Genomic DNA, 72,089 nt, shown 5'->3' on the forward strand with positions numbered 1-72,089 from the left:
CTTGGCAATGTCGTCGGCTTCCTTGTTGGTGCCCCTGGGCACGTGCTGCAGCTCCAGACCCGAGAACTGCTTTTCCATCTTGCGCACCTCCGCAAGGTAGGCCTCCATATGCTCGTCCTTTGGCTCGTACACTTTGTTGGAGAAGTTGACGAGGAGCTGCGAGTCGCCTTTGATGGTAAGGCGCCTCACCCCCAGAGCCGCCACAGCCTTCAGGCCAGCTATGAGGCCTTCGTATTCTGCGATATTGTTGGAGACCTTCTCACAGTGCTGGAAGCAGAGTTGCACGGCGTAGTAAAGCTTGTCCTGAGTGGGCGAGATGAGCACTGCTCCAGCCCCCGCGCCCTGGTGCGTGAAGGCGCCATCGAAGTACATGACCCAGCCGTCTGGTGCCTCACTTCCTGGGGAGGTGGACCGGTCTTCTCCTTCCTCAAGAGCCGGGGCATCTGTCCATTCTGCCACAAAATCAGCGAGCGCGGCTCCCTTGATGACCCTGGTCGTGCTGAACTCCAGCTGGAATGCTTGCAGCTCGATGTTCCATTCAGCGACCCTTCCGGCTGAGTTTGGGCTCCTGAGTACCCTCTCCAATGGGTAAGATGAGACGACTTTGATGGGGTGGCCCTGGAAGTAGTGTCGCAGCTTGCGCGAGGCCACCAAGAGTGCGAGCAGGAGCTTTTGCGGCATGGGGTAGCGTGCCCTCGCGTCCTGCAGTACGGTGCTGACGAAGTACACCGGGTGCTCGATGAGGGCTGGCACACTGTTGAGGCTCGGGTTCTGCGGAGACTGTGGCATATCCTGAGGTGGAGGGTTTCCTGAGACCTGACCGTCCTCAGGAGCTTCTGCGATGTTTCCCTACTGAGCTTGGTCTCCCGCCGCTGATGGCTCTGCTACACCTTCCCGACCCTGCGCTGCATCAGCTCTGGCTTGGCACGGCGCTCCTCCCGAACCGCCACCAGCGCCGCGCTGGCGGAGTACGGGGTGGCGGCAAGGTAAAGTACCAGAGGCTCGAGAGGCCGTGGTGCCACCATCACCGGGGGGCTGGTGAGGTATTTCTTGAGGTCTTGGAAGGCCCGGTCGGCCTCCGGGGTCCACTCGAAGGGGCCCTTCTTCATGAGCTTAAAGAAGGGTAAGGCGTGCTCGCCTAGCTTGGAGATGAAATGCCCTAACGCGGTCACCCGCCCTGCTAGCTTTTGCATCTCCTTGAGGGTCTGTGGTGGGCTCATGTCTTCGATGGCCTTGATCTTCTCCGGGTTCGCCTCGATCCCTCTGTGGGATACGAGGAACCCTAGTAGCTTGCGGGAGGGGACGCCAAACACACACTTCTCCGGGTTAAGCCTCAAGTTCACCCGGCGCAAGCTCTCAAAGGTCTCCTCCAAGTCTTGAATCAACGTCCTCACCTCGCGAGATTTGACCACTATGTCATCAACGTAGGCCTCTATGTTCCTGCCGAGCTGCCGCCCCAAGGCGATGTGCATCAGCCGCTGAAAGGTTGCGCCCGCGTTGCGCAGGCCGAAGGGCATGTAGGTGTAGCATTACACCCCACATGGTGTCAGGAAGGCCGTCTTCTCCACATCCTCTACCGCCATCTTGATTTGATGGTATCCAGAGAATGCATCCAGGAAACATAGCAAGTCGCACTCGGCGGTGGAGTCGACGATTTGATCAATGCACGGAAGGGGAACGGATCTTGGGGACTGGCTTTGTTAAGGTTGGTGAAGTCGACGCACATCCGTTCCTTCCCACCTTTCTTCGGTACTACGACAGGGTTCGCCAGCCAATCAGGGTATCGAACTTCTCGAATTGTACCAGCCGCCTCCAGCTTGCATGTCTCTTGGACGATGAAGGCCTGCTTCTCAGTGGACTGCCGTCTCGCCCGCTGCTTTACGGGGCACATGTTGGGGCATACCCTTAGATGATGCTGGATCACCTCTCTCGGGACCCCTACTAGCTGGTTGGGCTCCCACGCGAATATCTCCTTGTTTGCGCGCAAAAACCTCACCAAAGCTTCTTCTTATCCCGGGTCAAGGCTGGTTCCTATGGTAAAGGTGGCTCCTGAAGACCCGTCCTCGTCAACCGGCACCTGCTTGGTCTCCGCCTTGTCTTGGGTGAACAACTGCTTCTTCTTGGCGGGCGCGGTCTCCTTGGCCTCGGGCGTACTGGCGCCGGCTGGCTGCGCTGCTGCCACGGTCTTGAAGGCGAGCCTGAGCGTTGTCACTGCCTCCTTAGTGTCCCCCTTGATGGTGAGGATGCCCTTGCTCCCTGGCATCTTCATGAGGTTGTAGGCCGGGTGAGTCACCGCCATGAACTGAGCAAGTGCCGGGTACCCGAGTATGGCATTGTACGGGAGACCGATGCGGGCGATGTCGAAGTCCACCAGCTCAGTGCGGTAGTTGTCACGCGTGCCGAAGGTGACGGGGAGACGGATCTGCCCCAGAGAGTGGGCAGCTCCACCACCCACTCCCGAAAAAGGCTTGCTGAGGTTGAGCCGCTCGGGCGGCACGTGGAGGAGGCTGAAGGCTTCTACGAAGAGCAAGTTGAGGCCAGCACCGCCGTCGATGAGGGTCTTCGTGACGGCCACGTTGCAGATGGTAGGCGTGCAGAGCATTGGGAGTATGCCAGAGCCGGCGGTGGAGCCGGGGTGGTCTTCTGAGTCGAAGGTGAGGTCGGCCTCCGGCGCAGCCCAACCCAGTGGAGCCCCCGGGCGCTTGGAGGCTGCCCCAATCTGATGGAAGAAAGGCTTGACGTGGCGACCTGAAGGCGGTCCTTGAGAGCCACCCAGCAGCGCCGCGACTGCGTGGTGCGCCGGCACCATGTAGCATGCGGCGAAGAGGTTGCGGAGTTCCTCCCAGGATTCCACCGTGGACCCCGGGAGGTTGAGCAGCCATGCGCACGGCTCGCCGGCGAGGGCCATGGGGAACCAGTTGGCCATGATCTTGCTGTCGCCTCCGGCATCGAGGACGGCCTCCTTGTACGCCTGCAGGAACGGCGCCGGGTCTGCCGCGGCGTCGTAGCGCGGCGGCATCTCCGGCTTGAACTTGGCTGGCCACTGCACTCGCCGCAGGGCGGGGGCCAGGGCTCGGTACCCAGACTCCCTGCTGCTGGTGTCGGTCGGAGAGGTGGGTGGCGGCGCACCAGCCATGGGAGCGAAGCGCGGTGGCGCGGGGCGCAGGTTGGTGGAGAGGAGCTCCGGCGTACCCCTACCTGGCGCGCCAAATGTCGGATGTGGGGTTCCAGCAAACCCTTAAGGTTTGAACACTGGGGTGCGCGCGAAGTCTCTCCCTCCTACCGATCTACGCTCTTGCTCGCTAAGATCTTGCGGACAAACTCGACGAACTCGCAACACAGAAAGACACGAGGTTTATACTGGTTCGGGCCACCGTTGTGGTGTAATACCTTACTCCAGTGTGGTGGTGGTGGATTGCCTCTTGGGCTGATGATGAACAGTACAAGGGGAGAACAGCCTCCTGAGGTGAGGTGTTCTTGTGCGTATGAACTCGTGGCGTGAGGATTCGATGCCTCTACTGTGGTGGCTAGCTCTACTTATATAGGCCCTGTCCTCTTCCCAAATATTGAGCAGGAAGGGAGCCAACAACGGCGGGCAAATTTGAAGGGGGACAGCTAGTACAAGCTATCCTGACAAAAGCGGTCTTCGCCTGCGAAAAGCTCTGGGGTGACGCCGTCTTGGGCTCCACGATGACCTCCGCCTTGCTGTCCTCCTGGTCTTGGTCTCGTTGCACCAATATGGCAACCTTTGCCTGATGCCTCGGTACTCTTCGCCTGCGCTGGACTCCTTAGCACCAAAGAGGAAATAGGGACGTTGCGCGCACTGGCGCCCGCCTAGCACCTGCCTGGTACCGTTCGTCATGGCTCCCGTCACGAGAGCCTCGTGAGGTTTGCCTCGCCTTGATATCTCCGCTCCTCATGAGCCTGCTTGGCTAGGCCACACCAGAGGCGGTCTTGCGTCGTCTGCCTCGCGAGGGTCTTGGGTGCCTTGTTGACGAAGATGGGCCGTACGGCCTGCTGCTTGGCCACGCTGTGGGCCGCAGGCAGGCAAGTCTGGGGACCCCCATTCCCAGAACGCCGACAGGCTGGTCTGTCCCCTTCTTGGCCCATTAGGCCCATGTAGTTGCTGGGGGGATGCCCGGAACCCCTTCCGATGACCCGATATGTATCCAGTACCCCTGGAACACTTCCGGTGTCCGAATATCATCGTCCAATATATGAATCTTTACCTCTCGACCAGTTCGAGACTCCTCGTCATGTCCGTGATCTCGTCCAGGACTCCGAACAACATTCGGTAACCAAATAACATAACTCATATAATACAAAATCGTCATCGAACGTTAAGCGTGCGGACCCTACGGGTTCGAGAACTATGTAGACATGACCAAGACACCTCTCCGGTCAATAACCAATAGCGGAACCTAGATGCTCATATTGGTTCCCACATATTCTACGGAGATCTTTATCGGTCGTACCATAATGACAACATACATTTTTCCCTTTGTCATCGGTATGTTACTTGCCCGAGATTCGACCGTCGGTATCTTCATACCTAGTTCAATCTCATTACTGGCAAGTCTCTTTATTCGTTCCATAATACATCAACCCGCAAATAACTCATTAGTCACATCGCTTGCAAGGCTTCTTATGATGTGCATTACCGAGAGGGCCCAGAGATACCTCTCCGATACTTGGAGTGACAAATCCTAATCTTGATCTATGCCAACCCAACAAACACCTTCGGAGATACCCGTAGAGCATCTTTATAATCACCCAGTTACGTTGTGACATTTGATAGCACACAAGGTATTCCTCCGGTATCCGGGAGTTGCATAGTCTCATAGTCAAAGGAATATGTATATGACATGAAGAAAGCTATAGAAATAAAACTAGACGATCGACATGCTAAGCTAACGGATGGGTCTTGTCCATCACATCATTCTCCTAATGATGTGATCCCGGTCATCAAATGACAACACATGTCTATGGTTAGGAAACTTAACCATCTTTGATTAACGAGCTAGTCTAGTAGAGGCTTACTAGGGACACAGTGTTTTGTCTATGTATTAACACATGTATCAAGTTTCCGATTTATACAATTCTAGCATGAATAATAAACATTTATCATGATATAAGGAAATATAAAATAACAACTTTATTATTGCCTATAGGCATATTTCCTTCAAGTTCTGCCTCGAGACGGCGGTGCTCCGTCCCGAAAGTCCTCTCCTTTTTTTCTAGGTCAAAATGACTTATATACCAGAAGATGGGCACCGGAGGTGGGCTGGGCTGAGCACAACCCACCAAGGCGCGCTTGGGGGCCTGGCGCGCCCTGGTGTCTTGTGCTCACCACGTGGCCCCCTCTGGTAGTTATTTGCTCCAGTATTTCTTATTTATTCCATAAAAATTCCTTGTGAATTTTCAGGTCATTTGGAGTTGTGCATAATAGGTAGCCTGACGTAGCTTTTTCAGGTCCAGATTCCCAGCTGCCGGAATTCTCCCTCTTTGTGTGAACCTTGCATATTATGAGAGAAAATGCATTAGAATTACTCCAAAAAGCATTATTATGCATAAAAACATTATAAATAACAGTAGGTAAACATGATGCAAAATGGACGTATCAACTCCCCCAAGCTTAGACCTCGCTTGTCCTCAAGCGAAACCAAAATCAAAAAACATGTCCACATGCTTAGAGAGAGGTGTCGATAAAAGCAAAATACGGACATAGAAGCATCATGTAAATTATTATAACAGCAACAAACTTTAACATAAAACTTTTATCATAGACTTCTCATGAATAAGTAACAATTCATCACAACATCGAAGTATAAACTATAAACTCTATTGGAAACCAATAAACTATGTTCTCGGTCAACTTTGCAACTACAATTCATCATCTTTTCAGGAAGGGTCACGTATCGGAGACTTTAGGCAAGTCCACATACTCAACCATCATATAGTCTTCTATGATCGCTAACACCCATTGCATACACGTACATGAGCAAAACATTTCAACAGGACACATAGAAAGATAGGGGCTTATTTTTCACCTCCCAATGTATTCACCTCAAGGGTGATGTCAACAATAAAAACTCATGCTACCCATATCCAACTGGATATATGTGCCTAGATCTTTCCTCACCACATGATGCTTGCCAAAAGAGAAAAATAAAAAGGAATAGAGAGAAAAACTTTGACTCTTGCATGAAGGTAAATACATAAAAGTGAAAGATAGGCCCTTGCAGAGGGAAGCAGAGGTTGCCATGCGCTTTTTGTTTGTATGCTCAATCCCTTAGTGCAAAAGAACGCCACGTTATATTGCCCCTTATGATAGCAACCTTTATTATGCACTCTGTCGCTTTTATTCTTTGCCATCACAAGTTCGTACAACACTCAATTTTCTTTTACACTAAATGATCTAACACTTTTAGAAGCAATTTTTATTGCCTTATTGCACCAATGACAACTTACTTGAAGGATCTTGCTCAATCCTTAGGTAGGTATGGTGGACTCTTGAAAATAAGATTTGGGTTTAAGGGTTTTTGGATGCACAAGTAGTATCTCTACTTGGTGCGGAATTTTGGCTAGCAAAGATAGGGGCAAGCACCACATGTTGAATGATCTATGACAATATAACTTCTATGTGAATATGAACAAACATAAATCATTACGTGGTCTTCCTTGTCCAACGTCAACAATTTTGGCATATAATATTTTGATGGGGGCTCATAATCACAAAAGATTTCCAAGATAGTGTATTTGCATGTGAATCTTCTCTTCCCTTATTAATTCTTTCATGAATTGCATCATTGACCAATGCTATGTTTGTCAATCTCCAATAAAATTTTCTACTTATACTTTTCCTTATGTGGTATCATTACTTACCATAATATTAGCATACGATCTTTTTCATTTATTTCCTTTATTTTTATTGAAACATGAAAGTAAATAAAGCAAAACTCAAACTAAACTTTATTATATATCTCGCACATGATTACAAGGATAGATCACTAAGCAAACTCTCAAAAAGAAAGGATCGAACTAAACTTGTATTCATCTAAAGCAAAAGATAACTATGGATCGAACTAAGATAAGTAAAGGCAAAAGATAGTGGAGGTGATATGATACCGGGGCACCTCCGCAAGCTTGGCGCAAGCCAAGGGGAGTGCCCATACCTCATACTCAATTTTCTTTTGGTGATGAAGCAGGAGGTGGTGGTGATGAAGTGGTAGCGATCTTGTCCATGATCAAGAGATTCTCCTATCTATGGATGACGCTTCGGAGGGTGATGATGTGCTCTTGCAATAGAATATTTTCACGGGTGAGATATTTAATTTGCACACGAACCGTTTCGATGATCCAAAAGGCTTCGATCTCAGTGGGGGTGAGATGATCATAGTAAGTCTTAAGAATATCTTCTTCTTCCTCGGCAGGCCGGGCCTGCTCAACCACCGGCGCTTGATCTCCGGTAGCCTCCTTGCTCTTATCCCCTTTGACAGCTTCTACGGGCTCTTCTCTCTTTAGCTCGATCTTCATCAACCAAGCATCCTCTTCCCCGTTGTTGGAGGAATAAGAAGACATGATGCCTTGCTCAACAGATCTGACTGAAAACAACAAGAAAAGAAAATAGAAGATTTCTCCGCAATACGGTGGTCAATAGGTTCGGGGGTATATAAAGATTTTTTATCTTGGGAAACAAGCAAACGGAAGAAAAATAGAGTCCAGAAGGTGCCCGAGGTGGGCACAACCCACTTGGGTGCCCCTTGCCAGGCGCGCCCTAGTGTCTTGTGCCCACCAGGGGTGCCTTCCTGGTTGTTTCTTATTTTCCTAATTTTTGTTATATTCCAAAATGGACATAAAATATTTTTCAGATTTTTCAGAGTCCTTTAACTTACCGTATCACGTACCTCCTCTTTTTCACGATTCTGGAGTGTTCCGGAAGGTTTCTTTTATGTGTTCTTCCGGTGTCATAGTTTGGATAATATTGCTTTCAACATTAGTGGGCGTACCTGAGATATAATGTTTTACTCGTTGCCCATTAACAACCTTCGGGTTAGTACCTTCGGCATTATTTATTTTGATAGCTCTAGATCGATAAACCTCCTCGATAACATAGGGTCCTTCCCATTTGGAGAGGAGTTTTCCTACAAAGAATCAAAAACGGGAGTTGTACAAAAGAACATAATCTCCAACTTTGAACTCACGCTTTTGGATTCTTTTATCATGACATCTTTTAACTTTTTCTTTAAATAACTTGGCATTTTCATAAGCTTGGGTTCTCCTTTCATCTAATGAGCTAATATCAAATAACCTCTTCTCACTAGCAAGTTTGAAATCATAGTTGAGTTCTTTAATTTCCCAATAAGCTTTATGTTCTAACTCAAGAGGCAAATGACAAGCTTTCCATAAACCATTTTATAAGGAGACATACCCATAGGATTTTTATATGATGTTCTATAAGCCCAAAGTTCATCATCTAATTTCTCAGACCAATTCTTCCGGGACCTATTGACAGTATTTTGCAAAATTAATTTTATTTCTCTATTGCTAAGTTCAACTTGACCACTAGACTGAGGATGATAGGGTGATGCAATTCTATTGTTAACATCATACTTGGAAAGCATTTCACGGAAAGCACCATGAATAAAGTGTGAACCATCATCAGTCATTAAATATCTAGGGACTCCAAACCTTGGGAAAATAACTTCTTTAAGCATTTTCATAGAGGTGTTGTGATCAACACTACTAGTTGGAATAGCTTCTACCCACTTAATAACATAATCATCAGCAACCAAAATATGAGTATACCCATTTAGGAAGGAAAAGGTCCCATGTAATCAAAGCCCCAAACATCAAATGGTTTAACAGCAAGTGAAAAATTCATAGGCATTTCTTGCCGCTTACTGATATTACCTATTCCTTGGCATTCATCACAAGATAAGATGAACTTACAAGCAAGCTTGAAGAGAGTAGGCCAATAAAACCCAGATTGCAATACCTTGTGAGCAGTTCTGTCTCCCGCATGATATCCTCCATAAGCTTCGGAGTGACATTTCCGTAGGATTTGTTCCTGTTCATGCTCAGGTACACAACGTCTAATAATACCATCTACTCCTTCTTTATAAAGATGTGGGTCATCCCAAAAGTAATGTCTTAAATCATAGAAGATTTTTTTTCTTTTGTTGGTATGTGAAACTAGGTGGTAAATAGTTAGCAACAATGTAATTAGCATAGTCAGCAAACAAGGAGTGTTATTAGAAACATTTATTGCAGCTAACTGCTCATCTGGAAAGCTATCATTAATAGGTTGTTGGTCATCAAGAATATTTTCAAGCCTAGACAAGTTATCAGCCACGGGGTTCTCCGCTCCTTTTCTATCAGTGATATGCAAATCAAATTCTTGTAGCAAGAGAACCCATCGAATAAGCCTAGGTTTGTCATCTTTCTTTTCCATAAGATACTTTATTGCAGCATGATCAATGTGAACAATTACTTTTGAGTCTACAATATAGGATCTAAATTTATCACAAGCAAACACCACTACTAGAAATTCTTTTTCAGTAGTAGCATAATTTCTTTGTGCATTGTCTAGAGTTTTACTTGTGTAGTGAATAACATCCAGTTTCTTATCAACTCTTTTTCCTAGAATAGCACCAATAGCATAATCACTAGCATCACACATAATTTCAAAAGGCAAGTTCCAATCAGGTGGTTGAACAATAGGTGCAGAAATTAAGGCTTTCTTGAGTGTTTCCAAGGCTTCTAAACAATCATCATCAAAAACAAAAGGAATATCCTTTTGCAAAAGATTTGTAAGAGGCCTAGAAATTTTAGAAAAGTCTTTGATAAATCTCCTATAGAAACCAACATGACCAAGGAAACTATGAATACCTTTGATATCTTTAGGACATGGAATTTTCTTAATTGCATCAACCTTAGCTTTGTCCACCTCAATACCTCTTTCAAAAATTTTATGGCCCAAAACAATACCTTCGTTAACCATAAAGTGGCACTTCTCCCAATTCAAGACAAGATTTGTTTGCTCACATCTCTGCAAAACTGTATCAAGATTACTTAAACAATCATCAAAAGACTTCCCATAAACAGAAAAGTCATCCATGAAAACCTCAACAATATTTTCACAAAAGTCAGAGAATATGGCAGTCATACATCTTTGAAAGGTAGCAGGTGCATTGCATAAACCAAAAGGCATACATATGTAATAATAATTTCCAAAAGGACAAGTAAAAGTGGTCTTTTCTTGATCAGGTTGAGAAACAGGTATTTGTGAAAAACCAGAATATCCATCAAGGAAGCAAAAATGTGTGTGCTTAGATAATCTTTCTAGCATTTTATCAATAAAAGGTGGAGGGTAATGATATTTTCTAGTTGCTTTGTTTAATTTTCTAAAATCAATTACCATTCTATAGCCTGTAACAATTCTTTGTGGAATAAGTTCATTCTTATCATTAGGAACAACAGTAATACCTCCTTTCTTAGGGACACAATGGACAGGACTTACCCATCTACTATCAGCTATATGATAGATTATACCTGCTTCCAGAAGTTTTAATATTTCGGTTCTTACCACCTCTTTCATCTTCAAATTTAACCGACGTTGGTGATCAACAGCGGGTTTAGCATCAAGTTCCATATTAATCTTGTGCTGACATAGAGTGGGACTAATTCCTTTTAAATCATCAAGACTATATCCAATAGCAGCTCGGCGCTTCTTCGGAACCTTTAATAATCTTTCTTCTTCATGTTCTGAAAGGTTAGCACTAATAATAACAGGATATATCTTCTTCTCATCAAGAAGCATATTTCAAAGTGTCAGGTAACTGTTTTAATTCAAACACATGATCACCTTTAGGTGGAGGAGGACCTCCTAGAGTTTCAATAGGCAAATTGTGCTTTAGCACAGGTTGTTGTTCAAACAAGATTCTATCTATTTCATTTCTTTTGTGCATATGCAAATCATTTTCATGGTCTAGCCGATATTGTTCTAAAGGATCAGTAGGAGGTACAACAATAGAAGCAAGACCAATAATTTCATCCTTACTAGGCAAATCTTTCTTATGATGCTTTCTACTAAACTTGGAAAAATTAAACTCATGAGACTCGTCACCAAAGCTAACACCGATAGTTTGTTTCTCACAATCTATTTTAGCATTAACGGTGTTCAAGAAAGGTCTACCAAAGATAATGGGACAATCTTGTGGGGAACCAAGAACAAGAAAATAAGTAGGGTATTTTATTTTCCCACACAAGACTTCAACTTCTCTAACAATCCCAAGTGGCGTGAGGGTGTCTCTATTAGCAAGTTTAATAGTAACATCTATGTCTTCTATCTCAGCGGGTGCTATGTCATTCATAATTTCTTGATATAAAGTAAAAGGCATAGCACTCATGCTAGCACCTATGTCACATAAACCATGATAACAGTGATCTCCTATCTTAACTGAGACAACAGGCATGCCAACAACAGGTCTATGTTTATCTTTTTCATTGGGTTTTGCAATTCTAGCAGCTTCATCACAGAAGTAAAAAAGCATGCCCATCTATATTTTCAACTAGGAGATCCTTAACCATAGCAACACTAGGTTCTACCTTGATTTGTTCAGCTGGTTTAGGTGTTCTAATATAACTTTTATTGACCACAGTTGAAACTTTAGCATGTTCCTTCATCCTAACAGGGAAAGATGGTTTTTTAATATAAGTAGTAGGAACAACTGGATCAACATTATAAATAATAGTTTCATCTTTAGCTATTGCCAGTTCTTTAATTTCTTCTTTAATAGGTGGGTGATATTTAAACCACTTCTCCTTAGGGAGATCAACATGAGTAGCAAAAGATTCACAAAAGGAGGCTACTATCTCAGAGTCTAGTCCATATTTAGTGCTAAACTTTTGAAAAGCATCGGTATTCATAAAAGATTTAACACAATCAAACTTAAGCTTAATACCTGACTCTTTTGTTGGGGAACGTAGCATGCAATTTCAAAAAAATTCCTAAGCTCACGCAAGATCTATCTAGGAGATGCATAGCAACGAGAGGGGGAGAGTGTGTCCACGTACCCTCGTAGACTGAAAGCAGAAGCATTAGGTTAATGCGGTTGATGTAGTCGAACGTCTTCGAGATCCAACCGATCAAGTACCGAACGTACGGCACCTCCGAGTTCTACACACGTTCAGCTCGATGACATCCCTCAAACTCTTGATCCAGCAGAGGGTCAAGGGAGAGTTTCGTCAGCACGACGGCGTGGTGATAGTGATGGTGATGTGATCCGCGCAGGGCTTCGCCTAAGCACTACGTGAATATGACCGGAGGAGTAAACCGTGGAGAAAGAGGCCACACACGGCTTGGAACAATTGGTGTGCCTCCAAGGGGTGCCCTGCCCACGTATATAAAGGAGGGAGAGGAGGAGGCCGACCACCAGGGGGGCGCCAAGGGGGGGAGTCCTACTAGGACTCCACTCCTAGTAGGATTCGGCCCCCCTTTTTTCCTTCTCATGGAGGGGGAAAGAGGGAAGGGAGAGGGAAGAGGAGAAGGAAAGGGGGGCGCACCCCCTACCCTAGTCCAATTCGGACTCCCTATGGGAGGGGGGCGCGGCCACCCCTTGTGGGCTGCCTCCCCTCTCCCCTATGGCCCATGTAGGCCCAATACTTCCCCTCGGGGTTCCGGTAACCCCTCGGTTCTCCGAAAAATACCCGAACCATTCTGAAACCATTTCGGTGTCCAAATATCATCGTCCAATATATCAATCTTTACCTCTCGACCATTTCGAGACTCCTCGTCATGTCCGTGATCTCATCCGGGACTCCGAACAAACTTCGGTCACCAAAACACATAACTCATAATACAAATCGTTAGTGAACGTTAAGCGTGCGGACCCTACGCGTTCGAGAACTATGTAGACATGACCGAGACACATCTCCGATCAATAACCAATAGCGGAACCTGGATGCTCATATTGGTTCCTACATATTCTACGAAGATCTTTATCGGTCAAACCGCAATAACAACATACGCTATTCCCTTTGTCATCGGTATGTTACTTGCCCGAGATTCGATCATCGGTATCCTCATACCTAGTTCAATCTCGTTACCGGCAAGTCTCTTTACTCATTCCGTAATGCATCATCCCGCAACTAACTCATTAGTCACATTGCTTGCAAGGCTTATCATGATGTGCATTCCTGAGAGGGCCCAGAGATACCTCTCGGATACTCGAAGTGACAAATCCTAATCTCGATCCATGACAACGCAAAAAACACCTTCGGAGACACCTGTAGAGCATCTTTATAATCACCTTGTTACGTTGTGATGTTTGATAGCACACAAAGTGTTCCTCCGGCATTCGGGAGTTGCATAATCTCATAGTCAGTGGAATATGTATAAGTCATGAAGAAAGCAATAGCAATAAAACTTAACGATCATTATGCTAAGCTAACGGATGGGTCTTGTCCATCACATCATTCTCTAATGATGTGATCCCATTCATCAAATGACAACACATTTCTATGGTTAGGAAACTTAACCATCTTTGATTAACGAGCTAGTCAAGTAGAGGCATACTAGGGACAATTTGTTTTGTCTATGTATTCACACATCTATCAAGTTTCCGGTTAATAGAATTCTAGCATGAATAATAAACATTTATCATGATATAAGGTAATATAAATAACAACTTTATTATTGCCTCTAGGGCATATTTCCTTCGGTCTCCCACTTGCACTAGAGTCAATAATCTATAGTTCACATCGCCATATGATTTAACACCAATAGTTCACATCTTTATGTGATTAACACCCATAGTTCACATCGCCATGTGACCAACATCCAAAGGGTTTACTAGAGTCAATAATCTAGTTCACATCGCTATGTGATTAACACCCAAAGAGCACTAAGGTGTGATCATGTTTTGCTTGTGAGGGAAGTTTAGTCAATGGGTCTGCCACATCCAGATCCGTATGTATTTTCTTCTATGTCTACAATGCTCTGCATGGAGCTACTCTAGCTAATTTCTCCCACTTTCAATATGTATCCAGATCGATGTCAAAGCTTGCATCGACGTAACTCTTTACGACGAACTCTTTATCACCTCCATAATAGAGAAACATTTCCTTAGTCCTCTTTAGGTGCCTAAGGATAATTTTGACCGCTGTCCAGTGATCTACTCCTAGATCACTATTGTACCCCCTTGCCAAACTCATGGCAAGGCACACAACAGGTCTGGTACACAGCATGGCATACTTTATAGAACCTATGACTGAAGCATAGGGAATGACTTCCATTCTCTCTCTATATTCTGTCGTGGTCGGGTTTTGAGTCTTACTCAACTTCACACCTTGTAACACAGGCAAGAACCCTTTTTTGATTGATCCATTTTGAACTGCTTCAAAACTTTATCAAGGTATGTGCTTTGTGAAATTCCTATCAAGCGTCTTGACCTATCCATATAGATCTTGATGCCCAATATATAAGCAGCTTCACCTAGGTCTTTCATTGAAAAATTCTTATTCAAGTATCCTTTTTATGTTATCCAAAAATTCTATATTATTCCCGATCAACAATATGTCATCCACATATAATATCAAAAATGCTACAGGGCTCCCACTCACTTTCTTGTAAATACAGGCTTCACCATAAGTCTGTATAAAAAACCATATGCGTTGATCACCTCATCAAAGCGTATATTCCAACTCCGAGATGCTTGCACCAGTCCATAGATGGATCACTCAAGTTTGCACACTTTGTTAGCACCTTTAGGATCGACAAAACCTTCTGGTTGCATCATATACAACTCTTCTTTAAGAAATCCATTAAGGAATGCGGTTTTTGACATCTGTTTGCCAGATTTCATAAAATGTGGCAATTGCTATCATGATTCGGACAGACTTTAAGCACCGCTACGAGTGAGAAAATCTCATCATAGTCAACACCTTGAACTTGTCAAAAAACCTTTTGCGACAAGTCGAGCTTTGTAGATAGTAACACTACCATTAGCGTTCGTCTTCCTCTTGAAGATCCATTTATTTTCAATGGCTTGCCGATCATCGGGCAAGTCCACCAAAGTCCACACTTTGTTCTCATACATGGATCCTATCTCAGATTTCATAGCCTCAAGCCATTTTGCAGAATCTGGGCTCATCATCGCTTCCTCATAGTTCGTAGGTTCGTCATGGTCTAGTGACATGACTTCTAGAATAGGATTACCGTACCACTCTGGTGTGGAACGTATTCTGGTTGACCTACAAGGTTCAGTAGTAAATTGATATGAAGTTTCATGATCATTATCATTATCTTCCTCTCTAGTTGGTGTAGGCATCACTGGAACTGGTTTTTGTGATTAGCTACTTTCCAATTCGAGAGAAGGTACAATTACCTCATCAAGTTCTACTTTCCTCCCACTCACTTCTTTCGAGAGAAACTCCTTCTCTAGAAAGGATCCATTCTTAGCAACAAAGATCTTGCCTTTGGATCTGTGATAGAAGGTGTACCCAATAGTTTCTTTTGGGTATCCTATGAAGACGCACTTCTCCGATTTGGGTTCGAGCTTATCAGGATGAAGCTTTTCCACATAAGCAGCGTAACCCCAAACTTTAAGAAACGACAGCTTAGGTTTCTTGCCAAACCATAGTTCATACGGTGCCATCTCAACGGATTTAGATGGTGCCCTATTTAACGTGAATGCAGCTGTCTCTAATGCATAACCCCAAAATGATAGTGGTAAATCAGTAAGAGACATCATAGATTGCACCATATCTAATAAAGTACGGTTACGACGTTCGGACACACCATTACGCTGTGGTGTTCCAGGTGGCGTGAGTTGTGAACTATTCCACATTGTTTTAAAATGAAGGCCAAACTCATAACTCAAATATTCGCCTCCGCGGTCAGATCGTAGAAACTTTATTTTCTTGTTACGATGATTCTCCACTTTACTCTTAAATTCTTTGAACTTTTCAAATGTTTCAGACTTGTGTTTCATTAAGTAGATATACCATATCTGCTCAAATCATCTGCGAAGGTCAGAAAATAACGATACCCGCCATGAGCCTCAGCATCGGACCGCATACATCGGTATGTATTATTTCCAATAAGTCAGTGGCTTGCTCCATTGTTCCGGACAACGGAGTTTTAGTCACCTTGCCCATGAGGCATGGTTCGCAAGCATCAAATGATTCATAATCAAGTGATTCCAAAAGTCCATTCGCATGGAGTTTCTTCATGCGCTTTACACCAATATGACCTGAACGGCAGTGATGACCCGCAAGAATAGGGGATCTATCATAGTCCTTTCGATAAGTAAGAGTGTCGAACCCAACGAGGAGCAGAAGGAAATGACAAGCGGTTTTCAGTAAGGTATTCTCTGCAAGCACTGAAATTATCGGTAACAGATAGTTTTGTGATAAGGTAATTCATAACGGGTAACAAGTAACAAAAGTAAACAAGGTGCAGCAAGGTGGGTCAATCCTTTTTGTAGCAAAGGACAAGCCTGGACAAACTCTTATATAAAGGAAAGCGCTCCCGAGGACACATGGGAATTATCATCAAGCTAGTTTTCATCATGCTCATATGATTCGCGTTCGTTACTTTGATAATTTGATATGTGGGTGGACCAGTGCTTGGGTACTGCCCTTCCTTGGACAAGCATCCCACTTATGATTAACCCCTCTCGCAAGCATCCGCAACTACGAAAGAAGAATTAACGTAAACCTAACCATAGCATGAAACATATGGATCCAAATCAGCCCCTTACGAAGCAACGCATAAACTAGGGTTTAAGCTTCTGTCACTCTAGCAACCCATCATCTACTTATTACTTCCCAATGCCTTCCCCTAAGCCCAAATAATGGTGAAGTGTCATGTAGTCGACGTTCACATAACACCACTAGAGGAAAGACAACATACATCTCATCAAAATATCGAACGAATACCAAATTCACATGACTACTTATAACAAGACTTCTCCCATGTCCTCAGGAACACACGTAACTACTCACAAATCATATTCATGTTCATAATCAGAGGGGTATTAATATGCATAAAGGATCTGAACATATGATCTTCCACCGAATAAACCAACTAGCATCAACTACAAGGAGTAATCAACTCTACTAGCAACCCACAGGTACCAATATGAGGTTTTGAGACAAAGATCGGATACAAGAGATGAACTAGGGTTTGAGAGGAGATGGTGTTGGTGAAGATGTTGATGGAGATTGACCCCCTCGCGATGAGAGGATCAATGGTGATGACGATGGTGACGATTTCCCCTCCCGGAGGGATGTTTCCCCGGCAGAACAACTCCGCCGGAGCCCTAGATTTGTTCTGCCCAGGTTCCGCCTCGAGACGGCGGCGCTTCGTCTCGAGAGCTTCCCTCTGATTTTTTCCAGGGCGAAAGACACCTTATACCAGAAGATGGGCATCGGGGGGCTTCCAGGTGGCCCACGAGGCAGGGGCGCGCCCAGGGGGGTAGGACGCGCCCTCCACCCTCATGGACAGTGGGTGGCCCCCCTCTGGTGCTTCCTTCGCCCAATATTTTTAATATATTCCAAAACTGACTTTTGTGGAGTTTCAGGACTTTTGGAGTTGTGCAGAATAGGTCTCTAATATTTGCTCCTTTTCCAGCCCAGAATTCCAGCTGCCGGCATTCTCCCTCTTCATGTAAACCTTGTAAAATAAGAGAGAAAAGGCATAAGTATTGTGACATAATGTGTAATAACAGCCCATAATGCAATAAATATCGATATAAAAGCATGATGCAAACTGGACGTATAAATTCCCCCAAGCTTAGACCTCGCTTGTCCTCAAGCGGAAGCCGATATCGAAAAATATGTCCACATGTTTAGAGATAGAGGTGTCGATAAAATAAAATACGGACATGAGGGCATCATGATCATTCTTAGAATAGCAACATATATATATTGCCATATGATTTCTTATGCTGAAGTAACAATCTATTCACAATGTAAAGTATGAATCAGAAACTTCATTAAAAACTAACAAACTATAATCTCAGTCATTGAAGCAATTGCAATTTATCATAACATAGGAAAGAGTCAATATAAGAGCTTTTCAGCAAGTCCACATACTCAACTATCATTTAGTCTTCCACAATTGCTAACACTCACGCAATACTTATGGGTATGAAGTTTTAATCAGACACAGAGAAAGATAGGGACTTATAGTTTTGCCTCCCAACCTTTTACCTCAAGGGTAATGTCAACGATAATGATTTATGAAAACCCACATCCAATTGGATATATATATATATATATATATATATATATATATATATCAGGATCTTTCCAAAACATAGTGCTTGCCAAAGGATAAAGTGTAAAAGGAAAGGTGAAGATCACCATGACTCTTCATAAGGTATAAGACAAAAATAAAAGATATGCCCTTCGCAGAGGGAAGCAGAGGTTGTCATGTGCTTTTATGGTTAGATGCACAAAATCTTAATGCAAAAGAACGTCACTTTATATTGCCACTTGTGATAGGGACATTTATTATGCAGTCCGTCGCTTTTATTTCTTCCATATCACAAGCTCGTATAAAGCTTATTTTCTCCACATTAATAGATCATACATATTTAGAGAGCAATTTTTATTGCTTGCAACAATGACAACTTACTTGAAGGATCTTACTCAATCCATAGGTATGACTGTGTAATCTAGATTATTGACTCTAGTGCAAGTGGGAGACTGAAGGAAATATGCCCTAGAGGCAATAATAAAGTTGTTATTTATATTTCCTTATATCATGATAAATGTTTATTATTCATGCTAGAATTGTATTAACCGAAAACTTAATACATGTGTGAATACATAGACAAACAGAGTGTCACTAGTATGCCTCTACTTGACTAGCTCGTTGAATCAAAGATGGTTAAGTTTCCTAACCATGGACATGAATTGTCATTTGATTAACGGGATCACATCATTAGAGAATGATGTGATTGACTTGACCCATTCCGCTAGCTTAGCACTTGATCGTTTAGTATATTGCTATTGCTTTCTTCATGACTTATACATGTTCCTATGACTATGAGATTATGCAACTCCCGAATACCGGAGGAACACTTTGTGTGCTACCAAACGTCACAACATAACTGGGTGATTATAAAGGTGCTCTACAGGTGTCTCCAATGGTACTTGTTGAGTTGGCATAGATCAAGATTAGGATTTGTCACTCCGATTGTCGGAGAGGTATCTCTGGGCCCTCTCAGTAATACACATCACTATAAGCCTTGCAAGCAATGTGACTAATGAGTTAGTTGCGGGATGATGCATTATGGAACGAGTAAAGAGACTTGCCGGTAATGAGATTGAACTAGGTATTGAGATACCGACGATCGAATCTCGGAAAAGTAACATACCGATGACAAAGGAAACAATGTGTGTTGTTATGCGGTTTGACCGATAAAGATCTTCGTAGAATATGTGGGAGCCAATATGGACATCCAGGTTCCGCTATTGGTTATTGACCGGAGACGTGTCTCAGTCATGTCTACATAGTTCTCGAACCCGTAGGGTCCGCACGCTTAACGTTCGGTGACGATCGGTATTATGAGTTTATGTGTTTTGATGTACCAAAGATAGTTGGAGTCCTGGATGTGATCACGGACATGATGAGGAGTCTCGAAATGGTCGAGACATAAAGATTGATATATTGGACGACTATATTCGGACATCGGATGAGTTCCGGGGGTCACCGGATATTTCAAAGTGCCGGGGGGTTATCGGAACCCCCGGGGGAACTAATGCGCCTACATGGGCCTTGTGTGAGAGAGAGGAGGGGTCCTAGGGCTGGCCGTGCCCCCCCCCCTTGGGAGTCCGAATTGGACAAGGAGGGGGAGGGGGCGGCGCTGAAGGAAATGTGCCCTAGAGGCAATAATAAAGTTGTTATTTATATTTCCTTATATCATGATAAATGTTTATTATTCATGCTAGAATTGTATTAACCGGAAACTTAGTACATGTGTGAATACATAGACAAACAGAGTGTCACTAGTATGCCTCTACTTGACTAGCTCGTTGAATCAAAGATGGTTGAGTTTCCTAGCCATAGACATGAGTTGTCATTTTATTAACGGATCACATCATTAGAGAATGATGTGATTGACTTGACCCATTCCGTTAGCTTAGCATTTGATCGTTTAGTATATTGCTATTGATTTCTTCATGACTTATACATGTTCCTATGACTATGAGATTATGCAGCTCCCGAATACCGGAGGAACACTTTGTGTGCTACCAAATGTCACAACGTAACTGGGTGATTATAAAGGTGCTCTATAGGTGTCTCCGATGGTGTTTGTTGACTTGGCCTAGATCGAGATTAGGATTTGTCACTCCGATTGCCGGAGAGGTATCTCTGGGCTCTCTCGATAATACACATCACTATAAGCCTTGCAAGCAATGTAACTAATGAGTTAGTTGCGGGATGATGCATTACGGAACGAGTAAAGAGACTTGCCGGTAATGAGATTGAACTAGGTATTGAGATACCGACGATCGAATCTCGGGCAAGTAACATACCGATGACAAAGGGAACAACGTATGTTGTTATGCGATTTGACCGATAAAGATCTTCGTAGAATATGTAGGAACCAATATAAGCATCCAGGTTCCGCTATTGGTTATTGACCGGAGATGAGTCTCGGTCATGTCTACATAGTTCTCGAACCCGTAGGGTCCGCACGCTTAACGTTAGGTGACGATCGGTATTATGAGTTTATATGATTTGATGTACCGAAGGTTGTTTGGAGTCCCGGATGAGATCACGGGCATGACGAGGAGTCTCGAAATGGTCGAGACGTAAAGATCGATATATTGGAAGGCTATGTTTGGACATCAGAATGGTTCTGGGTGAGTTCGGACATTTACCGGAGTACCGGGAGGTTACCGGAACCCCCCGGGAGAAGTTATGGGCCTTATGGGCCATAAGAAGGAAGCACACCAGCCCACAAGGGGCTGGTGCGCCCCCCTTTGGCAGGAGGCCGAATTGGAATAGGTTTGGGGGGGGGCCTTTCCTTCTCTCCAATTCCTCCTTCCCTTCCTCTCCTACTCCAACTAGGGAAAGGGGGGAATCCTACTCCCGATTGGAGTAGGACTCCCCTAGGGCGCGCCATAGAGAGGGCCGGCCCCTCCCCTCCTCCACTCCTTTATATATGGGGGAGGGGGGCACCCCATGGTCACACAAGTTGATGATTGATCTTTTAGCCGTGTGCGGTGCCCCCTCCACCATAATCCACCTTGGTCATATCGTAGCGGTGCTTAGGCGAAGCCCTGCGTTGGTAGCATCATCATCACCGTCATCACGCCGTCGTGCTGACGGAACTCTCCCTCGAAGCTCTGCTGGATCATGAGTTTGTGGGACGTCACCGAGCTGAACGTGTGCTGAACTCGAAGGTGTCGTGTGTTCGGTACTTGGATCGGTCAGATCGTGAAGACGTATGACTACCGCTTTCGATCTACGAGGGTACGTGGACGACACTCTCCCCTCTCGTTGCTATGCATCACCATAATCTTGCGTGTGCGTAGGATTTTTTTTTAAAATTACTATGTTCCCCGACAGACGCCTCTCTTTCCTCCCTCTCTCCCTCTCCTTCCTTCACCCTTCCCCTTCCTAGTTGGACTAGGAAAGGAGGAGGAGTCCTACTCCTACTAGGAGGAGGACTCCCCCCTCTCCTTGGCGCGCCCCAAGGCCGGCCGGCCTCCCCCTTGCTCCTTTATAAACGGGGGCAGGGGGCACCCTAGAAGACACAGGTTGATTGTTTCTAGCCGTGTGCCGTGCCCCCCTCCACCATAATCCACCTCGGTCATATCATCGTAGTGCTTAGGGAAGCCCTGCGCCGATAGCTTCATCATCACCATCATCACGTCGTCGTGCTGACGAAGCTCTCCCTCGACACTCTGCTGGATTGTGAGTTCGTGGGACGTCACCAAGTTGAACGTGTGCAGATCGCGGAGGTGTCGTACTTTCGGTGCTAGGATCGGTCGATCGTGAAGACGTATGACTACATCACCCGCGTTGTCATAACGCTTCCGCTTACTATCTACGAGGGTACGTGGACAACACTCTCCCCTCTTGTTGCTATGCATCACCATGATCTTGCGTGTGCGGAGGATTTTTTTTGAAATTACTACGTTCCCCAACAGTAATTTGCTTTGGCTATAAAATTAGTCCTAATATGATGGGTGTCCAAGATGGGTATAATAAAAACTTCCATATAGAGTGCATTGAATACTATGAGAAGTTTGATACTTGATGATTGTTTTGAGATATGAAGATGGTAATTGTGAATTTGAGAAATACTTGTGTTGAAGTTTGCAAGTCCCATAGCATGCACGTATGGTAAACATTGTGTGACAAATTTGAAGCATGAAGTGTTTCTTTGATTTTCCTCCTTATGAGTGGCGGTCGGGGACGAGCGATGGTCTTTTCCTACCAATCTATCCCCTAGGAGCATGCGTAGTGCTTGGTTTTTGATGACTTGTAGATTTTTGCAATAAGTATGTGAGTTCTTTATGACCAATGTTGAGTCCACGGATTATACGCACTCTCACCTTTCCATCATTGCTAGCCTCTTCAGTACCGTGCATTGCCCTTTCTCACCTTGAGAGTTGGTGCAAACTTCGCCGGTGCATCCAAACCCCGTGATATGATACGCTCTATCACACATAAACCTCCTTATATCTTCCTCAAAACAGCCACCATACCTACCTATTATGGCATTTCCATAGCCATTCCGAGATATATTGCCATGCAACTTTCCACCGTTCCGTTTATTATGACACGCTTCATCATTGTCATATTGCTTTGCATGATCATGTAGTTGACATCGTATTCATGGCAAAGACACCATGCATAATATTTCATACATGTCACTCTTGATTCATTGCCCATCCCGGTACACCGCCGGAGGCATTCATATAGAGTCATATTTTTTTCTAGTATCGAGTTGTAACCATTGAGTTGTAAATAAATAGAAGTGTGATGATCATCATTATTAGAGCATTGTCCCGTGAAAAAAGGGGAAAGGCCAAATAAAAAAAAGAAAGGCAAAAAAAAGAGAAAGGCCAAATAAATAAATAAATAAATAAGGGACAATGCTACTATCCTTTTCCACACTTGTGCTTCAAAGTAGCACCATGATCTTCATGATAGAGAGTCTCTTATTTTGCCACTTTCATATACTAGTGGGAATTTTTCATTATAGAACTTGGCTTGTATATTCCAACAATGGGCTTCCTCAAATACCCTAGGTCTTCATGAGCAAGCAAGTTGGATGCACACCCACTTGCTTTCTTTTGTTGAGATTTCATACATTTATAGCTCTAGTGCATCCGTTGCATGGCAATCCCTACTCCTCGCATTGACATCAATTGATGGGCATCTCCATAGCCCATTGATTAGCCGCGTCAATGTGAGACTTTCTCCTTTTTTGTCTTCTCCACACAACCCCCATCATCATATTCTATTCTGTCCATGGCTCACGCTCATGTATTGCTTGAAAGTTGAAAAAGTTTGAGAATACTAAAGTATGAAACAATTGCTTGGCTTGTCATCGGGGTTGTGCAAGATGAGAGCATTTTGTGTGACGAAAATGAAACATGGCTTAACTATATGATTTGTAGGGATAAGCTTTCTTTGGCTATGTTATTTTGAGAAGACATAATTGCTTAGTTAGTATGCTTGAAGTATTATTATTTTTATGTCAATATTAAACTTTTGTCTTGAATCTTTCGGATCTGAATATTCATGCCACAATAAAGAAAATTACATGAAAATTATGCTAGGTAGCAATCCACATCAAAAATTCTATTTTTATCATTTACCTAATCGAGGACAAGCAAGAATTAAGCTTGGGGATGCTTGATACGTCTCCAACGTATCTATAATTTTTTATTGTTCCATGCTATTATATTATCTATTTTGGATGTTTAATGGGCTTTAATATGCTCTTTTATATTCTTTTTGGGACTAACCTATTAACCAAAGGCCCAGTGCAAATTGCTATTTTTTTTGCCTATTTCAGTGTTTCGCAGAAAAGGAATATCAAACGGAATCCAAACGGAACGAAACCTTCGTGAGGATCTTTCTTGGAACAAACGCAACCCAGGAGACTTGGAGTGGAAGTCTGGAACTCCCCGAGGAAGCCACGAGGCAGGAGGGCGCGACCCAGGGGGTGTGCACGCCCCCACCCTCGTGGGCCCCTCGCAGCTCCGCCGACCTACTTCTTTCGCCTATATATACTCTTATACCCCGAAAACATCCAGGGGAGCCACGAAACCACTTTTCCACCGCCGCAACCTTCTGTACCCGTGAGATCCCATCTTGGGGCCTTTTCCGGCGCTCCGCCGGAGGGGGAATCGATCACGGAAGGCTTCTACATCAACACCATAGCCTCTCTGATGATGTGTGAGTAGTTTACCACAGACCTTCGGGTCCATAGTTATTAGCTAGATGGCTTCTTCTCTCTCTTTGGATCTCAATACAAAGTTCTCCTCGATCTTCTTGGAGATCTATTCGATGTAATACTTTTTGCGGTGTGTTTGTCGAGATCCGATGAATTGTGGGTTTATGATCAAGATTATCTATGAACAATATTTGATTCTTATCTGAATTCTTATATGCATGATTTGATATCTTTGCAAGTCTCTTCGAATTATTAGTTTGGTTTGGCCTACTAGATTGATCTTTCTTGTAATGGGAGAAGTGCTTAGCTTTGGGTTCAATCTTGCGGTGTCCTTTCCAAGTGACAGCAGATCCAGCAAGGCACGTATTGTATTGTTGCCATCGAGGATAAAAAGATGGGGTTTATATCATATTGCTTGAGTTTATCCCTCTACATCATGTCATCTTGCCTAATGTGTTACTCTGTTCTTATAAACTTAATACTCTAGATGCATGCTGGATAGCGGTCGATGTGTGGAGTAATAGTAGTAGATGCAGAATCGTTTTGGTCTACTTGACACGGACGTGATGCCTATGTTCATGATCATGCCTAGATATTCTCATAACTATGCGCTTTTCTATCAATTGCTCGACAGTAATTTGTGCAACCTATGGCCCCCGGGTCTACTTACATCATATAAGTTTCCGATCTATAATTCTAGTTTACTATTTTGCAATCTTTATTTTCCAATCTACACAACAAAAATACCAAAAATATTTATCTTATTATCTTTATCAGATCTCACTTTTGTAAGTGGCCGTGAAGGGATTGACAACCCCTTTATCGCGTTGGTTGCAAGGTTCTTGATGTTTGTGCATGTACTAGGCGATTTGTGTGTAGTCTCCAACTGGATTGGTACCTTAGTTCTCAAAAACTGAGGGAAATACTTACGCTACTTTGTTGCATCACCCTTTCCTCTTCAAGGGAAAACCAACGCATGCTCAAGAGGTAGCAAGGGTAGGCTTGCAACTGGGACAAAAATAACTATGAGGACCTGTTGCGAGTCGACGATAATTTGGATCGGTTGAGGGTGGGCTTGAAATTGGGAAGAAAAAAACCACAGAGGATCAGTTACGATAGACTAGCATGGGCTTGCAACTTCCACAAGAAAATACAACAAACAACTATGTGCTCAGCTGCGTGTTTAGGGTGGACTTGCAACTGTGACGTAAACAATTATGAGCCCAGTTGCGAGTCAAGGGTGAGATTGCAACTAATGAAACACAACTACATGCTCGGTTGCGAGTCGACTGTGGACTTGCAACTGAGACAAAAACAACTACTGGTTCAACTGTGGGTCGAGGCTAGTCTTGCAACTAGGATGAAAATAACTATGGGGCCAGTTGTGGGTCGATGTTGGGCTTGCAAGCAGGACACAACACCTATAGGGCAGGTTGCGGAGTTGGGGTGTGGACTTGCAACTGGAACAAAAAGACAACTACGAAGGTAGTAGTATGACTATGATGGGCTTGCAGCTGACACAAAACAAAGAAAAACTATAGGCCTTGTTGTGAGTCGAGGGTGGACTTACAACTAGGGAAAAACAACAACGGACCTAGGTGCGAGTTGAGGGTGGACTTGTAACTGGGACACCATAAGAACTACGAGCGCAATTGCGAGTCGAGTGTGGACTTGCAACTGAGATGAAAAACATACTACCGGCCCAATTGCGAGTCAAGGGTGAGCTTGCGACTAGAACAAAACACAGCCTCAAGTTGCGAGTGGAGGGGTGGCTTGCAACTCAGACAACTATGAGTTCAGTTGTGTGTCAAGTGTGGACTTGCAACTGGGACAACTACGAAACTATGAGCCCAGTTGCGACTCAAGGGTCAACTTGCAACTGGAATCAAACAAGTTATATGGGTACAATTACAAGTCAAAGGTGGACTTGCAACTGGGATAAAAAACAAAACACATGCACCAGTTGTGAGTTGAGGGGTGGACATGCAACTCGGGCAACTATGAGCTAGTTGCGAGTCGAGGATGGACTTGCAACTGGGACAACTACAAAACTACGAGCCCAGTTGTGAGTCAAGGATGGACTTGCAACTGGGACAACATAAAAACTATGGGCACAGTTGCGAGTCGAGTGTGGACTTGCAACTGAGATAAAAACATACTACCGACCCCGTTGTGAGGCGAGGGCGAGCTTAAAACTAGGACAAAAATACATGGTCTAGTTACGAGTCAAGGGGTGGCTTGCAACTTAGACAACTATGAGTTTTGTTGCGAGTCAAATGTGAACTTGTAACTCGGACAACTAAGAAACTACGAACCCAGTTGCGACTCAAGGGTCGACTTGTAACTAGGATGAAACAAGTTATGGGTCCAGTTGCGTGTCAAGGATGGACTTGCAACTGGGATGAAAAACAAAACACATGCACTAGTTGCGATTCGAGGGTGAACAACTATGAGCCCAGTTGTGAATCGAGGATGGACTTGCAACTGGAACAACTATAAAATTATGAGCCTAGTCACGAGTCAAGGGTCAACTTGCAACTAGGATGAAACAAACTACGGGACGAGTTACGAATCAATGGTGGACCTACAACTGGCCAAAAAAGTCAACTCTTAGTTGTGATAAATGGTGGACTTACAATTGACACGAAAAAGTGATACTCGGTTGCAACTTGAGGATGAACTTGCAACAAATGCAAAAAAAAGTAAGGCCCAGTTACGATTCAAAAGAAACATCAAGACCAATGGCAAGTCGAGGGTGGACATACAACCAGAGACAAAAAATGCCAGTTGTGAGTTGAGGATGGACTTACAACTGGGACAACTACAAACTATGAGACCAGTTGCGAGTCAAGGTTCGACTTGCAACCGGGATAAAAGAAGCTACAGTCCTAATTGCGAGTCAAGTATGTACCTGCAACTAGGATGGAAGACAAAAAAACAGGCCCAGTTGCGAGTCAAGGGTGGGCTTGCAACTGGGATAAAAAAATACGGGCCTAGTTGCGAGTCGAGGGTGCACTTGTAACTGAGACAAGTATATAAAACTATGATACGAGTTGCGAGTTGAGGTTGGACTTGCAACTGAGATGAAAAACAAACACATCCCAGTTGTGAGTCGAGGGTAGACTTGCAACTGGGACATCAAGAAACTATGGGACCAGTTGCGAGTCGAGGGTGGACTTGCAATTGGGACAACAACAAACTATGATCCCAGTTGTGAGTCGAGGATGGACTTGCAATTAAGATAACTACGAAACAAATGATCCAGTTGTGTCAACTTGCAACTAGGATGAAACAAACTACGGTCTACGGTCCCAGTTGCGAGTCAAGGGTGGACTTGCAACTGGGATGAAAAATAAAACAGGTGCCTAGTTACAAGTCGAGGGTGAGCTTGCAATTGGGAGAATTATTGAGCCCAATTGTGAGTCAAAGGCGGACTTGCATGGGACAACTATGAAACTACAAGCCCAGTTGCGAGTCAAGGGTCGACTGGAAACTGGAATGAAACAAACTACAATACAAGTTGCGAATCAATGGTGGACTTGCAAATGAGATGAAAGACAAAACACAAGCCCATTTGTGGGTCAAAGGGTGGGCTTGCAACTCAGAGGGGTGGGCTTGCACCTGGGACGACTACGAGCCCAATTGTGAGTCAAGGGTGGACATGCAAGTGAGACAACTACGGAACTACGAGCTCAGAGCGAGTTAAGGGACGATTGGCAACTCGAATGAAACAAGCTATGAGCCAGTTGCAACCAAAAGGTAGACTTGCAACTGGGATGAAAAACAAAACACATGCTCTAGTTGTGAGTAGAGGGTGGGCTTCAACTTGGACAACTACGAGGCCAGTTGTGAGTCTAGGGGGACTTGCACCTGGGACAACTACGAAACTACGAGCCAGTTGCGAGTCAAGGGTTGACTTGCAACTGGGATGAAACAAGCTATGGGCCCAGTTGCGAGTCAAGGGTGGACTTGCAACTGGGATGAAAAATAAAACACATGCTCCAGTCGTGGGTCGGGAGTGGGCTTGCAAGTCTGACAATTACGAGCCCAGTTGCGAGTCAAGGATTGACTTGCAACTAGGATGAGACAAACTACATGCCAAGTTGCGTGTCAATGGTGGACCTGCAACTGGGATGAAAATAAAAAACACATGCTCCAGTTGCGAGTCGATGGTAGACTTGCACATGTGACAACTACGAAACTACGGGCCCAGTTGCGAGTCAATGATCGACTTGTAACTAGGATGAAACAAACTACATGCGAGTTGTATGTCAAGGGTGGACCTATAACTGGGATGAAAAATAAAACATAGAAAAAATAACCGGGGTGAAAGATCGGTCAGTGAGAAGATGGGGAATAAACTTCATAGTCGAGCCCCCTAAACACCAACATATATATGCCCATGTGAAAATAAATGCGAGAACACGACGACACAAAATAAACGGGACAAGAGGACGCGCGACAAACAAGAACAAGCTGACGACATGATCGAGTTTGTGCGAACATTGAAGCAAAAAAACCAGACAGTTATAGACTTAGATGAGCTAAATCTTATCTAGATTAGACTTAGCAAATCTGAAATCAAAAAATCTAGTTACACTCCTCTCTAGCTACACGGTCAAACCAAAATAAAAAGAAAACAGGGAACAAAAAGACATGTGTCCCTCCACAAAAAGGCTAAGCCTACAAAAAAAATTAATACGCGAAACATAATAACGGCCCACTAAAAAAATGTCATATCGGGTCTCATTGCTTCACGAAGGACAAACAGAAAACACGATGCAAGGACAACGAGCATGACTCAGAAGCACGTGTATCTAACGGTATATGAGTTGGATGAAAAATTGTTAACTCTCATTTAGATAATAATTAACAAACCAATCCGAAATGAGACCTCAGACCGCGTTGCGAAAATGGCCTAACAAAAGACACACGCGAGGTCGACAAATAGACACCAAACACACGACGTGACAGAGAGCGCGTGTGACAAAATAACCTGCAATCAAGATTTTCACGACATTTAAAGCGAACATATGGCAGAGTGAAAACAAGCTCATGAATTTTAAACAAATAAGTAAAGAATAAAAGGAAAAGGAATAAAGGAAAAGGTGAAAATAAAAAATATAAATAAAAACAAAAATCATGAATAAAAGTTTATAATTTAAAACAAAATAATGAAATAGAAAAAAACAAAAAAGGAAAATAAAACAGAAACAAAAAAAAACAAATACTGGGAGTCAAATGGGAAAAAACGAGAGGAACTAGAACGGTGTAGCATAAACTTATGAAAAGAAATATAGAAAAAAGCAATCAACATGGCACTAGTAACGCATAGGCTTGTGAAAACCAACAACGGACTAACCTCACACTAGCAACGACCTGACAGGCAGCGCGCGAGCCAGTGCACCAGCGAGACCATCTCGTTTTACATGAATATTAGAGAAAGTTAATCCAACGACTCTAGACATAGATGTGAGGTAGTTATTTCACATCTAGATGTGAAATAGCAAACCTGTTAAAAATACATGTATTCTAAAATTTAAATAATTTTTATGAATTTTAAAAGTGTTCTTGAATAAAAAAACTAAAATAAAAGAGAATGAGTAAAATAAAAATGGAAAAAGAAAAGGAAAAAGAAAAATAGATAAAAATGAAAATAACAATGAAAAAACAGATGCAAGCCTCCTAGACATGATTGGAAAACTGCAAGCTGATCCTAAGCTCATGTCACTACTGGCCGGCTCTGTGCACGATAATAGACGATAATAGACTAGAACAATTTCGGGGAAAATGAACGACCAAACACATGGGCTGAACAAACACACGGCCTAACACACACAAGGCCGGCGGAGCACATGGGCCTGAACAAACATACAGACGAACACAGGTGTACGTGCGTACATCGCGAAAGAAACCAACACAGCGCTAAAACGAGGAATCATGATTATTGTATCAAACGGTTGTGGACTTAGATGTGAGATAGCTATTTCACATCTAGATGTGAAATAGCAAACCTGAATGTTTAATTATGGTTTGTAAAACGGTAATGTAGTACCAAATTATAGAATGATGTGGCAACTACGTGTTTAAAATGAATTTATGTGACAACTATAGTGTTTAAATATTTTTAGGAAAGAATTTATAGGGGATTTACTAGCTGCGAAACAGTGTTTTATTTATTGAAAAAAACAGGACAGTGAGCACTTTTTTGCAGTTTTATAATATAGAAAATCTGCTAGAGATGCTATATTGCGAGCACGACAAGTAACAAACCCTGAAAAAGAAATCGTACGTCTTGTCTTGCATCTGCCAAATGGAAGACTTTGCCTAACAGATCGTAAATTAGAGCCTTCTGTGCAACGGAAGTATTAATAAGTACTAGGAGTAGTAACAAAAATTTCTCAAGTAAAGGCGAATCTTTTTTCTCAAAAAAGATCACTCCAAAAACTTCAGTTGAAGTACTTGAGATATATCACACCGACCAGTAAAGGCGAAGTTTCGCTCTACAAAAATCACTCGGAGAACTTAACTTGCGGTACTTGATGTTCCGAATGTAGGAGATACATCAAGCAGAGGATGCTTAACGCACAGGCATATACGAAACTGAAGTTCAGAGGTTTTCCAGAGCTACCGATCATCTACTAAACTCAAGTTCAGAGGCTTTCCAGAGCTACCGATCATCTACTAAACTCAAGTTCAGAGGGATTCTAGCTAGAGCTACTGATCATCCACTGTTTGCTAGACGTACTGCGGCGCGAGATAAACCCACCATACGATGTCGACGGGGCCGGTGGGCATGATCGTGAAGACGAACTCGAGCCTCCACGCCCAGCTCGTGGGGCTGTCCCGCCTGTACAGATGGGCCTGAATTCGAATCCCCCTGTCCGCGTGGAAGTAGTGGGCGTCCTCCGTCTGGTAGAAGGAGGTGAGGACGTAGCGATCGCCGGAGATGTATCTGAACATCTGCCACTCGGGGTGCGCCAGCTGCACAAAGGCACCGGGTGGCCGCTGCCCGCTCTCCGTCCTGAACAGCGGCGGCACTAGGACGGGACGCCCTGCTCGGGTGCACCCGGGGCGGTGGTAAACCACGTCGCAGAGCCTGCAGGAGACCTCGCCGCAGCACGGGCGGTACCACATCTGGTCAGCGCAGCGTGTGCACACGCAGGCCACCTCGTCCCACCGAGACGCCCTCACCTGCAATACGATCATCATGTCAAATTATGCACTGAATTATCAACATACTAACTGACAAGATTGCACGATGAAACGTTGATCAAATTCCCTCAAGAACAAACGGTAGATTCAAGAGTCGGTAGATTCAGATTACACAATTACACACGGTAGATTTCAGAAAGAGTCGATAGCAGACAGAACAAACAGGAAACATCATGGTATCTATGCAACAAATACTTCAAGACTTTCTACCATCAAGTGCCATCCAATCCAAGAATCTGCTCTATACTATCATCCAAGTTCTACCAGTATCACACAGTCCAAGAATTTCTAATCATGCGCCTACGAATTCATCAAAGACACAGCACGCGATTCCGTTCGGGCACGCAAACTTCAAAAAATGGGCAAAGGACCGACTTACCCGCTGCGGGCGGGCGGGCATGACTGTGTCTGCATCCCTGGTGCGGCGCGTCGCCGCCATCACGTGCTGCAAATCAAGCAGAACCTCGTGAGTTAGCATTCGATCGCAGTCGCAGAATTAAGCAGAGTCTCTTATGGCCAGCTCGGTGCATCACGTACCTCTCCGAAGGCCGCGGCAACCTGGCCCGTGCGGCCAATGTAGTTCATGCCAGGCGGGTTTCCACCGGGCACCGCGAATCCCTCGTCGGTCTGTAGGATTGAGCGGGCGCTCGACTGCCCAAGAAATTGCAAGTGTGGATATGAGGTGATTGAGTTCCCGAATAAAGATTAAGAACCGAATCTCGAAAGCAGCAAGAAGTTCAAGAATGAAGATAGAGCGGGCGGGCGCGGTACCTGCACATTGCTAGCGTCGAGTGGACGATCCAGGTTCCCGTGTTCCCCCTGGATGAATAAGAACACGTACTGGTCGACGCATACGGTGGCACGCGCCGTGGTGCGATGAAGAGCGAGACGGCGGAGGTGAGGCCAGAAGAAGGCGGGCATCGGGAGGGGCTGAATGATGTCGTCCTCGCGCGGGGGGCCGTCTGAGACGGAGATGTCCGTCCAGGAGATCACCTGCAAGAAAACTTAATGTATCTGTTCATCGAACTCCTCATGGTTCTTGATGATTCCTCTCGCTTTCTTGCTTCGATTTTACCTGGCCGTAGAAGCGATGCGCCGTCCACTGCACGCAGATGAACGGCAGCACCGGCGGGAGCTCGTCAACGATGGTGCCGGAGGTGACGGGGCGTCGGGACGCGCCGCCGTCCTGCTCCATGGCGTGCGGCGTCGCGTGCAGCCGGGAAGGAAGAGCAGTCAGGAGACGAAGAGGAAGGTCGAATTGATGGAGACCGAGAGGCTAGCGGGAAGGAAACGGTTTGACTAGCAGGATGTCCTGTATTTATTTATAGCCTAGTGGTCGTGGGGGTCTCGCTTTGAGATTGGTGCGGGTGCGGGTGCGGGTGGGAGATGAATAAGGAAGGCGGCGGCGGCGCTAGGTTTGGGGAGTGGAGGGCTGGAGGCGGGGGTGGGGATTCGGCGCCCATCCCTCGATTCATGAATCCGATTTGCCGGAGGCGCCAGGTTTGTTGGTTTCTTCCCTCGGTCGGTTAGTTCTGCAATCTTCCCCCGATTTGGGGTCTGATTTCCTCGAAATTTTTCCTGATTTTAGTGGTTTTATTTAAGGTTGCTGGGTAATTCACCCGCTAATCTCTTTGTGGCCATCCCTGGACACACAAGGCGGTTGTACTAGTATTAATACTTGGTGCTGTTGAGACGAATTTGAAGATATGAACTCGCTTGAGAGGGTTAGTTAGTGGTCATGCAGCAGACTTCGCAAAAACCATCTTCTTTTGTATAATCACAGGTTTTCCAGTTTCTCTTGGGAAGTTTATCCCTAGTACCAGTACTACAAATGCTGCAGAACTGGATAATCGCGACCAGTCCATCGTCAGGTCAGAGCATTGCGCCACATTTAGATATAGCAGGATGAAACTGCTTGACATGCATACAGCAACTTCAATTAGGTTACTGGCATCAAGATGCCCTTTGACGTTTGTGAGGAAGGGTCACAAATGACAAATCCCCTGTACATGGACAGCTGAACACAAAATCATCTCTATTAATCAGTCCAAGTTCGCTCATGGTAGGAGCTAGGATCCTACCTGGTCTAGGGCGTAGGTTGTACGGGAAGGGGGAGGGTTGACGGAGATGCGATCGCGGCTGCCGACGGCGGGGCGCCGTGGCGCGATGACGAAGAGGCGGCGGCGGCACAAGAGGCGGCTAGGGTTAGGTCTCCCGGCTCCCTTCGGGAAGCCGAGCAAATAATAATTGCTTCTTGCTTGATTAGATTGATACATCTCTTCTCCTTATATAGAGAAGTTTACTTGACTCCTAAGCAAACGATCCTAATAACGATAAGATAATTGGGCTAAGCCCCTAATAATGATAAGATAACTTGGGCCACAACCCACTGGGCTAAACCCCTAATATGCCGGTCATAACACTTCTCCCCGCCTGCACAAACAGCTCGTCCTCGAGCTGTAAGGTGGGGAAGCGCTTGCTGAACTCCTCGAGGTGATCAACCAGCGTCAAACACCTTCGCGACAGCTGGGGCGGCCAGGTCGGCGGCGACGGCGTCCTTCGGAATGTAGTCTACAACCTCCAAGTAGAAGAGTCGCGGGCAGACGTGGCCGGGCATGTAGGGCTCGTCGCAGTTGAAGCACAACCCTTGGCGGCGACGCTCGAGCAGCTCGGCCGAGGTGAGCCGGCGGAACGGGCGCGCCGCGGTCGCGGCGAGGGGTGCCGCGGAAGCCTGAGCAGGCCGACCCTGCGCGGGAACATCCGGCCAGGGTAGCGACCCAGCGGCCCGGGGCGGTGATTCCTGCTGGATGGCCAACGCGCGGCGCTCGAACGCGCGGGCGTAGTACATGGCCGTCTGGAGATCCTGGGGTCCCCGGAGCTCCACGTCCACGCGGATGTGATCCGGAAGTCCACCGACGAAGACGTCGGCCCGCTGCTGCGCCGTCACGCCCGACGCGTGGCATGCCAGGGCCTAGAAACGGTCGGCGAAGTCCTGAACCGTGGAGGTGAAGGGAAGGCGGCCTAGCTCTGCCAGGCGGCTCCTGCGGATCGGTGGCCCAAAACGAAGGAGACAGAGCTCGCGAAAGCGCTCCCAAGGGGGCATGCTGCCCTCGTCCTGCTCGAGGGCGTAGTACCAGGTCTGTGCCGCGCCGCGGAGGTGGTAAGAGGTGAGCCAGGTACGCTCCGAGGCGAGGGTGCGCTGCCTGCGAAAGAACTGCTCGCACTGGTTGAGCCAGTTGAGGGGGTCCTCCGTGCCGTCATAAGTGGCGAAGTCCAGTTTGGCAAACCGCGGCGGTGTATGAGTCGGAGCGCCGTGGCTGACTGGCTCGAAGGTGCGAAGCAGCGAGGATTGGGGCACCCGGTCAGCATGGCCGCGGCCCGTGGAGTGCCCCGCCGAGCCGGAGGGATCGCCGAACTGTAGAGTGGGTGCCGGCGGGTCTCCAGCCGACGTGTAGACGGGTGGCAGCGATGATTCGGTCAGCCAGGCCGGTACTGGGGACGGTGACGGCGGAAAGCACACTTGCTGGATCGGTACGCCTCCCTGCGTGGGTGACCCGGGCCCCGAGCTGGGCGGGGGCGGGGCCGGCAGCTGCGGCGGTACAGACCCGGGTGGCGTGGGGGGCGCAGCGAGGGCCGGGGCCGGCCACTGTGGCCATTGAGGCGCGGCAGCGGGCGGCGATGGGGCCGGGAGCTGGGGCTGCGGATGCCCGGACCCGGGAGGCATCGGGGGCGCAGCGAGGGCCGGGGCTGGCCACTGTGGCCATTGAGGCGCGGCAGCGGGCGGTGGTGGGGCCGGCAGCTGGGGCTGCGGCTGCCCGGACCCGAGAGGCGTCGGGGGCGCGGCGATCGCCGGAGCCGGCCGCTGCGGCCAGTGGGGGGCGACGGCGGGCGGCGGCTGATCGGGCCAGTGGTGGTGTAGAGGCCCGATCGGCGCCGTGGTGGCCGCGTACCTAGGCAGGGCGGCTGGCCCGGTCGCGGCGGCCGGCTAGAAGGGCGGCGGCTGCCCGTAGTGCCCGGCCAGGTAGAGGCCCTGGACGGCGGTCACGAGGTCGTTGAGGACCCTGGTCATCTCCGCCGGCGAGTAGATGGCGACGGGCGGCGCGGTGGAGGGCGGCGACGGTGGAGTCCAGCGGCGCGGTGGAGAGAGGCGGCGGCGCGGTGGTGACGGGCAGCGGCGTGGTGGTGGCAGGCAGCGGCGGGTTGGGTGGTGGTGCAGACATGATCGAAACCGAGCTACCTGATACCAAATTGGTAGGAGCTAGGATCCTACCTGGTCTAGGGCGTAGGTTATACGGGAAGGGGGAGGGTTGACGGAGATGCGATCGCGGCTGCCAGCGGCGGGGCGCCGTGGCGCGATGACGAAGAGGCGGCGGCGGCGCAAGAGGCGGCTAGGGTTAGGTCTCCTGGCTCCCTTCGGGAAGCCGAGCAAATAATGATTGCTTCTTGCTTGATTAGATTGATACATCTCCTCTCCTTATATAGAGAAGTTTACTTGACTCCTAAGCAAACGATCCTAATAACGATAAGATAATTGGGCTAAGCCCCTAATAATGATAAGATAACTTGGGCCACAACCCACTGGGCTAAACCCCTAATATGCCGGCCATAACAGCTCAACTCAGTGGGGTGCAGTAAACAGAAAGAACTGTGGAAGTATTGTTGGAGCCTTTAGCATTATTTGCTCTGAGGACCGAGGAAGCGGTAAAGCTTATCCTATTATTTTTCTCAATTAGGATGATCTTACTATCACGCAACAATATACAGTAGATATGATCTTCATATCTCAGATTCCATACTTTGTTTGGAGCATAAACATCCATATATGTTGTCATGTTGCGTACTGAATGTCCCCCTGTTAACCAGGTGGTAGAGATGATCAATCTGGAACTGCAGAATATTTGAAGGGAGAAATAGATCCAAGTCTCAGGGGTGCCATATCTTATTAACTGTTTCCACAGTTCTTTCTGTTTACTGCACGCCACTGAGTTGAGCGAACTTGGACTGATTAATAGAGATGATTTTGTGTTCAGCTGTCCATGTACAGGGGATTTGTCATTTGTGAGCCATCCATACCTTTTGAAATATTGGAGTCTTGCATTTGTTCTCCAGCATATCTTAACATCTTAAAATAAAAATATACGCATTGGCTCATTGCACATGGTCTCGGTTCGCAACTTCACATTTTCCGAAATATGCCTCTTTCTAGGTTTATTAGGACAGATTTTAGTCCCATGGAAGGCCTGTCCATATAACAGGAGAGCAAATTGAACATTGTATACTTCATAGGGGTATATGATTTATTTGGAAATCTGATACCGGATTCTGTGCGTGGTGTAGAAATCCTTTGTTCATCGAAATTTTCCTTTGTTTATTCCTCAAAACATTGCTTTGGTTTTTCTTGGTTTCATATCACACATCAAATTGGTTACAAAACTTGAGGCTTGCAGTTGCATGTGTTCTATGATTTACTAGTAGTAGTCTAAGCAAACCAATTCGCCATGATGAGCTCTTCATGGTATCATATTAAGCTATTTTGAAGTGCTTGTTGTTTTTTGGTGGTTAACTAGTTGGTATTCCATTGTCGTTCTTTGCTGATGTTTGCATAGCTTTTATAATCCTTTCTGCCTTCTAAAAAGCCATCTCTGTTGATCTTTTAATAGGTGTTCCTGGAACTGTTGATTTGCTGCGGTGCACACTTTGTTATGCCGTTCCACAAAAATCTCGGTTTATGGGAGACCATAGGCTTGGACGAACCTACTTTTCTCAGCAATTACCCAATGTCTTTGATCACTAAAGTAAAATAGTCGGGTTGACAGGTGTCAACGACTTGTCTTGTCCTATTCAACCTTATCCTGATCCAGAAAGTCTTTCGTTATGCTGCAGAGATCAACTAAAGTCAAATCCAAGGCCCATTTACTGGTACTGACATCATTGGCTGGTTTGAGGCTAGTATTTTGGTAGTGATTTGCTAGTTTGTGTTGCAAATGCACTTCCTAATTCTCATTTCCTAATGCTTGGGGATGTTATGCTTCACCTATGAGCGAAGGCAAGGCCACCTCCAGGGTTTAGCACCACAAAATCCAATGATATGCTAATGCTGAAGACCCCACCTACAGAGAGATTTGTTAGCTCCAGTAGCACACATGGCGGATCAGCTGGTGTTGGTATTTTTGACTGGAGATTTGTATACTGGCAAGAGCTCTATTCTTACCTATTGCATTCCATATATTTTCTAGTTATCTCTGCAAGCTATCATGCATGCTTTCTGGTCTGACACCATATTATTTTGGAATTAGGGCTGCATGAATATAGAAACAGCAGTAGTTTTGGTAACATTGCGATGGCTGGAGGCGAGAGTGGGGACTACATGAATTGTTTTTTGGCACAGCAAAGATTATTGGAGACTCAAAAAATCTTCCCAAAATGTTGTTCCATATTGGTCTGGAGATGGTATTCCAGCAGCAAAGGCACAAAATAAAGATACTGCTTCAGAAGTGTTTACTCTGCACTAAGTACACAGTTCCATGGCCGATCCATCTTGTGAAGCTTCAGAATCTCAGAATGTTGACTTGCTTGCTATGCTGCATTCTGCAGAGAAACCTAAAGCTCATGCTGGATTGCCACCATGGTCAAACTACCCCAAAGACAGAAATCTTCACGTGCATCTCACTCAAGGGCCACTTCATATGCATGAAAATCAGCAGAATTCTCACTCAAGGACTACTTCTGTTTAACAACAAAACTTCTGCCACAGAACCAGCCACCTCTAGCTCATTTGCCACCTAAGAAGTTGCTTGCTGAGATATCTCAAGATCCACAACTCTTGCACATGTTTGAACAACAGTATCTGCTATGACACCTACAGTTACAAGCACAGCCACCAGTGACACCTCAACCCCAGCTACAACTCTCAATTGTGGACAAGATTGTATTACTTCAGCAGCAGCAGCTGCTGCTGCAACAATGACTACAGCTTGAGTAGCAGCAGGTGTTGCTGCAGCAACAAGAATTACTTCCTCATGTCGCACCTCATGGGCGTTCCAGCCAGCAGCTTTATGATCCTTATGTGTCGAAGCATACTTCAATGCCAGCTGATGATTCTATGAATTAGGTGTTCGAAAAATTCAAGATGTTCTTGAGGCTAATCGTATTTTGACTAACCTTATTTCTGCGCGATAGGCTTTGTTCAGCTACAAATTAAATCGCATACCTGAATGTAGAGTATTTTAAACCATTCGACAAGTATTCCATGCATCTAATTTGGCCAATTGAGTTGCCAATCCATATAAAAGTGCTTATGAGGAGATTTTCTCTTGTCAAAGTGGGAAACAGCCTCTTAAGTAGAAAAGATTGAGAATTAGTGGTTGGAAAGGGGTAGACAATAAGATGGATAGTAAGTTAGGGCGTTGGCAAGAAACCTCTTATCCATTGGTGGGAGTTCATTGAGTAGTACACCTCTGTTGTCAATTGGCTTACATTGTGTTTATCTAAGGATTTGGGAGTGCCAGGTGTGGTGGATTTTTAACTTGATGAGTCTGTCGTTGTTGGGCAAATGGTGGTTGAAACTGCATAAAAAACAGGGAATTTGGAGTGACATCCTGAATAAGAAGTATTGCTCTGACACACCTCTGAAGTGGAGCGGGACCCAAGAATGGGGATTCTCACTTTTTGGCAGGGCCTATTAGAAGTGAAGGATCAATATTTTGCATGCTGTAAAACTGTTGTTGGTGATGGGAAGAATACCCTGTTCTGGGAGGATAAGTGGATTAGAGATTGACCTCCGTCACATATTGTACCCAGACTGTAAGCAAGATTAGAGATGGAATGGGGTTGGAGGACCGTGAGTATAGTAACCATAGGTGCTGCTGCTTCTGAAGATGTTGAAAAATTTAATGATGCAGTGTTGCCAACTGATGATGTAGCAAATGACCCCGTTGGCTTCGGTGACCAAAGCTGGAAGCCACCACCTGGTAAACGTACTACAGCCCGTGTGATAATCCTCTGTAGAAGCAACCTATTAAGAGGTTATGTGTGTTAACAGGCCGTTGGAAGAATACTTGCATCATGAATGCTAGAGGAAGAGTGTGAGATTGTTGTGTAGCTGTCCTGAAGAAATTTGATCAGCTCTCCGACAGAGCAGTTAGCCTGAATTATTGGAGCTGGTATTAATGAACACTGGTAATGGGTTCTAATCCGTATGGTTGAACTGGTTATCTAGTTGTCGGCACCTGATCAGTATAATTGGAGTTTTCCGTACCGCTAGTATTTTCTGTTCCTTGTAGCGTGTTGATTGAATATAAATTTGTTTTGGCTACAACAGCTCTGGTACTTGTACTTATCTTGATGCTCCTCCCACGATGATACAAAATGATGGTTGCTCTGTCATATATTCGTTGAAGTAAAAGTGTTAGTCGAGCATAATTATGAAGAAGTGCTGCATGCCATTGTTTGTGTGGCTGGCTGCCAATAATCTGGTGTTTTTTAACGCGCTACATGTTGCCCAAGCACCAAGCAGCATTTTCGCTGGAGCACTGGGTAAACTAGATAATACCCCGCGCGTTGCTGCGGGAACACATGCTAAATATTAAGATCCTTACTTGAGTTATCTGTTGGAGAACTATAGATTATCATTGAAAGTCCATCAGAGTATGACTAACAAACAACCTTCGCCAGCTTTAAAAAGAATTGTTTTTCATAGGAATATGAAGAATTAGTGAACCACAAAGTTATGCTGAAAAAATATGTTTCCTATGAACAACCCAATATCACAATGTAACTACAGTAAAGTCAACCACAAAGTTATCATAATTGTGAGTGTTACATCTTATCTAAGTATGTAACAGTACTATATGGCACACATACTTACAGTCAGTAGTGATACTTACATACCAAAATGTTTTTTTAATACATATATAGTAGTAAAGGCGTTCCATATAAGGTGGTTGAAATCTTGACGATACTATTTTGTCTACAGATGCTATTTATTAAATCATGCTTTTATTTTTTGAGAACATATTTCTTTGATCGTGTCAAGATCTTGAACGGAGTGGAGCTGATCAATTCTTCAACAAACTTTTTCATGGATTTCTTTTGTCATGTTAAGATATTCAACCGAGTGTAGCTGATCAATTCTTCAATGAGAGTGTTGAGATTTGATATAGACATGTATGGAGAGTTGCCTGCACATTAGAATACAAACAAAAACAATATGGAGATGAAAGAGGTTAATTTAGCACGTCATACTCATGTTATGACACGAAAATTGTAACATGGAACCCAAGTCAGGGCATCAAAATCAATTACAACCTAGAACTTAAAGATTAGGATGTGTCTCACCTGGCATACTGAAGACTTCAAAAGGATGGTGTGGCTGATCGTGGAGAACATCCTAATGGATAACCATATCCATCCGGGCTAGCTAGCTGCAGCTAAAACTCCCAAGTCCCAACCATGTCAAGTTATACACAACTGCACGGATGCAAGAGAGGACAACCTGGATCTAGAGGGAGGTGCTAGAAGATCAGAGGAGGTGTTAGAAGATCAATCGAAAAGAGGGATAATATTTGGGTCATGGGTGGTGCCGGTGTGGAAGAATGTGAATGGACAGGAATAGAGAGATCAAATAATAATTTTAATTGCCTCTTGGTGGTGAATGGAAGTTAATTGCAAAATTGAGAAGAAATTATGATGCCTTCGGTTACCAACCCTATCAAGAGGAGAAAGGAGTTGAAGTCTCAAGAGTAAATGGGAAGTGATGCTACCGGAGGAATGAGAAAGAAAATGTACCGATGACACCATCTAATTGGGTGACATATCATTAGTGTGATATTATTTTATAAGTAACACTGGAAGCAAAAGAAATCAAATATAGCAAGACAGAATACATGACTTATACTTGACAGACAACGTCCCAGTATTCTGAAATTTCCTAGTTGTAGAAGCTCAGCTTGCCGAAAAAAACTTCCCGTCACCAGAGGAGAAAGTTGCAGCCGGAGGGAGACAAAATTGTCCGTAACTGCAGGTCTGGATTCAGTCCACGCCATGGCTGAGGCTCTCACCGGGGTAGCACTCGAGTGTACGGTCATCGGGATCATTGCACAAACCCTGAAATCACCATAAAGATCCACGAGGATTTAGCTAGATTGCATGTAAGGCTAGTACATAGTGTGCACGTATACATTAGTGGTGAACTTGTGATTCAGTCTCAGCAAGCTAAAAACTACTCCAGAACAATGGGATCACATGACCTCCACATCGAGAAGCTTAGTCAGAAGCAGTGAAGTAAATGGGTGGTGCTCACCTGAAAAGCTATGTGGCAGACCAGAATTTGAAGTCTTGGGGAAGACGTAGATAGACAACGACGACAGTAGCGGAGCACAGCAACTTAGCCGGTTACCAAACGGCGGATGGCCTGCGTTCCAACCGCACCTTGCAGCAGAGGAAGGGGGTGTGCCCAGCCCGATGGTGCTGCTCCTCGACGATCTGGGGCAGCGGCAACGGAACCACGCCCGGCCCGCGTCCCAGTACCCAGGAGACGCCGTACCGGCCGCCGCCGGTTGGCCGAAACATACGGCAAATAGCGGTAGGCCGCGGCGGTGGATGGGCAGCACGAGCAAGCGAGGGGGCGGCCATGTCGCGGTGAGCAGCGGAGCTGGCCTGGCCAAGGCACGGTGAGCAGCGACACGAGCAAGCGAGGAGGCGGCCAAGGCGCGGGGAGCACCGGCGCTGGCGTGTAGGTGGCGGTGGGATTCAGCCCGGCGGTGGAGGAGGAGATGGAGGCACGGGCGCCGCGGGCGCAGCGCTGTAGGATTAAAAGTATGTCTAGAGGGGGTGATTAGATTACTTATCAAATAAAAATTTAGTATTTTTTCAATTTTAGTTCTTGACAGATTTTAGCAACTTAGCATAAGTCAAGTAAACAACCTACACATGCAATTCTAAGAGTATAACAGCGGTATGTAAAACAATTGCATATGAAGGTAAATGGAGAAGTTTGAGGGAGCAAACGCAATGTTGACATGAATATTTTTTATCTGTGGTTCCGATAGGTGGTGCTATCGTACATCCACGTTGATGGAGACTTCAACCCACGGAGGGTAACAGTTGCGCGAGTCCACGGAGGGCTCCACCCACAAAGGGTCCACGAAGAAGTAACCTTGTCTATCCCACCATGGCCGTCGCCCACGAAGGACTTGCCTCACTAGGGTAGATCTTCACGAAGTAGGTGATCTCCTTGCCCTTACAAACTCCTTGGTTCAACTCCACAATTTCGTCAGAGGCTCCCAAGTGACGCCTAGCCAATCTAGGAGACACCAGTCTCCAAGAAGTAACAAATGGTGTGTTGATGATGAACTCCTTGCTCTTGTGCTTCAAATGATAGTCTCCCAACACTCAACTCTCTCTCATAGGATTTGGATTTGGTGGAAAGAAGATTTGAGTGGAAAGCAACTTGGGGAAGGTTAGAGATCAAGATTTATGTGGTTGGAATGAAATATCTTGACCTCAACACAAGTGTAGGTGGTTCTTTCTCAGAAAATATGTGTTGGGAGTGTAGGCATGTTCTGATGGCTCTCTCCATGAATGAAGAGTGGGTGGAGGGGTATATATAGCCTCCACACAAAATTTAACCGTTACACACAAATCACCAAACTCGGTGGGACCGATTCAAAGAACTCGGTGGGACCGATTTGGTTCATAATGTGACCGTTAGTTATTTCGGTGGGACCGACACGTCAACTCGGTGGGACCGATTTCATTAGGGTTAGGGCATAACGTAATCTCGGTGAGACCGATTACACAAACTCGGTGAGACCGATTTTGGTAATAGACTAACAGAGAGTTGGTCAGGCAAACTCGGTGGGACCGATTCGCTCATCTTGGTTGGACCGAAACGTTACAAAAAGGAAACAGAGTGTTTGCATTGCAGTCTCGGTGGGACCGATCGGTCATCTCGGTTTGATCGAAACGTTACGAAGGGAAACAGAGAGATTACAATCCCATCTCAGTGAGACCGAGATCCCTATCGGTGAGACCGAAAAGACTAGGGTTTCTGGCAGTGGCTATGTCAACTGAACTCGGTGGCTCCGGATATGAAATTTCGGTGGGCCGAGTTGGACTTTTTGGTTTGGGACATATGTGGATGTGAGAAAGTAGTTGAGGGTTTTGGAGCATATCACTAAGCAATTTGAGCAAGAACCTCATTAAACAACACCTCATCCCTTCTTAATAGTATTGGCTTTTCCTGTAGACTCAATGTGATCTTGGATCACTAAAATAGAAAATGTAGAGTCTTGTGCTTTGAGCTTGAGCCAATCTTTTGTCCTTAGCATTTTGAAGGGTCCACTTTCTAATCCATGCCATGCCAATTATTGAGCTTTCCTGAAATATTCATCTTGGAATAGCATTAGCTCAATGAGCTATATGTTGTTAGGAATTACCAAAACCACCCAGGGATAGTTGCACTTTCAATCTCCCCCTTTTTGGTAATTCATGACAACATATAGATCAAAGCTTCGACAAAAGATAAATAAGATTGAAAAACATCGTCGCTTTGAGAGGTATGTGATAAGCAAGAGCTCCCCCTAAATTTGTGCATTATTTAAAATTTGCTTTTGAATGCAAATGCACAATCGATTAGGATCATGGGTTACTCTTTCATGTCACATACATTTTGGTGGAGCGCTCAAAATGATAGAAGTTAAAAGCATGCACTCATCACCAAGCAAGTGAATGAGCATGTAAGGATATAAGAGATAATATCTGTTGGGGAACATAAAGTCTTGTGCTTTGAGCTTGAGCCAATCTTTACGAATATCTATGTCATCTTGTGGATGCTACCACGCGCTACTTGGAGCCATTTCAAATAACTGCTCTACTATACGAATCCGGTTTACTACTCAGAGTCATCCGGATTAGTGTCAAAGTTCGCATCGACGTAACCCTTTACGACGAACTCCTTTTCACCTCCATAATCGAGAAAATTCCTTAGTCCACTAGATACTAAGGATAAGTTCGACCGCTGTCATGTGATCCTTTCCCGAATCACTATTGTACCCCTTGACCAACTCATGGCAAGGCACACTTCATGTGCGGTACACAGCATGGCATACTGTAGAGCCTACGTCTAAAGCATATGGTACGACCTTCGTCCTTTCTCTCTCTTCTGCTGTGGTCAGGTCTTGAGTCTTACTCAATACTCACACCTTGTAACACAGCCAAGAACTCCTTCTTTGCTGATCTATTTTGAACTCTTTCAAAATCATGTCAAGGTGTGCGTTCTTTGAAAGTATCATCAGGCGTCTTGATCTATCTCTATAGATCTTGATGCCCAATATGTAAGCAGCTTTATCCAGGTTTTTCCTTGAAAAACTCCTTTCAAACAACCCTTTATGCTTTCCAGAAATTTTACATCATTTCGGATCAACAATATGTCATTCACATATACTTATCAGAAATGTTGTAGCGCTCCCACTCACATTATTGTAAATACAAGTTTCTAACAAACTTTGTATAAACCCAAAAACTTTGATCACTCCATCAAAGCGTATATTCTGACTCCGAGATGCTTGCTCTAGTCCATGGAAGGATCGCTGGAGCTAGCATACCTTTTAGCATCCTTAGGATCGACAAAACCTTTCTGATTGTATCACATACAACCTTTCCTTACGAAAACTGGTAAGGAAACTTGTTTTGACATCCATCTGCCAGATTTCATAAATGCAGCTAATGCTAACATGATTCCGACGGACTTAAGCATCGCTACGAATGAGAAAATCTCATTGTAGTCAACTCCTTGAACTTGTGAAAATACTCTTTGCCACAAGTCGAGCTTCATAGACGGTAACATTACCGTCCGTGTCCGTCTTCTTCTTAAAGATCCATTTATCCCAATGGCTTGCCGATCATCGGGCAAGTTCACCAAAGTCCATGCTTTGTTCTGATACATGGATTCTATCTCGGATTTCATGGCCTCGAGCCATTCGTCGGAATCCGGGCCCACCATCGCTTCTCCACAGCTCATAGGTTCATCGTTGTCCAACAACATGACTTTCAAGACAGGATTACGCATTACTCTGAAGTAGTACGCATCCTCGTCGTCCTACGTGGTTTGGTAGTGACTTGATCCGAAGTTTCATGATCACTATCATAAGCTTCCACTTCAATTGGTGTAGGTGCCACAGGAACAACTTCCTGTGCCCTGCTACACACTAGTTGAAGTGACGGTTCAATAACCTTATCAAGTCTCCACCATCCTCCCACTCAATTCTTTCGAGAGAAACTTTTCCTCGAGAAGGGACTCGTTTCTAGAAGCAATTACTTTTGCTTCTAGATCTGAAATAGGAGGTATACCCAACTTGTTTTGGGTTTTCTATGAAGATGCATTTATCCGCTTTGGGTTCGAGCTTATCAGCTTGAAACTTTTTCACATAAGCATCGCAGCCCCAAACTTTTAAGAAACGACAACTTAGGTTTCTCTAAACGGTGTCGTCTCAACGGAATTGCGTGGTGCCCCTTTTAAAGTGAATGCGGTTATCTCTAATGCCTAACCCATAAACGATAGTGGTAATTCGATAAGAGACATCATGGTATGCACCATATCCAATAGGGTGCAGTTATGATGTTCGGACACACCATCACACTGTGGTGTTCCAGGCGGTATTAATTGTGAAACATTTTCCACAATGTCTTAATTGTGTGCCAAACTCGTAACTCAGATATCTCTATGATCATATCATAGACATTTTATCCTCTTGTCACGACGATCTTCAACTTCACTCTGAAATTACTTGAACCTTTCAATAATTCAGACTTGTGTTTCATCAAGTAAATATTCTCAGCATCTACTCAAATCATCTGTGAAGTAAGAACATATCGATATCCACTGCGTGCCTCAGCACTCATTGGACTGCATACATCAAAATGTATTACTTCCAATAAGTTGCTCTCTTGTTCCATCTTACTGAAAACGAGGCCTTTCAGTCATCTTGCCCATGTGGTATGATTTGCATGTCTCAAGTGATTCAAAATCAAGTGAGTCCAAACGATCCATCTGCATGGAGTTTCTTCATGCATATATACCAATGGACATGGTTCACATGTCTCAATCTTTTAAAAAACGAGTGTGTCCAAAGATCCATCTACATGGAGCTTCTTCATGCGTTCTATACCATTATGACTCAAATGGCAGTGCCACAAGTATGTGGTACTATCATCACTATTTTATATCTTCTGGCACGAACATGTGTATCACTGCGATCGAGATTCATTTTAGGTGTAAGACCATTGAAGGTATTATTCAAATAAACAGAGTAACCATTATTCTCCTTAAATGAATAACCGTATTGCGATAAACATAATCCAATCATGTTTATGCTCAACGCAAACACCAATCTCGATGGTAGAGGGAGCATGCGATGCTTGATCACATCAACCTTGGAAACACTTCCAACACATATCGTCATCTCACCTTTAGCTAGTCTCCGTTTATTCCGCAACTTTTATTTCGAGTTACTAACACTTAGCAACCGAACCGGTATCTAATACCCCGGTGCTGCTAGGAGTACTAGTAAAGTACACATTCATATAATGTATATCCAATATACTTCTGTCGACCTTGCCTGCCTTCTCATCTACCAAGTATCTAGGGTAGTTCCGCTTCAGTGACCGTTCCCCTCATTACAGAAGCACTTAGTCTCTGGTTTGGGTTCAACCTTGGGATTCTTCACTAGAGCAGCAAATGATTTGCTGTTTCATGAAGTATCCCTTTCGCCCTTGCCCTTCTAGAAACTAGTGGTTTTATTAACCATCAACAATTGATGCTCCTATTTGATTTCTACTTTCGCGGTGTCAAACATCGCGAATAGCTCAAGGATCATCATATCTATCCCTGATACGTTATAGCTCATCACGAAGCTCTAATAGCTTGGTGGCAGTGACTATGGAGAACCATCACTATCTCATCTGGAAGATTAACTCCCACTCGATTCAAGCGATTGTGGCACTCAGACAATCTGAGCACATGCTCAACGATTGAGCTTTTCTCCCTTAGTTTGCAGGCTTAAGAAACTTGTCAGAGGTCTCATACCTCTTGACGTGGGCACTAGTCTGAAATCCCAATTTCAGTCTTCGGAACATCTCATATGTTCTGCGATGTTTCAAAACCGTCTTTGGTGCCACAATTCTAAACCGTTAGCATTACGCACTGAACTATCACGTAGTCATCAAAACGTGTATGTCAGATGTTTCGCAACATCTACAGACGACGCTGAGGTTCAGCACACCGAGCGGTGCATTAAGGACATAAGTCTTCTGTGCAGCAATGAGGACAATACTCAGTTCACGGACCCAGTCCGCATAATTGCTACTATCAACTTTCAACTAAATTTTCTCTAGGAACATATTTTGAACAATAGAACTAAAGCGCAAGCTATGACATAATTTGCAAAGACCTTTTGACTATGTTCATGATAATTAAGTTCATCTGATTAATGAACTCCCACTCAGATAGACATCCCTCTAGTCATCTAAGTGATACATGATCCGAGTCAAACTAGGCCATGTCCGATCATCACGTGAGACAGACTAGTCATCATCGGTGAACATCTCCATGTTGATCGCATCTACTATACGACTCATGTTCGACCTTTCGATCTCTTGTGTTCCGAGGCCATGTATGTACATGCTAGGCTCGTCAAGTCAACCTAAGTGTTTCGCATGTGTTCCGAGGCCATGTCTGTACATGCTAGGCTCGTCAACACCCGTTATATTCGAACGTTAGAATCTATCACACCCGATCATCACGTGGTGCTTCGAAACAACGAACCTTCGCAACGGTGCACAGTTAGGGGGAACACGTCTCTTGAAATTTTAGTGAGGGATCATCTTATTTATGCTACCGTCGTTCTAAGCAAATAAGATGTAAACATGATAAACATCACATGCAAATCATAAAGTGACGTGATATGGCCAATATCATCCTGTGCCTTTGATCTCCATCTTCGAGGCGCGGCATGATCACCTTCGTCACCGGCATGACACCATGATCTCCATCATCATGATCTCCATCATTGTGTCTTCATGAAGTTGTCTCGCCAACTATTACTTCTACTACTATGGCTAACGGTTAGCAATAAAGTAAAGTAATTACATGGCGTTTTCATTGACACGCAGGTCATACAATAAATTAAGACAACTCCTATGGCTCCTGCCGGTTGTCATACTCATCGACATGCAAGTCGTGATTCCTATTACAAGAACATGATCAATCTCATACATCACATATATCATTCATCACATCCTTTTGGCCATATCACATCACATAGCATACCCTGCAAAAACAAGTTAGACGTCCTCTAATTGTTGTTGCATGTTTTACGTGGCTGCTATGGGTTTCTAGCAAGAACGTTTCTTACCTACGCAAAAGCCACAACGTGATATGCCAATTTCTATTTACCCTTCATAAGGACCCTTTTCATCGAATCCAATCCGACTAAAGTGGGAGAGACAGACACCCGCTAGCCACCTTATGCAACTAGTGCATGTCAGTCGGTGGAACCTGTCTCACGTAAGTGTACGTGTAAGGTCGGTCCGGGCCGCTTCATCCCACGATGCCGCCGAATCAAGATAAGACTAGTAACGGCAAGTAAACTGACAAAATCGACGCCCACAACTACTTTGTGTTCTACTCGTGCATAGAAACTACGCATAGACCTAGCTCATGATGCCACTGTTGGGGAACGTAGCAGAAATTCAAAATTTTCTACGCATCACCAAGATCAATCTATGGAGTTTACTAGCAACGAGAGGGAAGGAGTGCATCTACATACCCTTGTAGATCGCGAGCGGAAGCGTTCAAGAGAACGGGGTTGATGGAGTCGTACTCGTCGTGATCCAAATCACCGATGATCCTAGCACCGAACGGACGGCACCTCCGCGTTCAACACACGTACGGAGCAGCGACGTCTCCTCCTTCTTGATCCAGCAAGGGGGGAGGAGAGGTTGATGGAGATCCAGCAGCACGACGGCGTGGTGGTGGAAGTAGCGGGATTCCAACAGGGCTTCGCCAAGCGCTGCGGGAGGAGGGAGAAGTGTCACAGGAGGGAGAGGGAGGCGCCAGGGCTTAGGTATTGCCGCCCTCCCTCCCCCCACTATATATAGGGCCAAGGGAGAGGGGGGGCGCAGCCTTGGCCCTTCCTCCAAGGAAGGGTGCGGCCAGGGAGGAGTCCATCCTCCCCAAGGCACCTCGGAGGTGCCTTCCCCCTTTAGGACTCTTCCTTTCCCTTATCTCTTGGCGCATGGGCCTCTTGGGGCTGGTGCCCTTGGCCCATATAGGCCAAGGCGCACACCCCTACAGCCCATGTGCCCCCCCGGGGCTGGTGGACCCCCTTGGTGGACCCCCGGACCCCTTTCGGCACTCCCGGTACAATACCGATAATGCGCGAAACTTTTCCGGCGACCAAAATAAGACTTCCCATATATAAATCTTTACCTCCGGACCATTCCGGAACTCCTCGTGACGTCCGGGATCTCATTTGGGACTCCGAATAACTTTCGGGTTACCGCATACTAATATCTCTATAACCCTAGCGTCACCGAACCTTAAGTGTGTAGACCCTACGGGTTCGGGAACCATGCAGACATGACCGAGACGTTCTCCGGCCAATAACCAACAGCGGGATCTGGATACCCATGTTGGCTCCCACATGTTCCACGATAATCTCATCGGATGAACCACGATGTCGAGGATTCAATCAATCCCGTATACAATTCCCTTTGTCTACCGGTATGTTACTTGCCCGAGATTCGATCGTCGGTATCCCGATACCTTGTTCAATCTCGTTACCGGCAAGTCTCTTTACTCGTTCCGTAACACATCATCCCGTGATCAACTCCTTGGTCACATTGTGCACATTATGATGATGTCTTACCGAGTGGGCCCAGAGATACCTCTCCGTTTACACGGAGTGACAAATCCCAGTCTCGATTCGTGCCAACCCAACAGACATTTTCGGAGATACCTGTAGTGCACCTTTATAGCCACCCAGTTACGTTGTGACGTTTGGTACACCCAAAGCATTCCTACGGTATCCGGGAGTTGCACAATCTCATGGTCTATGGAAATGATACTTGACATTAGAAAAGCTCTTAGCAAACGAACTACACGATCTTGTGCTAGGCTTAGGATTGGGTCTTGTCCATCACGTCATTCTCCTAATGATGTGATCCCGTTATCAATGACATCCAATGTCCATGGTCAGGAAACCGTAACCATCTATTGATCAACGAGCTAGTCAACTAGAGGCTTACTAGGGACATGGTGTTGTCTATGTATCCACACATGTATCTGAGTTTCCTATCAATACAATTTTAGCATGGACAATAAACGATTGTCATGAACAAGGAAATATAATAATAACCAATTTATTATTGCCTCTAGGGCATATTTCCAATAATATCATCCAACAAGCATTAAGGGTAGCATATGATCAAACACATGATCAAACAAGTACTGACAAGGACATAAAGTAGTATCTCACACAAGCACACAATAAAGTTCCAACCAAAATAGCAAGAGAGAATAAAAAAGCAACACTCTCTCTCGATGCCTATGATCTATACATTTTTCTCCCCCTTTGGCAACAAGTTACCAAAAAGTTCAAAAATGCATAGTGCTAAACGACTCTCAGGCTTGATCTTCGGGAGGTGGTGTTGAGAGAACTCCAAGGATGAAGGCTTCAGATGAAGTAGCTGGAGCTGGTGGAGTAGCTGCTAGAGGTGGAACTGGAGCTGTAGCTGCTGGTGCTGATGCTGTAGCTCTAGTGTCTGTCTGGCACTACAGCAGATCTCTGTCCTCTGGGCACTCTGGCAAAAGCATCTGTGGTAGACTTGCCCTTCTTCTCCTCTGCTTCCTCCTGGAGCTGCTCAACTGCAGTTTGGATCTCTGTCACCTTGACATCAAGGTCATAGAATTTTGTCTCAATGATCCTCTCCAGACTCTCCTAGTTCTTGGTCAGGGTGGCCAAGCCCTTCTCAATCCTCAGGGTGGATTGGATCAGATATCCAAGCTGGTCTTACTTGCTCTTCAAGAATACCTGAGATGCCTCCTCTGCTGTTGGCATCTTTGCAGCCTTCTCTACCTTAGCCTTCTCTCTCTTTTCCTGTGCTTGAGCTGAAGATGGTTCATTCTCATTCATCACAACTATGTTATCTTCAAATTCAGGATAGATGGGCAGGTGCTCCTTATCCAAAATGTACTTGCCTTTATCCATCTTTGAGTTGATGAGCTCCTGAATTTATGGGGCATACCCACAGCTTCTCTTTTGGTCAGCAGCAGTCCTCTTGATTGTCTCAACAATCAGGCTCATGACTTTGAACTTCTGTGGGACATCAAATATATGCAACAAGTTGATGGCATGTCCTCTGATCATCTTGTGATCACCTGACTTGGGTAGCAGTGTGTGCCTTAAGATCCAGTTGATTGTTGGCAGACCATACAACAAGTAGTGAACAGATCCAAACTTATGTGTATTCAAAGCAGCATCTGGGATCTCTTTGTACATGTTGGCCATTGTGTTGTGGTCTTTCTTCTTCTCTGCATAGATATCCAAGTCATCCTCATGTTCCTCAGGAGCATTGATAAGCTTGGTCCATTCCTCAACTGTAGATTGGTACCTAGTACCCTCAGACATCCACACTATCCTTCCATCTGGATAGAAGTGGGCAGTGGAGTAGAACTGCATGATGAGCTCATCATTCCACTTGGTGAGCTTCTGGGCAACAAAAGTGTCAACTCCACATGCCTTGAAGCTATCAAGCACTCCAGGGAAGTGATCCTCATTCTCCTTGATGAACTCCCAGTCAACCCATCTCATGTCACACACAATGGGCTTCTTGTCAAGCAGAACTGTCTCATAGAAGTCATGTTGTTCCTTAGTGTGAAACCTATAGTCCACAGCAGTCCTTCTCCTGATAGCATATGGATCACACTGTCTCCATAGTCCCAATCCTACATCCTTCCTGATTTTCATGTTCTCTGCAACTGGGTGTGCATCAGTGTGGTCAGGGATCTTGGGTTTCAGCTTCCTCAATACAACAGAGTCATCTTCTTCTTCAGCAGCAGCTGCAGGCACTGGGGCCTTGTTCTTCTCTTCAGCAGGGATGTTCCTAGTGCTTCTCTTGGGTTTAGGCTTTGGAGCTGGAGCAGCAGCCTTGGGAGCAGGTTTGGGCTTAGATGGAGCAGTCCCTGATTTGATTGCATCCCCATAAGCTTTTGAGCTTTGGGTGCTGGTGCAGCATCCTCTTCCTCTTCGTCTTCAGAATCTTTCCTCATTGAGGGCTTGCCAAGAACTCTGGCAGTAGTGGTTCTGGCCCTCTTCTTCTTCTTATCTTCACCAGCTGCCTCTTCTTCAGACTCAATGGTGAACTTCATAGTTTCACCTATGGCAACTTTTCTTGGCTTAGACATGGGCTGTATTCTTGCTGGAGCCTTTGTTTTCAGACCAGGCTTTGTTGCTGCAGCTGTGCCATACTCTTTCTTCAGCACCTTCTTCTTTGAAGTGGCGTCATCTTCAACTGCCACATAGTCTTCATCTTCGGAGTCAGAATTCCTCTTCTTCCTTGTCCTGGTGGCAGCCTTTGGCAAATTGCTGGGAGTGCTCCTGCTGCCATCATCATAACTGCTGGAGGGATCTGAGCCCTCACTCATCTCCACCTGCTGTTCAGACTTGTTCTGGCTATCACTCTGGTCAGACATCTTTGCAAACTCTTTGACAGCAGACCCTGTGAATAGATTATAGATGAGGTAGAGAAGATGAGCATCACAAAGTACATGTGTTTTGCAAAATAGATGACTTAAAAACTTAGTTTTAGTTCTTCACAGAAAGCATTTCGGAGCTACCGATTTGTAAACTCGGTGATACCGAAGCAGCTTTTGGAACCTAAACTAGTGAACTCGGTCAGACCGAGTCACAGTTCGGTGGTACCGAGACTGCTAGGGTTTCACAGAGAATCGAACTCGGTCACACCGATTTGCAATTTTTGGTCAGACCGAAAATGCATGTGCTCCGGCCTAAGCCAAATCGGTGAGACCGATTTCTACAACTCGGTCGGTCCGAGATGAATTCGGTGGAGACCTAACCCTAAATTTTCAAATCAAAAACTAATCTACGGGATGTTTCCGCTGGACAGGATGATTTCAATCGTGGCAAGAATCATGGCAAAGCAATGTGCTAAGAATCAGAGTTAAGGATTAGCAGAAAGTTCAAGTTCGTACCCTAGTTCGGCGGCGAACTTGCTACGGCGGCAACGGCGGGGCAGATTGCCGTTGACGGCGGCGGAGACCAGTGGCGGGAGGTCGCTGGCGACGAGAGGATGATCCGGAGACCTGAAGAGGCAGAGCAGGTTATGCGCGGGAGAGGAGGTTCGGAAAATTTTCCAAAATTTGGCCCGTCGGTATATATAACCTGACCCTGTCGGTGTGACTGAGTGGAACGACTCGGTGGCACCGAGATGCAAAACTGCAAGCAGTTACTGCAACTCGGTGTGACCGAAAGGTTCTAATCTGTTGCACCGAGATTGAAAACCCTAGATCAACTTAGTGATCTCGGTAGGACCGAAGGGGATGAATCGGTCAGACCGAGATGCAGAAAGAGGTTTTGGAGGTTTAAGTCTATGACAAATCGGGAACTCCGAGTGCTCCTCACACAGAGTGGTTCGAATCTGACTTGATCAAACTTTGTGATGTAGCATGAATAGAGTTTGAGACGAGGAAAGCATAGATAGCTAGAGAGAGTTCTTAGGCATTCTTGTCCATCCATTTGGCAAAAGAGAAAAAGCCAAACAATCAAAACAACAAATGGATGTCCTCGAATGAGTAAAATATGTATCCAACATGCTCACACAATAAAATGGCAAATGAAATATGTGACAAAGCATGCACAATCACTCTAGCATCTATCAAGCAATTTGGCGATGACTAGGTCATCTATATATGAGTATATTGACTTAGGAGTCAAATGAGAACATTTGATCATAGGTCATACTCATCGTTTAAGCACAAGTGGGGTTACCACTTTTACATAAAGCATTGTTGTATTCACACCATTAGAGTTGCTTTGGCTCAATTGATTTGAGTAAAGCTCCCCCTAGATGTGATATCCCCCCTAAGAGGGATGAACTAACCTTGGGTTTTGTCGATGATGACTTCATGTAGGTGTTGAAGATGTAGATGCTCAATGTTGATGTAGATCATTCGGAGCAATCCTTTGGAGTGAGTTGCACTTTCAATACCTACACGGGTTAGTCCCACAAGGAACAAACAAGGATATCCATAGACATAGAGTGATGCATACACAAGATGATGTCCATGAAAGCATTAGGTTACCTTGTCCCTTGTCTTACCAACAAGAGGGTTTGTGACTCCTTGAACTAGTGCAAGATATGGAAGTTGTTTGCACTTGTCCTTGCCAAAATGATAAGAGTGAAGTATGTTGGCGGAGTCGCCCTCAAGAACTTTCTAGTTCTTCTTCTTCGGGATCCACACCATCTTGATGGGAATCCTTGGAGTCATAGTCGTACTTGATGTAGTCTTGGGAACCCACTTGACCAAGGCCTTAGGTGCTTCTTCAAATGCATCTATTTCCTCTTGAAGCTTGTCCTTGCCTTTTTGTTTGTGGTCTTGTGGTGGAAGATCATCTTGAGCTTGTGTCCCTTTGAAAGAAGTAGGATCATACTTCTCTTGTTGAGGAACAAACTTCGTCTTGGGGTATTGATCTTCTTCCCACTCAACTCCATTGGCATTGAACTTTCGTTCAAAACCAACACCTTGATTCTTCCGGTGTCTTCCTTGCTTGCGTACAATTTCCTCAAATTGCTTACTTCCGGCAAGGCTCTTGTAAACACCTTTCTCTATAATTCCCTTCAATAAGCTATTTTCTTGCTCAAGTGTAACTTGGCTAAGAGAATCATTAGTGGAATCAAGAGAACTACTAGAAGCAACAACATTGGATTTAGCATGATTGTTGTTACTACTAGATGAAGCATCTTTCTTGTTCTTGTTGCTAGATCTAACTTGTGGCATGTAAGTAGACAAGAGTAAACGCTTGGCAATGTAAGAAGAACTTTTCTTGCGAAGATCATCATTGATTGCCTTTAAAAACTCATGCTCTTGCTCAAGGTTGAGCTTTTCAAAGCGTAGCTTGTCATGAGTCTTTAAAAGTTCTCGATGATCTTCCAAGGTAGTTTCAAGAGCTAACTTAAGAGTGTTTAGTTCTTTAGTTAGACGTTGAATCTCCTCCTTATCATCATCATTCGTTTTATCTTGATTAGCATGATTAATTGACGTTTCATCATATTTTTTGAAGGAAATATGCCCTAGAGGCAATAATAAAATTGTTATTTATATTTCCTTATATCATGATAAATGTTTATTATTCATGCTAGAATTGTATTAACCGGAAACATGATACATGTGTGAATACATAGACAAACAGAGTGTCACTAGTATGCCTCTACTTGACTAGCTCGTTAATCGAAGATGGTTAAGTTTCCTAGCCATGGACATGAGTTGTCATTTGATTAACGGGATCACATCATTAGGAGAATGATGTGATTGACTTGACCCATTCCGTTAGCTTAGCACTTGATCGTTTAGTATTCTGCTATTGCTTTCTTCATGACTTATACATGTTCCTATGACTATGAGATTATGCAACTCCCATTTACCGGAGGAACACTTTGTGTGCTACCAAACGTCACAACGTAACTGGGTGATTATAAAGGTACTCTACTGGTGTCTCCAAAGGTACTTGTTGGGTTGGCGTATTTCGAGATTAGGATTTGTCACTCCGATTGTCGGAGAGGTATCTCTGGGTCCACTCGGTAATGGACATCACTATAAGCCTTGCAAGCATTGTAACTAATGAGTTAGTTGCGGGATGATGTATTACGGAACGAGTAAAGAGACTTGTCGGTAACGAGATTAAACTAGGTATTGAGATACCGACGATCGAACCTCGGGCAAGTAACATACCGATGGAAAAGGAAACAATGTATGTTGTTATGCGGTTTGACCGATAAAGATCTTCGTAGAATATGTGGGAGCCAATATGAGCATCCAGGTTCCGCTATTGGTTATTGACCGGAGACGTGTCTCGGTCATGTCTACATAGTTCTCGAACCCGTAGGGTCCGCACGCTTAACGTTCGGTGACGATTTGTATTATGAGTTATGTGATTTGATGTACCGAAGGTAGTTCGGAGTCCCGGATGAGATCGGGGACATGACGAAGAGTCTCGAAATGGTCGAGACGTAAAGATCGATATATTGGACGACTATATTCGGACATCAGAAAGGTTCCGAGTGATTCGGGTATTTTTCAGAGTACCGGAGAGTTACGGGAATTCGTATTGGGCCTTAATGGGCCATACGGGAAATGAGAGAAATGCCTCAAAAGGTGGCCGCACCCCTCCCGATGGTCTGGTCCGAATTGGACTACGGAGGGGGGGCGCCCCCTTCCTTCCTTCTCCTTTTCCCTTTCCTTTTTCCTATTCCATGTGGGAGGAGGAATCCTACTATGACTAGGGAGTCCTAGTAGGACTCCACACTTCTGGCACGCCCTAGGGGCTGGCCGGCGTCCCCTTCTCCATCCTTTATATACGGGGGCAGGGGACACCTCTAGACACAACAATTGATCTCTTGATCTCTTAGCCGTGTGCGGTGCCCCCTCCACCATATTCCACCTTGATCATATCGTAGCGGTGCTTAGGCGAAGCCCTGCGTCGGTAGCAACATCATCACCGTCATCACGCTGTCGTACTGATGGAACTCTCCCTCAAAGCTCGACTAGATCGGAGTTCGAGGGACGTCATCGAGCTTAACGTGTGCTGAACTCGGAGGTGCCGTGCGTTCGGTACTTGATTGGTCGGATCGTGAAGACGTACGACTACATCAACCGCGTTGTGCTAACGCTTCCGCTTTCGGTCTACGAGGGTACGTGGACAACACTCTCTCCTCTTGTTGCTATGCATCACCATGATCCTGTGTGTGTGTAGGAAAATTTTGAAATTATTACGTTCCCCAACAGTGGTATTAGAGCCTGGTTTTATGCGTAGATGTTATATGCACGAGTAGAACACAAGTGAGTTGTGGGCGATACAAGTCATACTGCTTACCAGTATGTCATACTTTGGTTCGGCGATATTGTTGGATGAAGCGGCCCGGACCGACATTACGCGTACGGTTACGCGAGACTGGTTCTACCGACGTGCTTTGCACACAGGTGGCTGGCGGGTGTCAGTTTCTCCAACTTTAGTTGAACCGAGTGTGGCTACACCCGGTCCTTGAGAAGGCTAAAACAACACTAACTTGACGAACTATCGTTGTGGTTTTGATGTGTAGGTAAGAACGGTTCTTGCTCAGCCCATAGCAGCCACGTAAAACTTGCAACAACAAAGTAGAGGACGTCTAACTTGTTTTTGCAGGGCATGTTGTGATGTGATATGGTCAAGGCATGATGCTATATTTATTGTATGAGATGATCATGTTTTGTAACCGAGTTATCGGCAACTGGCAGGAGCCATATGGTTGTCGCTTTATTGTATGCAATGCAATCGCCCTGTAATTGCTTTAATTTATCACTAAGCGGTAGCGATAGTCGTAGAAGCAATAGTTGGCGAGACGACAATGATGCTACGATGGAGATCAAGGTGTCGCGCCGGTGACGATGGTGATCATGACGGTGCTTCGGAGATGGAGATCACAAGCACAAGATGATGATGGCCATATCATATCACTTATATTGATTGCATGTGATGTTTATCTTTTATGCATCTTATTTTGCTTAGATCGACGGTAGCATTATAAGATGATCTCTCACTAAATTTCAAGGTATAAGTGTTCTCCCTGAGTATGCACCATTGTGAAAGTTCTTCGTGCTGAGACACCACGTGATGATCGGGTGTGATAGGCTTTACGTTCAAATACAATGGGTGCAAAACAGTTGCACACGCAGAATACTCAGGTTAAACTTGACGAGCCTAGCATATGCATATATGGCCTCGGAACACTGAGACCGAAAGGTCGAGCGTGAATCATATAGTAGATATGATCAACATAGTGATGTTCACCATTGAAACTACTCCATCTCACGTGATGATCGGGCATGGTTTAGTTGATATGGATCACGTTATCACTTAGAGGAATAGAGGGATGTCTATCTAAGTGGGAGTTCTTAAGTAATATGATTAATTGAACTTTAATTTATCATGAACTTAGTCCTGGTAGTATTAGCATATCTATGTTGTAGATCAATAGCTCGCGTTTAGCTCCCCTGTTTTATTTTGATATGTTCCTAGAGAAACCTGAGTTGAAAGATGTTAGTAGCAATGATGCGGATTGGATCCGTGATCTAAGGATTATCCTCATTGCTGCACAGAAGAATTATGGCCTTGATGCACCGCTAGGTGACAAACCTATTGCAGGAGCAGATGCAGACGTTATGAACGTTTGGCTAGCTCAATATGATGACTACTTGATAGTTTAGTGCACCATGCTTAACGGCTTAGAATCGGGACTTCAAACACATTTTGAACGTCATGGACCATATGAGATGTTCCAGGAGTTGAAATTAATATTTCAAGCAAATACCCAAGTTGAGAGATATGAAGTCTCCAACAAGTTCTATAGCTAAAAGATAGAGGAGAATAGCTCAAGCAATGAGCATGTGCTCAGATTGTCTGGGTACTACAATCACTTGAATCAAGTGGGAGTTAATCTTCCAGATAAAATAGTGATTGACAGAATTCTCTAGTCACCATCACCAAGTTAGTAGAACTTCGTGATGAACTATAATATGCAAGGGATGACGAAAACAATTCCCAAGCTCTTCGCGATGCTGAAATCGACGAAGGTAGAAATCAAGAAAAGCATCAAGTGTTGATGGTTGACAAGACCACTAGTTTCAAGAGAAAGGGCAAAGGGAAGAAGGGGAACTTCAAGAAGAATGGCAAGCAAGTTGCTGCTCAAGTGAAGAAGTGTTGGAAATATGCCCTAGAGGCAATAATAAATGGTTATTATTATATTTCTTTGTTCATGGTAATTGTCTATTATTCATGCTATAATTGTATTGTCCGGAAATCATAATACATGTGTGAATACATAGACCACAACCTGTCCCTAGTAAGCCTCTAGTTGACTAGCTCGTTGATCAATAGATAGTCATGGTTTCCTGACTATGGACATTGGATGTCATTGATAACGGGATCACATCATTAGGAGAATGATGTGATGGACAAGACCCAATCTTAAGCATAGCATAAAAGATCGTGTAGTTTCGTTTGCTAGAGCTTTTCCAATGTCAAGTATCTTTTCCTTAGACCATGAGATCGTGCAACTCCCGGATACCGTAGGAGTGCTTTGGGTGTGCCAAACGTCACAACGTAACTGGGTGACTATAAAGGTGCATTACGGGTATCTCCGAAAGTGTCTGTTGGGTTGGCACAGATCGAGACTGGGATTTGTCACTCCGTGTGACGGAGAGGTATCTCTGGGCCCACTCGGTAATGCATCATCATAATGAGCTCAATGTGACTAAGGCGTTAGTCACGGGATCATGCATTGCAGTACGAGTAAAGAGACTTTCCGGTAACGAGATTGAACAAGGTATTGGGATACCGACGATCGAATCTCGGGCAAGTAACATACCGATTGACAAAGGGAATTGCATACGGATTGATTGAATCCTCGACACCGTGGTTCATCCGATGAGATCATCGTGGAGCATGTGGGAGCCAACATAGGTATCCAGATCCCGCTGTTGGTTATTGACCGGAGAGGCGTCTCGGTCATGTCTGCATGTCTCCCGAACCCGTAGGGTCTACACACTTAAGGTCCGGTGACGCTAGGGTTGTAGAGATATATGTATGCGGAAACCCGAAAGTTGTTCGGAGTCCCGGATGAGATCCCGGACGTCACGAGAGGTTCCGGAATGGTCCGGAGGTAAAGATTTATATATGGGAAGTCTTATTTTGGTCGCCGAAAAAGTTTCGCGCTTTATCGGTATTGTACCGGGAGTGTCGAAAGGGGTCCGGGGGTCCACCAAGGGGGTCCACCAGCCCCGGGGGGCCACATGGGCTGTAAGGGGTGCGCCTTGGCTTATATGGGCCAAGGGCACCAGCCCCAAGAGGCCCATGCGCAAGAGATAAGAAAGAAGGGAGAGTCCTAAAGGGGGAAGGCACCTCCGAGGTGCCTTGGGGGGGGGGGGGAAGGACTCCCCCCTGGCCGCACCCTTCCTTGGAGGAAGGGGCAAGGCTGCGCCCCCCTCTCCCTTGGCCCTATATATAGTGGGGGGAAGGGAGGGCAGCAACATCTAAGCCTTGGGCGCCTCCCTCCTCCCCTGCAACACCTCTCTCTCTCTCGCAGAAGCTCGGCGAAGCCCTGCCGGAGACCCGCTACATCCACCACCACCACGCCGTCGTGCTGTTGGATCTCCATCAACCTCTCCTTCCCCCTTGCTGGATCAAGAAGGAGGAGACATCGCTGCATCGTACATGTGTTGAACGCGGAGGTGCCGTCCGTTCGGCACTCGGTCATCGGTGATTTGGATCACGGCGAGTACGACTCCGTCATCCACGTTCATTGGAACGCTTCCGCTCGCGATCTACAAGGGTATGTAGATGCACTCCTTTCCCCTCGTTGCTAGTAGACTCCATAGATGCATCTTGGTGAGCGTAGGAAAATTTTAAAATTATGCTACGATTCCCAACAGTGGTATCATGAGCCAGGTCTATGCGTAGTTACTATGCACGAGTAGAACACAAAGAAGTTGTGGGCGTGGAGTTTGCCAATTCTTCTTGCCGCTACTAGTCTTTTCTTGTTTCGGCAGCATTGTAGGATGAAGCGGCCCGGACCGACCTTACACGTACACTTACGTGAGACAGGTTCCACCGACTGACATGCACAAGTTGCATAAGGTGGCTAGCGGGTGTCTGTCTCTCCTACTTTAGTCGGAACGGATTCGATGAAAAGGGTCCTTATGAAGGGTAAATAGAAATTGGCAAATCACGTTGTGGTCATACGTAGGTAAGAAACGTTCTTGCTAGAAACCTACAAACCACGTAAAAACTTGCAACAACAATTAGAGGACGTCTAACTTGTTTTTGCAGCAAGTGCTATGTGATGTGATATGGCCAGAAGATGTGATGAATGATATATGTGATGTATGAGATTGATCATATTCTTGTAATAGGAATCACGACTTGCATGTCGATGAGTATGACAACCGGCAGGAGCCATAGGAGTTGTCTTTATTATTTTGTATGACCTGGGTGTCATTGAATAACGCCATGTAAATTACTTTACTTTATTGCTAAACGCGTTAGCCATAGAAGTAGAAGTAATCGTTGGCGTGACGACTTCATGAAGACACAATGATGGAGATCATGATGATGGAGATCATGGTGTCATGCCGGTGACAAAGATGATCATGGTGCCCCGAAGATGGAGATCAAAGGAGCATGATGATATTGGCCATATCATGTCACTATTTGATTGCATGTGATGTTTATCATGTTTTGCATCTTATTTGCTTAGAACGACGGTAGCAAGTAGGATGATCCCTTATAATAATTTCAAGAAAGTGTTCACCCTAACTGTGCACCATTGCGAAGGTTCGTCGTTTCGAAGCACCACGTGATGATCGGGTGTGATAGATTCTTACGTTCGAATACAACGGGTGTTGACGAGCCTAGCATGTACAGACATGGCCTCGGAACACACGCAATACACTTAGGTTGACTTGACGAGCCTAGCATGTACAGACATGGCCTCGGAACACGGAGGACCGAAAGGTCGAGCATGAGTCGTATAGAAGATACGATCAACATGGAGATGTTCACCGATCTTGACTAGTCCGTCTCACGTGATGATCGGACACGACCTAGTTGAACTCGGATCATGTTTCACTTAGATGACTAGAGGGATGTCTATCTGAGTGGGAGTTCATTAAATAATTTGATTAGATGAACTCAATTATCATGAACTTAGTCTAAAATCTTTACACTATGTCTTGTAGATCAAATGGCCAACGTTGTCCTCAATTTCAACGCGTTCCTAGAGAAAACCAAGCTGAAAGATGATGGCAGCAATTATACGGACTGGGTCCGGAACCTGAGGCTCATCCTCATAGTAGCCAAGAAAGATTATGTCTTAGAAGCACCGCTAGGTGATGCACCAATCCCACAGAACCAAGACGTTATGAACGCTTGGCAATCACGTGCTGATGATTACTCCCTCGTTCAGTGCGGCATGCTTTACAGCTTAGAACCGGGTCTCCAAAAGTGTTTTGAGAAACATGGAGCATATGAGATGTTCGAGGAGCTGAAACTAGTTTTCCAAGCTCATGCCCGGGTCGAGAGATATGATGTCTCCGACAAGTTCTTCAGCTGTAAAATGGAGGAGAACAGTTCTGTTAGTGAGCACATAATCAGAATGTCTGGGTTGCACAACCGCTTGTCTCAGCTGGGAGTTAATCTCCCGGTTGACGCGGTTATTGACAGAATCCTCCAGTCGCTTCCACCAAGCTACAAGAGCTTTGTGATGAACTACAATATGCAAGGGATGGAAAAGACCATTCCCGAGGTATATTCAATGCTGAAATCAGCGGAAGGGGAGATCAGAAAAGAACATCAAGTGTTGATGGTGAATAAAACCACCAAGCTCAAGAAGGGCAAGGGTAAGAAGAACTTCAAGAAGGACGGCAAGGGAGTTGCCGCGCCCGGTAAACCAGTTACTGGAAAGAAGTCAAAGAATGGACCCAAGCCCGGGACTGAGTGCTTTTATTGCAAGGGAAGTGGTCACTGGAAGCGGAACTGCCCCAAATATTTAGCGGACAAGAAGAAGGCCGGCAACACCCAAGGTATATGTGATATACAAGTAATTGATGTGTACCTTACCAGTACTCGTAGTAGCTCCTGGGTATTTGATACCGGTGCGGTTGCTCATATTTGTAACTCAAAACAGGAACTACGGAATAAACGGAGACTGGCAAAGGACGAGGTGACGATGCGCGTCGGGAATGGTTCCAAGGTCGATGTGATCGCCGTCGGCACGCTACCTCTGCATCTACCCATGGGATTAGTTTTAAACCTCAATAATTGTTATTTAGTGCCAGCTTTGAGCATGAACATTGTATCTGGATCTCGTTTAATTCGAGATGGCTACTCATTTAAATCCGAGAATAATGGTTGTTCTATTTATTTGAGAGATATGTTTTATGGTCATGCCCCGCTGGTCAATGGTTTATTTTTGATGAATCTCGAACGTGATGTTACACATGTTCATAATGTGAGTACCAAAAGATGTAAAGTTGATAATGATAGTCCCACATACTTGTGGCACTGCCGCCTTGGTCACATTGGTGTCAAGCGCATGAAGAAGCTCCATGCAGATGGACTTTTGGAGTCTCTTGATTACGAATCATTTGACACGTGCGAACCATGCCTCATGGGTAAGATGACCAAGACTCCGTTCTCCGGAACAATGGAGCGAGCAACCAACTTATTGGAAATCATACATACCGATGTGTGTGGTCCAATGAGTGTTGAGGCTCGCGAAGGATATCGTTATGTTCTCACTCTCACTGATGATTTAGGTAGATATGGATATGTCTACCTAATGAAACACAAGTCTGAAACCTTTGAAAAGTTCAAGGAATTTCAGAGTGAAGTTGAGAATCAACGTGACAGGAGAATAAAATTCCTACGATCAGATCGTGGTGGAGAATATTTAAGTCACGAGTTTGGTGCACACTTAAGGAAATGTGGAATAGTTTCACAACTCACGCCGCCTGGAACACCTCAGAGAAATGGTGTGTCCGAACGTCGTAATCGCACTCTATTGGATATGGTGTGATCTATGATGTCTCTTACCGATTTACCGCTCTCATTTTGGGGCTATGCTTTAGAGACTGCCGCATTCACTTTAAATAGGGCTCCGTCGAAATCCGTTGAGATGACACCGTATGAATTATGGTTTGGGAAGAAACCTAAGCTGTCGTTTCTAAAAGTTTGGGGATGCGATGCTTATGTCAAGAAACTTCAACCTGAAAAGCTCGAACCCAAATCGGAAAAATGCGTCTTCATAGGATACCCTAAGGAAACTATGGGGTATACCTTCTACCTCAGATCCGAAGGCAAGATCTTCGTTGCCAAGAACGGGTCCTTTCTAGAGAAGGAGTTTCTCTCGAAAGAATTGAGTGGGAGGAAAGTGGAACTTGATGAGGTGATAGTCACCCCTTCCGAACCGGAAAGTAGCGCAGCACGGGAAAATGTTCCTGTGGTGCCTACACCGACTGGGGAGGAAGTTAATGATGATGATCATGAAGCTTCGGATCAAGTTACTGAACTTCGTAGGTCCACAAGGACACGCTCCGCACCAGAGTGGTACGGCAACCCTGTCCTGGAAATCATGTTGTTAGACAACGGTGAACCTTCGAACTATGAAGAAGCGATGGCGGGCCCGGATTCCGACAAATGGCTGGAAGCCATGAAATCCGAGATAGAATCCATGTATGAAAACAAAGTATGGACTTTGACTAACTTGCTCAATGAGCGGCGAGCCATAGAAAACAAATGGATCTTTAAGAAGAAGACGGACGCAGATGGTAATGTGACCATCTACAAAGCTCGACTTGTCGCTAAGGGTTATCGACAAGTTCAAGGGGTTGACTACGATGAGACTTTCTCACCCGTAGCGAAGCTGAAGTCCGTCCGAATCATGTTAGCAATTGCCGCATACTATGATTATGAGATATGGCAGATGGACGTCAAAACGGCATTCCTTAATGGCTTCCTTAAGGAAGAGTTGTATATGATGCAGCCGGAAGGTTTTGTCGATCCTAAGAATGCTAACAAAGTATGCAAGCTCCAGCGCTCAATCTATGGGCTGGTGCAAGCATCTCGGAGTTGGAACATTCGCTTTGATGAGATGATCAAAGCGTTTGGGTTTACACAGACTTATGGAGAAGCCTGTGTTTACAAGAAAGTGAGTGGGAGCTCTGTAGCATTTCTCATATTATATGTGGATGACATACTATTGATGGGAAATGATATAGAATTCTTGGAAAGTATAAAGGCCTATTTGAATAAGTGTTTTTCAATGAAGGACCTTGGAGAAGCTGCTTATATATTAGGCATCAAGATCTATAGAGATAGATCAAGACGCCTCATTGGTCTTTCACAGAGTACATACCTTGACAAGATATTGAAGAAGTTCAGTATGGATCAGTCCAAGAAGGGGTTCTTGCCTGTATTGCAAGGTGTGCAATTGAGCACGGCTCAATGCCCGACCACGGCAGAAGATATAGAAGAGATGAGCGTCATCCCCTATGCCTCGGCCATAGGGTCTATTATGTATGCCATGCTGTGTACCAGACCTGATGTAAACCTTGCCGTAAGTTTGGTAGGAAGGTACCAAAGTAATCCCGGCAAGGAACACTGGACAGCGGTCAAGAATATCCTGAAGTACCTGAAGAGGACTAAGGATATGTTTCTCGTTTATGGAGGTGACGAAGAGCTCGTCGTAAAGGGTTACGTCGACGCTAGCTTCGACACAGATCTGGATGACTCAAAGTCACAGACCGGATACGTGTATATTTTGAATAGAGGAGAAGTAAGCCGGTGCAGTTGCAAGCAAAGCGTCGTGGCGGGATCTACATGTGAAGCGGAATACATGGCAGCCTCGGAGGCAGCACATGAAGCAGTCTGGATGAAGGAGTTCATTACCGACCTAGGGGTGATTCCCAATGCGTCGGGCCCGATGACTCTCTTCTGTGACAACACTGGAGCTATTGCCCTTGCGAAGGAGCCCAGGTTTCACAGGAAGACCAGGCATATCAAGCGTCGCTTCAACTCCATTCGTGAAAGTGTTCAAAATGGAGACATAGATATTTGTAAAGTACATACGGACCTGAATGTAGCAGATCCGTTGACTAAACCTCTCCCTAGGGCAAAACATGATCAACACCAGGACGCAGTGGGTGTTCGATTCATCACAATGTAACTAGATTATTGACTCTAGTGCAAGTGGGAGACTGTTGGAAATATGCCCTAGAGGCAATAATAAATGGTTATTATTATATTTCTTTGTTCATGGTAATTGTCTATTATTCATGCTATAATTGTATTGTCCGGAAATCGTAATACATGTGTGAATACATAGACCACAACCTGTCCCTAGTAAGCCTCTAGTTGACTAGCTCGTTGATCAACAGATAGTCATGGTTTCCTGACTATGGACATTGGATGTCATTGATAACGGGATCACATCATTAGGAGAATGATGTGATGGACAAGACCCAATCTTAAGCATAGCATAAAAGATCGTGTAGTTTCGTTTGCTAGAGCTTTTCTAATGTCAAGTATCTTTTCCTTAGACCATGAGATCGTGCAACTCCCGGATACCGTAGGAGTGCTTTGGGTGTGCCAAACGTCACAACGTAACTGGGTGACTATAAAGGTGCATTACGGGTATCTCCGAAAGTGTTTGTTGGGTTGGCACGGATCGAGACTGGGATTTGTCACTCCGTGTGACGGAGAGGTATCTCTGGGCCCACTCGGTAATGCATCATCATAATGAGCTCAATGTGACTAAGGCGTTAGTCACGGGATCATGCATTGCGGTACGAGTAAAGAGACTTGCCGGTAACGAGATTGAACAAGGTATTGGGATACCGACGATCGAATCTCGGGCAAGTAACATACCGATTGACAAAGGGAATTGCATACGGATTGATTGAATCCTCGACACCGTGGTTCATCCGATGAGATCATCGTGGAGCATGTGGGAGCCAACATGGGTATCCAGATCCCGCTGTTGGTTATTGACCGGAGAGGCGTCTCGGTCATGTCTGCATGTCTCCCGAACCCGTAGGGTCTACACACTTAAGGTCCGATGACGCTAGGGTTGTAGAGATATATGTATGCGAAAACTCGAAAGTTGTTCGGAGTCCCGGATGAGATCCCGGACGTCACGAGAGGTTCCGGAATGGTCCGGAGGTAAAGATTTATATATGGGAAGTCTTATTTTGGTCGCCGAAAAAGTTTCGCGCTTTATCGGTATTGTACCGGGAGTGCCGAAAGGGGTCCGGGGGTCCACCAGCCCCGGGGGGCTACATGGGCTGTAAGGGGTGCGCCTTGGCCTATATGGGCCAAGGGCACCAGCCCCAAGAGGCCCATGCGCAAGAGATAAGAAAGAAGGGAGAGTCCTAAAGGGGGAAGGCACCTCCGAGGTGCCTTGGGGGGAAGGACTCCCCCCTGGCCGCACCCTTCCTTGGAGGAAGGGGCAAGGCTACGCCCCCCCTCTCCCTTGGCCCTATATATAGTGGGGGGAAGGGAGGGCAGCAACATCTAAGCCTTGGGCGCCTCCCTCCTCCCCTGCAACACCTCTCTCTCTCTCGCAGAAGCTCGGCGAAGCCCTGCCGGAGACCCGCTACATCCACCACCACGCCGTCGTGCTGTTGGACCTCCATCAACCTCTCCTTCCCCCTTGATGGATCAAGAAGGAGGAGACGTCGCTGCACCGTACTTGTTTTGAACGCGGAGGTGCCGTCCGTTCGGCACTCGGTCATCGGTGATTTGGATCACGGCGAGTACGACTCCGTCATCCACGTTCATTGGAACGCTTCCGCTCGCGATCTACAAGGGTATGTAGATGCACTCCTTTCCCCTCGTTGCTAGTAGACTCCATAGATGCATCTTGGTGAGCGTAGGAAAATTTTAAAATTATGCTACGATTCCCAACAAGAAGCCCAAGTCTGGACCTAAGCCTGAGACTAAGTGCTTCTACTGCAAAGGGACTGGTCACTAGAAGCGGAACCACCCCAAGTATTTGGCGGATAAGAAGGATGGCAAAGTGAACAAGCTATGATTGATATACATGTTATTGATGTGTACCTTACTAGTGTTTATAGTAGCCCCTGGGTATTTGATACTTGTTCGGTTGCTAAATATTAGTAACTCGAAACAGGAGTTACAGAATGAACAGAGACTAGTTAAGGGTGAAGTGACGATGTGTGTTGGAAGTGGTTCCAAGATTGATATGATCATCATCGCACACTCCCTATACTTTCGGGATTAGTGTTGAACCTAAATAAGTGTTATTTGGTGTTTGCGTTGAGCATGAATATGTTTTGATCATGTTTATTGCAATACGGTTATTCATTTAAGTTAGAGAATAATTGTTATTCTGTTTACATGAATAAAACCTTTCATGGTCATACACCCAATGAAAATGGTTTGTTGGATCTCGATAGTAGTGATACACATATTCATAATATTGAAGCCAAAAGATGCAGAGTTGATAATGATAATGCAACTTATTTGTGGCACTGCCGTTTAGGTCATATTGGTGTAAAGCGCATGAAGAAACTCCATGCTGATGGGTTTTTGGAATCACTTGATTATGAATCACTTGATTCTTGCGAACCATGCCTCATGGGCAAGATGACTAAGACTCCGTTCTCCGGAACAATGGAGCGAGCCACTGACTTGTTGGAAATAATACATACCGATGTATGCGGTCCAGTGAGTGTTGAGGCTCACGGCGGGTATCATTGTTTTCTGACCTTCACAGATGATTTGAGCAGATATGGGTATATCTACTTGATGAAACATAAGTCTGAAACATTTGAAAAGTTCAAAGAATTTCAGAGTGAAGTAGAGAATCATCGTAACAAGAAAATAAAGTTTCTATGATCTGATCGTAGAGGCAAATATTTGAGTTACGAGTTTGGCCTTCAATTAAAACAATGTGGAATAGTTTCACAAACTCATGCCACCTGGAACACCACAGCATAATGGTGTGTCCGAACGTCATAACCGTACTTTATTGGATATAGTGCAATCTATGATGTTTCTTACCGATTTACCACTGTCGTTTTGGGGTTATGCATTAGAGACAGCTGCATTCATGTTAAAAGGGCACCATCTAAATCTGTTGAGACTACACCGTATGAACTATGGTTTGGCAAGAAACTAAAGTTGTCGTTTCTTAAAGTTTGGGACTGCGATGCTTATGTGAAAAAGCTTCAACCTGATAAGCTCGAACCCAAATCGGAGAAATGTGTCTTCATAGGATACCCAAAGGAGACAGTTGGGTACACCTTCTATCACAGATCCGAAGGCAAGATATTCGTTGCTAAGAATGGATCCTTTCTAGAGAAGGAGTTTCTCTCGAAAGAAGTGAGTGGGAGGAAAGTAGAACTTGATGAGGTAACTATACCTGCTCCCTTATTGGAAAGTAGTTCATCACAGAAACCGGTTCCTGTGACACCTACACCAATTAGTGAGGAAGTTAATGATGATGATCATGAAACTTTAGATCAAGTTGTTACCGAACCTCGTAGGTCAACCAGAGTGAGATCCGCACCAGAGTGGTATGGTAATCCTGTTCTGGAGGTTATGTTACTTGACCATGATAAACCTACGAACTATGAGGAAGCGATGATGAGCCCAGATTCCGCAAAATGGCTTGAGGCCATGAAATCTGAGATGGGATCCATGTATGAGAACACAGTGTGGACTTTGGTTGACTTGCCCGATGATCGGCAAGCATAGAAAATAAATGGATCTTCAAGAGGAAGACGGATGCTGATTGTAGTGTTACTATCTACAAAGCTAGACTTGTCGAAAAGGGTTTTTGACAAAGTTCAAGGTGTTGACTACGATGAGATTTTCTCACTCGTAGCGATGCTTAAGTCTGTCCGTATCATGTTAGCAAATTGCCACATTTTATGAAATCTGGCAAATGGATGTCAAAACTACGTTTCTTAATGGATTTCTTAAAGAAGAGTTGTATATGATGCAACCAGAAGGTTTTGTCAATCCTAAAGGTGCTAATAAAATATGAAAGCTCCAGCGATCCATCTATGGACTGGTGCAAGCATCTCGGAGTTGGAATATACAGTTTGATGAGTTGATCAAAGCATATAGTTTTATACAGACTTGCGGTGAAGCCTGTATTTACAAGAAAGTGAGTGGGAGCACTACAACATTTCTGATAAATATATGTGAATGACATATTGTTGAATCGGAAATAATATAGAATTTTCTAGAAAGCATAAAGGAGTGTTTGAAAGGAGTTTTTTCAAAGAAAGACCTCGGTGAAACTACTTACATATTGAGCATCAAGATCTATAGAGATAGATCAAGACGCTTGATATATTTTTCAATGAGTACATACCTTGACAAGATTTTTTGAAGTAGTTCAAAATGGAAAAGTCAAAGAAGGAGTTCTTGCCTATGTTTCAAGGTATGAAATTGAGTAAGACTCAAAGCCCGACCACGGCAGAAGATAGAAAGAGAATGAAAGTCATTCCCTATGCCTCAGCCATAGGTTCCATAAAGTATGCCATGCTGTGTACCAGATCTATTGTATACCTTACACTGATTTTGGCAAAGGAGTACAATAGTGATCTAGGAGTAGATCACTGGACAACGGTCAAAATTATCCTTAATGGAATAAGGATATGTTTCTCGATTATGGAGGTGACAAAAAGGTTCGTCGTAAAGGGTTACGTCGATGCAAGTTTTGACACTGATCCAGATGACTCTAAGTCTCAATCTAGATACACATTGAAAGTGGGAGCAATTAGCTAGAGTAGCTCCGTGCAGAGCATTGTTGACATAGAAAATTGCAAAATACATACGGATCTCAATGTGGCAGACCCGTTGACTAAAATTCTCTCACAAGCAAAACATGATCACACCTTAGTACTTTTTGGGTGTTAATCACATAGTGATGTGAACTAGATTATTGACTCTAGTAAACCCTTTGGGTGTTGGTCACATGACGATGTGATCTATGGGTGTTAGTCACATGGTGATGTGAACTGTTGGTGTTAAATCACATGGTGATGTGAACTAGATTATTGACTCTAGTGCAAGTGGGAGACTGAAGGAAATATGCCCTAGAGGCAATAATAAAATTGTTATTTATATTTCCTTATATCATGATAAATGTTTATTATTCATGCTAGAATTGTATTAACCGGAAACATGATACATGTGTGAATACATAGACAAACAGAGTGTCACTAGTATGACTCTACTTGACTAGCTCGTTAATCGAAGATGGTTAAGTTTCCTAGCCATGGACATGAGTTGTCATTTGATTAACGGGATCACATCATTAGGAGAATGATGTGATTGACTTCACCCATTCTGGTAGCTTAGCACTTGATCGTTTAGTATTCTGCTATTGCTTTCTTCATGACTTATACATGTTCCTATGACTATGAGATTATGCAACTCCCGTTTACCGGAGGAACACTTTGTGTGCTACCAAACGTCACAACGTAACTGGGTGATTATAAAGGTACTCTACAGGTGTCTCCGAAGGTACTTGTTGGGTTGGCGTATTTCGAGATTAGGATTTGTCACTCCGATT

The 72,089-nt window shown here is 45.1% G+C and overlaps 1 long non-coding RNA gene and 2 pseudogenes across 1 annotated transcript; 2 read left to right on the top strand and 1 right to left on the bottom strand.

Annotated features, from left to right (window-relative positions):
* Positions 1-36,883: 36,883 nt before the first annotated feature.
* LOC141022575 (uncharacterized) lies at positions 36,884-37,926 on the top strand (annotated as a pseudogene).
* A 66-nt stretch (positions 37,927-37,992) lies between these two features.
* Positions 37,993-38,943, top strand: LOC109766265 (uncharacterized; annotated as a pseudogene).
* Positions 38,944-40,378: 1,435 nt separating this feature from the next.
* LOC109766269 (uncharacterized) lies at positions 40,379-42,441 on the bottom strand. Its single transcript, XR_002233576.4, has 3 exons — positions 41,953-42,441; positions 40,989-41,756; positions 40,379-40,831 (listed from the first exon to the last, which is right to left on the bottom strand). It is a non-coding gene; the product is annotated as an uncharacterized lncRNA (long non-coding RNA).
* Positions 42,442-72,089: the final 29,648 nt, after the last annotated feature.

Source organism: Aegilops tauschii, chromosome 5, assembly GCF_002575655.3.
Source record: "Aegilops tauschii subsp. strangulata cultivar AL8/78 chromosome 5, Aet v6.0, whole genome shotgun sequence".
Lineage (NCBI taxonomy): Eukaryota > Viridiplantae > Streptophyta > Magnoliopsida > Poales > Poaceae > Aegilops > Aegilops tauschii.